Source organism: Pecten maximus, chromosome 5, assembly GCF_902652985.1.
Source record: "Pecten maximus chromosome 5, xPecMax1.1, whole genome shotgun sequence".
NCBI classification, from domain to species: Eukaryota; Metazoa; Mollusca; class Bivalvia; order Pectinida; family Pectinidae; genus Pecten; species Pecten maximus.
In genome coordinates, this window is record NC_047019.1 from 20342321 (window position 1) to 20414409 (window position 72089).

At 35.9% G+C, this 72089-nt stretch overlaps 5 protein-coding genes across 6 annotated transcripts in view; all 5 read left to right on the top strand.

Moving 5' to 3' along the window:
- The first annotated feature begins 33298 nt into the window (after nucleotides 1-33298).
- On the top strand, nucleotides 33299-40084 carry LOC117327459 (WW domain-containing oxidoreductase-like). 2 transcript variants are annotated; one of them, XM_033884457.1, is made up of 8 exons: nucleotides 33299-33427; nucleotides 34982-35067; nucleotides 35234-35441; nucleotides 35800-35834; nucleotides 36078-36278; nucleotides 36957-37107; nucleotides 37683-37809; nucleotides 38276-40084. In XM_033884457.1, exons 1-8 carry the CDS (start codon nucleotides 33352-33354, stop codon nucleotides 38376-38378), a joined length of 987 nt encoding a protein of 328 aa, XP_033740348.1. In that variant the 5' UTR covers nucleotides 33299-33351; the 3' UTR covers nucleotides 38379-40084. The 2 variants fall into 2 exon arrangements, with proteins under 2 accessions (XP_033740348.1, XP_033740349.1); XM_033884458.1 differs by lacking the exon at nucleotides 33299-33427 and adding an exon at nucleotides 34409-34606.
- Nucleotides 40085-40430: 346 nt separating this feature from the next.
- On the top strand, nucleotides 40431-45520 carry LOC117327458 (retinol dehydrogenase 14-like). Its single transcript, XM_033884456.1, has 8 exons — nucleotides 40431-40723; nucleotides 41517-41602; nucleotides 41874-42081; nucleotides 42329-42363; nucleotides 42768-42968; nucleotides 43220-43370; nucleotides 44015-44141; nucleotides 44527-45520. Exons 1-8 carry the CDS (start codon nucleotides 40648-40650, stop codon nucleotides 44627-44629), a joined length of 987 nt encoding a protein of 328 aa, XP_033740347.1. The 5' UTR covers nucleotides 40431-40647; the 3' UTR covers nucleotides 44630-45520.
- Nucleotides 45521-46114: 594 nt separating this feature from the next.
- Nucleotides 46115-48114, top strand: LOC117328561. The gene is made up of 2 exons (XM_033886087.1): nucleotides 46115-46487; nucleotides 47058-48114. Exons 1-2 carry the CDS (start codon nucleotides 46205-46207, stop codon nucleotides 47897-47899), a joined length of 1125 nt encoding a protein of 374 aa, XP_033741978.1. The 5' UTR covers nucleotides 46115-46204; the 3' UTR covers nucleotides 47900-48114.
- Nucleotides 48115-50832: 2718 nt separating this feature from the next.
- LOC117328552 lies at nucleotides 50833-52704 on the top strand. The gene is made up of 2 exons (XM_033886082.1): nucleotides 50833-51189; nucleotides 51797-52704. The coding sequence occupies exons 1-2, from the start codon at nucleotides 50907-50909 to the stop codon at nucleotides 52666-52668; spliced, it is 1155 nt and encodes a 384-aa protein (XP_033741973.1). The 5' UTR covers nucleotides 50833-50906; the 3' UTR covers nucleotides 52669-52704.
- A 16289-nt stretch (nucleotides 52705-68993) lies between these two features.
- Nucleotides 68994-72089, top strand: part of LOC117327460 (retinol dehydrogenase 14-like) — a 10808-nt gene continuing 7712 nt past the window's right edge. The window contains exon 1 of the mRNA XM_033884459.1: nucleotides 68994-69167. Coding sequence (XP_033740350.1) covers nucleotides 69092-69167 — 76 coding nt within the window. The 5' untranslated portion in view covers nucleotides 68994-69091. The remainder of the gene's footprint in view (nucleotides 69168-72089) is intronic.

Genomic DNA, 72089 nt, shown 5'->3' on the forward strand with positions numbered 1-72089 from the left:
TACATCACTGATGAGTCGATATCCCTTACATCACTGATGAGTCGATATCCCTTACATCACTGACGAGTCATATAGGGTGACAAGACAGCAGTTTGATGTCCCTTACATCACTGATGAGTCATATAGGGTGACAAGACAGCAGTTTGATGTCCCTTACATCACTGATGAGTCATATAGGGTGACGAGACAGCAGTATAATGTCCCTTACAACACTGATAAGTCGATATCCCTTACAACACTGATGAGTCGATATCCCTTACATCACTGACGAGTCGATATCCCTTACATCACTGATGAGTCGATATCCCTTACATCACTGATGAGTCGATATCCCTTACATCACTGATGAGTCGATATCCCTTACATCACTGATGAGTCGATATCCCTTACATCACTGATGAGTCGATATCCCTTACATCACTGACGAGTCGATATCCCTTACATCACTGATGAGTCGATATCCCTTACATCACTGATGAGTCGATATCCCTTACATCACTGATGAGTCGATATCCCTTACATCACTGATGAGTCGATATCCCTTACATCACTGATGAGTCGATATCCCTTACATCACTGATGAGTCGATATCCCTTACATCACTGATGAGTCCTACAGGGAAACAAGACTGCAGTATGATGTCATTAACATAACTTATAATTACGAGTCCTAGAAGTAAACGGGGCAGCAGTATAATACATTCTATTTATTTGGATGATCGCTTAATGCTTCCATAATCAAAGATGCTTTACATACAATTGTAGCATTTTGAAAGATTTAATTCTGGTATCTTTTTACACAATTATGTTACAGTCTAACAGTCAAGTACACATTCACATCTCACAGGTCTGTCAGCCGTGTTTCCATTCAGAAGATAGCTTTTGTCATTGATATTATCGACAAGCGCGTATGTACTCACATAAGATATATATCTTCTCAATCTTAAAGTATACCAATGAATTCATTTGTAACGATGACATAGCACAGAGATATGAACATTATAAAGAGACTTGAACGATCATTTACACGGACAAACAATTCCCATTTGGGAGAGTGTGGTATATCTGACCCCTAATGGAGACTTCTTTGAAAGGGCAATAGACAAATTGAAGCTCATCACGCAGAAAGGGATACGTTCGCCTAAGCGCGGTTGGAGCTTAACTGACGCTTCAGAACCTGTTAATGGATTAAATTGGAGATGGTCTGTTTTTAGACTCTTCAGAAGCTGTGGAACTTGAAAAGTACACTCTGTTTTTGTGGTATGTTGACGTGCACGACTCTAGCGCCATGCTTACACTGTATGGTATCGGAGAGATCAACACATCTCGTGCAGCCCCCGGTGTGAAGGGGCTCTTAAGGACGATGTTCAAATCAATAAGTGGCAATCATGAACGATACAGAACAACCAATTAGGATTCGATGGCTGGAACTCTAGACGATTTTATCTGATTCAGTGGGAAGAAATCTAGTAGTTAACATTAGCTGAACTGGAAAGGAGCTGAGTAAGTTGTCTAAAGGGAAACATGCAACCGTTGTCTTATCAGCAACCACGAGCAATGTTAATACCGCCGTTTGGAATATAGTGTCGGCTTGAACACTAGAGATAGGTAAAAATTAAGGATTAGAGATAGGGGAAACAATGGTCTTGTTCATTGTAGGAGTAATCGGATAGATGTCAGAGACGCGCCTACTATCACACTTATAACCCCAAACACATACTGCTGAACTGATACGAGAATGTCTTATCTGCACTTATTTGTCATTATGTGTGTTTTGCCTCTACCTAAATGCTATCAACTGAGGTTGTGAAGGGCGAGAGCGATACATATTAAATCAGTCGTATTTTCGATTTTCTTTCAGACGTTCCTGCTCTATGAACGAGAAAAAGAAAGAGGTTATCGTCGTTAAAAGGAAAGATGCAATGAAAGAGAGAGGAAATATATGTTCGAGAGGTAGAAAGAAACTAGCATGGTAGTATAGGAAATCTACCAGAGCACTAAGCATTGGCGTAAACAAGAAAAGACGTGTGCGAATTTTTCGGCTTGTATCTCACGTAGGCAAAGTGATTCATTACTTTTTCATCACATTCATTAGTAATTTCACATTTGGATTGAAATATCAATTATGTAGGTTACAATATCAATTGAGATATGAAAATAAAACATAGCATCATAGCTTTTCATACGTTGACAGCTTGTTCCGCTTAACATATGTTATCTTTCAATCTTTTTTATAGCACACGTAACTGGTTTATATGGCATAATTATTTTTATCTTAATTTAGATCTAGATTGAAACAACCTTTCAACCTGTTAGATATGCAATGTTTGATTGTGTGGAAAATATCGGCGGTGAGGCCAAATAATACTAACTTACAGTCAAGCAAATTATGTAATCTATGGCTAAGCTAGGAACAGAGTTATGAATGTGGCGCGTGAAAGATTTCTGCATTGGTGGCTCTTCAAAATCCTCTGTCTGAGATAGCATGTACTTATGTTGTTACTTTTGTTGCATGCGTGTGTATTACATTTTATTGCGTGTGTGTTATCATTGTTTGTGGATGTCATCTTTGTTGCAGACGTGCTATTCTTGTTTCATGGGTTATAACTTTTGTTGCTTGAGTGTTTCCGGCTTTGATTGGGTGTTTCCTTTTGTTACTTGGTTGTAACCTTTGTTGCGTGGGTATAACTTTTTGTTGCGGAGGTGTTTCCTTATATTTGTTTGGATGTTACTTTTGTTGCGTGAGTGTTACCTTTGTTGCGTGAGTATGACCTTTTGTTGCGGAGGTGTAACCTCATATTTGTACGGGTGTTACTTTTGTTGCGTGAATGTTACCTTTGTTGCGCGAGTGTTACCTTTGCTGCGTGAGTGTAACCTTTGTTGCGCGAATGTTACCTTTGTAGCGCGAGTGTTACCTTTGTTGCGTGAGTGTTACCTTTGTTGCGCGAGTGTAACCTTTGTTGCGCGAGTATAACCTTTGTTGCGTGAATGTTACCTTTGTTGCGTGAGTGTAACCTTTGTTGCGTGAGTGTTACCTTTGTTGTGTGAGTGTAACCTTTGTTGCGCGAGTGTTACCTTTGTTGCGTGAGTGTAACCTTTGTTGCGCGAGTGTTACCTTTGTTGCGTGAGTGCTACCTTTGTTGCGCCAGTGTAACCTTTGTTGCGCGAGTATAACCTTTGTTGCGTGAATGTTACCTTTGTTGCGTGAGTGTAACCTTTGTTGCGTGAATGTTACCTTTGTTGCGTGAGTGTAACCTTTGTTGCGCGAGCGTTACCTTTGTTGCGTGAGTGTAACCTTTGTTGCGCGAGTGTTACCTTTGTTGCGTGAGTGTTACCTTTGTTGCGCCAGTGTAACCTTTGTTGCGCGAGTATAACCTTTGTTGCGTGAATGTTACCTTTGTTGCGTGAGTGTAACCTTTGTTGCGTGAATGTTACCTTTGTTGCGTGAGTGTAACCTTTGTTGCGCGAGTGTTACCTTTGTTGCGTGAGTGTAACCTTTGTTGCGTGAATGTTACCTTTATTGCGTGAGTGTAACCTTTGTTGCGCGAGTGTTACCTTTGTTGCGCGAGTGTAACCTTTGTTGCGTGAATGTTACCTTTGTTGCGCGAGTATAACCTTTGTTGCGCGAGTGTTACCTTTGTTGCGCGAGTGTTACCTTTGTTGCGCGAGTGTAACCTTTGTTACGTGAATGTTACCTTTGTTGCGCGAGTGTTAAATTGTGTTGGGTGGGTGTTACCGTTATTGTGGGTGTTACCCTTTGTTGTGTGGATGTTACCCTTTGTTGTGTGGGTGTTACCGTTATTGTGTGGGTGTTACCTTTTTTGTGGGTGTTACCCTTTGTTGTGTGGGTGTTACCGTTATTGTGTAGGTGTTACCCTTTGTTGTGTGAGTGTTACCCTTTGTTGTGTGAGTGTTACCCTTTGTTGTGTGAGTGTTACCCTTTGTTGTGTGGGTGTTACCGTTATTGTGTAGGTGTTACCCTTTGTTGTGTGAGTGTTACCCTTTGTTGTGTGAGTGTTACCTTTGTTGTGTGGGTGTTACCGTTATTGTGTAGGTGTTACCCTTGATTGTGTGAGTGTTACCCTTTGTTGTGTGAGTGTTACCCTTTGTTGTGTGAGTGTTACCGTTATTATGTAGGTGTTACCCTTGATTGTGTGAGTGTTACCTTTTGTTGGGTTGGTGTCATCTTTTGTTGCTTGAGGGTTAACTTTGTTGCTTGAGTGTAACCTTTATTATTTGAGTGTTAACTGTTGTTGCTTGAGAGTGTTAACTTTGTTGCGTAGACGTTACCAGAGATTACAAAGAACAGTGTCAGAATAAAATACCTTACATTATACGTATTACGTTTGGTATACGACACCATCTTAGGTAGTCGTAACGCAAGCTTAGTCGTAAGGTTGAATAACTTAGCAAAGGCTTCAGTTTTTTCTGACCTCCAGTTATATTAGCTAGATACTGTGATAAGTTTTGTCTGGGCGTTTTTATTGATTTCCAGGTCGTTTCCTTATTTCATCACACAGTCATTTTGTCGTAATTTCTATGTTTTGATATATTTATAAGTTTTGAGATAGCCCTTGATGTTTTCAGATAATCATTGATGTCTTTAGACAGTCATTGATGCTTTGAGATAATTTTTGATGTTTTGAGAAAGTGATCGATGTTTTGAGAAAGTGATCGATGTTTTGAGATAGTCATTGATGTTTTGAAATAGTCACGGAGAGAAAAATTATGTGTGCTCTGCTTAAGGTATTAGAATAATGTAAGAATCCCCAGCAGTCTATTGCATTCTATGTATATATTGGCAGTTAGTAAAATGTCAGGAATTACAAACTGATCTACTCCCAGTAACGATCAACCTCATCATTAAAATTAGACTTAAATTTCAAAAAAAGAAACTTTATACCGGAAACAAACAAAAATTCCTTAAACATAAACAAGTATCCAATAGACTAATGTAATTTTTCAAAATCTTAACCCAAAATCAAGCAATACAACAAACTTATCACATTTCCCTAACTGTTAAAAATGTGAACTACTATTATTACATAAATATGCAAATAGACCAATTATATTTAAGGAGCACCTAAATCGCAATTGAGTGATATCAGTGGTAGTTTAAAAGCCTAAAAATCCCTACTAAGGTGCAATTTAACAGAAGTTAGTTATCAATTTTAAGTATGTATCATGCCTAAACATGGGCCTTGATGTTGACATGGAATTTGTTCAGGTGTTTTAGGGGGATCAACAAGCTCATTTGTATCACATATATAACATATACATATTGAGTGTCTATAGTATACAATAGGATCATTGGTTTGACCAGATTTGACTTGATGATATGTATTAACACTGATTTTATCAAAACCCTGAAATGCAAATGGCGGTTGTGAACAATATCACACAAATATGGCATGTAAGGAGGTATTTCAAACAAAAACATGCTCTAATTAAACACCATTAAGAACTCTGGATATGACAAGAGGTCTGTTTTTAATAAAAAAAAAAAAAAGAACAACCGCTCAGTTTGGGGCACTAGTAAAAGATGTCTATTTCTGAAAAAAGGCACCAAACTCATCAGTTTGATAATTTGTCTTAAACACGTCCTTCTTGCTATGATCAGATGTCTTAAATAAGTATGATATATGAGCATCTTTATTGTTTAAAATGTGCCTTTATGCAAAATTTGTATAGTATTATTCACAGCCGCAATTTACATTTCAAGGTCTAAATAAAATAAATGTTTATAGGTACATAAAGTCAAATTCGAAATGATCTTACATGTGATGGAAAATTGTGAGCATAACAGCATAGTTATTTTAAATGTTTAATTACTAGTGTTACTGAAAGTTATTCCCTACAGAAGAAACTGTTAGCATCTACAGCAAATCATTGGTGATTTTAAGAAACTACATGTCGAAGCAAACATTTTAGTATATTACATGACTAGTTCTGTGCATATCAGTAGATATGTATTCGTGTTTAAAATTCAACATCATTCTCAGATATAGATGACCCCTAATACTACGTCTGTTGTGTGGACCGCCGGGATATCCTTAAGGGGGTCTGTTGTTCAAATCACTAATTAGGTTGAAATGATTTAAAGCGTTTTCATCTTCTGTATTGCAGCTATCAACCCGAATCTTAACCCGAATAGGAAAATCGATATAAATGTTAATGTACTTGTAAAGAGATCAGAAATTAGAGAAAAAATAATAAAATAATGCATAGAGTTAAAAGACTAATAATACCGCATACCGAATCAATTTACAGGTGAATTGATCATGATTGATCGGTATCTTCGGAACATATTTTTCAAAGGAAACGTGTTGCTACCATCTCATTTCATTATATAAAAACAATATATCTGGTTATATTTTCAATATCAATATTTCACGTGTACATGTATGTCATCTGAAACACTAGATTCACTGTCCATACAAAAGGAAGAGAATGACATTTCATTGATATTGGGTACACTATATTGATGGGAGAGGGGTTCCGAGTGCCTTAACGTTTATTGTAGAGGCAAATGTACTGCTCACTTGTACTTTTGTAAAGTACTTATTTCGTTCAGGGAAATGCCTATGTTTTATTGAGTAAACTAAATCATATTTGATCTGTTATTTTGTCTTTTTTGTATTGAAGCAATGTATGTTGTACATGTATGCGGGTTTGAATGTTTAACAAGTAAGCCAGAAGCACAAGTGGATACAACTTAAAAGGCGTTAGGGATGCATGAGATAACATATTTTCCCCAGAATTGCTTCTAATGGATAAAAACACGTATATTAAATCCTGGGGGATAGATATATGTTTTTGATATAATTTAAATCTAGTAATAACCCTTTGTGAGCTTCAGTATAATAAGATGTGCATTGGTACACAATTTATGACGACGTAATTGCATTCTTGGAGATTCATGACGTTATTATCTCTGACGTATCATAGTGACTGATGCGATTCCAACACCTGCACATACGGGTTATGTGTCCCTATAAGTTAGATCGACTCAATCCCATACGTTCTGATCATCCTTCTCTGTGATGTTTTAACGATCCTCGTTGCCACGACATTTGAAATGTTCCTTGCGATGATATTAGTCTTGTATTTAATTTTACCTTTGTATAATTTAACGAACACAATTGTTCAGACATACTTCTGTAATATCTTTAACTACCCTGTTTATCAAGATGACTAGTACTCTGTCCAACCATAGTTAAGCGATAGCACACAGCTTTTTTCTCTCTGTGATATCGCGGTGATGCTCACGTGATCCCAATTACCCTTCCTCAGACGACCGTCACGTTGTCATACGTCGATACTTTCCGATGAATTCCATGTTTCTGATATCTCTCTCACTTTAATTGAGGTAGTTTTAAATCATCCTACATACTTGGTACTAACACGTCCGGTATCACCATCCCTAGTGATTAGGCAATATCTTCTCGGGACAGGACAGCAGGACAACAACCACACTATATATAATAATAGTGAGTCAGTATTTGGATTTAGATATCAGGAGGCATTGTTTCTCTTGCGTACTGTTATACTGATATTTGAGTACCGATACGGCGGATAACAGGAGTCTGAAGTTGGGTCTCAGTTCCTAGTTCCTAATAACGTTGAGGTAAAAGGAACCAGACCCCAGTTTCGTTTTTCTGAAGTGGGAACCAACTTCTTGGTCCAATTTTTGACTCCATGGTTTTGTGTCCTTATTTCAATTCCTATCGGTACGACGACGCCTGATATTGCGTTAGATTATACTTCTACACTACTGTATCCACCTTCCTTTTGTAGCAACCATATAGTGAACTCGTGAAAAAAAGAGAACTTCCAGCAAACTAATGCAATTTTACAAGGAAATAGATTCGTTTTTCGTCAACATTTTTTTCGCAGATATCTCCTTAATTAAATCTGCATTCATTGCCCTATTTTAGTGTAGATTGATTAACCCTGGCATGTCATTTTTAGTTCCTTTTTTTGGCATACGCTACACAGAACCGCAGAGAAATTATTAACAAAAACATTCATCTTGTATAATGTGTTTTAAATATCACTTTTTGAAAGAAGATTGACTGCTTCAAATTATAACAATTGAAAAGTGTATTTTTCATGTACCACCAAAATGTACGTTTGTCAAAGAAAATGGATTTTTCTGGCAATTAAGATTTTTCCTCTGGTATGACAAATCGACGTTTTTGAATTGTAAAAAATACTTTAGGGTCCAAAAAAGGTACGTTTTCGAATGTAATTGATATAAAATCGTTTGAATTGTTAAGAAAAACCTGGTCAGGGATTGTTATGGCCTATCATTTTCTAATAATGAAAAAGACCCTTTTTGTGTTAAAATATAAAACCAAAATGCATATAGATTATGAACAAAAAAACACAAAAAGTATATATAAGATTCAAATGTAATACATGATATTGATTAATATCATATTAAGCTGAGAGGCTGTAACAGCTATTGCACTTGTCTAAACTTCAGTTAGACCCGGTTAATGAATAAGGTTAGCAGGAGAAGTTCTGGCCGAGTCAATATAACTGATGTGAACAAGATTGGGGGGACTAACAAATTACTTAATGATGCCCAGAATGAAGATGTAACAAATGATGAAATAAATACGCCCCTAAGAGAGGAATAGTAAGCTTTAACATGCCGAATGATGTTTAAAACTGACCATAAAACTGTTTTACCATTCTAAAAATATCCAATACCCCATCAGTGCTGGAAATCAAAACAATATAGAAATCTAGAAGAAATACAAAACTGGTTTACAATTAAAATACAAACGTTTAAATTTAGAAATGGAGTAACCATAACGTAATCCTAGATATTGGAAAACCATAGCTAGGATGTCCTTTCATGGATTCTTTGACGATTTGGAACACGTATGCATGTGACTTGTACCCATCATGCCGGCATGGATTTCATTAGCGTTATGTATTTTACTGTAAAAAGGTTAACCGTTGAATTTATCATCATTTAATCATTATACGCACAGTGAATCTATGAATGTGTCTTTCGTATTATGTACAATGTATTGACACGGCGTTGGCAATGCTGACAATTGATTAAATAGTCTCCATTCTTACTCCGGTCAAATGTACTGCAGCATAATTCTTATAGATGTAAAAAAAAAAAACATATAAGCGATGCTGCCATATCAATTATTACCATATATAGCTTTATAATTCACTAAAAGTACTAACATGTGGCGTGTTTGTAAAAAAGGATATCAAAATTTTCATTGCACAAAGAAAGACATATAGACTTTCAAAGTATATGTATGGGAATATTAACCACTGAAAAGCCATAAAGAAAATCTGAGGTATATCAACTATATATATGCGAGAGTGACTAACGATTCCCTCGACACAACGCTCCCAATATAAGTTTGTTTTAAATGGAACCTTATTAAAACATTAAGTACACATGCTGTGTGACATACGTGGGCACGATATTATGTCTATGCGCACATCACAGTGTGTACCTTACTATGAATGGTGACAACATTGCATTATACAGTATCTATAAATATCGCTCTGAACATCAACTTGCAATTCAAACAGAGTTCTTTTTCTTATCTGCAAGAACAGTATTGTAATGTCTGTAATCTTTGTTCTGTCGTGTGGTGGAAGATGGACTTTGCCGATCGCTTGTGACCATATAGATCAGAGGATTAAATCCTCCACCTAGTGTTCAGAGTTCGTGGGTTCGAGTCCCGGTCTGGTCGTGTAATCACGTAACTGAATCTCACAACAGGGTGGTCTGGAGCCCTCTCACTGACCACAGTTAGGACTTAAAAGGCAACTAGGTTGTTGCCGAAAGCTATCCGTGAGTATTGTTTTTATTAAGTTAATATACCTCTTGTAGAAGACTTTATTATAGTATGGGGTGGTAGCAAATATTAAAATAAAATTTAGTTTTTCATGATTAAAACATTAATTTTCTCGGGAGGATAAGTTACACCAAACGTTATTATAATTATGACGTTTTCGTTATGATGAACCAACACCTGGTCATGTCCTTTGCATCTGCTATAAATAGCACATTGACGTGTTAGAGTTATGGAGTTGTGAACCGTTGTAACATAACGATGTAGGTATTAGATAGTTAATTTATATTGAGTATCGCGTGGATATTGATATTCATTAGTAACTTAATCTTGTTTATAACAAGCATTTTCATTGGCTTAGAAATTCATGTTATCACTCCCTTATGTGAAAATATACGTCGCTGTTTATAATATCGCTTTTGATTGGCGGATGGATCATCGTAATGATTTGTAAGAGAACAAATTCCATCAATAAAGTGATTTTTTGCAGGGTATATATTAGGCTATAAGAATTACCTTCGGGTTTTATATAGAGTACACTTTTTATTATGGGTGTGTGAGTGTTTTACGTTCATTACATAAAAACGTATTCAAGTTAATCCTTAAATAATACATCAATTGATACGTTTCGTTACGAAACCAACACCATTATAAGCAATGCCTCTACAATGTAGTTCAGACATACATACTGTACTACATACTTGTCAATTGAGAAGCCGTCATCACTTAACAACAATAATCAATTAGCGTGAATATCCCAATAAGATAAAATGGATTTAAAGTTTGGAATGAAATACTTTATTAAACCACGGATAAGAAGCACTGTTATATAAGGGATATAACCGATACTGAGAGAAAAGCTGATTAAATAGCATTGCGTTTTTGTTATGTCTATCTGTAAGCTTAAGTTCTGGTGGCTATGGAGTGTTATGGTCTTCTTTTGATTCTCCGATATGACAAAAGGATGGGGTCATCTACACGAGGACGTGTCCAGATACTCCGCCTTGGGTCAATATTTAGTCTTTGAAGCGCTTATCAGAAGGAATAATTGAGAAAAGCTCCATAATTATTTTAGAATAACGGCGGATTTCATTGACATAGAGTGTAACAAACAAGATAAATAGTGATTGAGGTTTTCATTTTAGCATTATGTCTCATCATTGAGAATGGTAGTCGCTACTTCTGCTTAGCGCTAAGCCATATTGGAGTGGGAGGACACGACTGCTTCGCCATTGACCGGGTGGAGTATCCTGCTGGATGTCTCTCCGGCAGCATGCTTCAGTAAGGTAGCACTATAAAGTCGGCATTAGTTCCGTGCTATCACAAGGAGATAAACACAAACATACCTTAGCCTCCGAAAATTCTCACGCATATACTTCACGCATGCATCTCGCACACACGGAGGCCGTCCTTTCGTAGCTACTGATAGAACGTTAAACAATACTAAACCAAACCAAGATTCCACTTTAAACAATCCATTAATTATACATATTTTACGCTAAGTATGTGTCGTGAAATTATAATCTTCATGACAATAAGTGAATTACTTTATCAGCTACCGTTACATGTAATGTTTGATATTGGCTACATTTAAAATTGTGACTTTATCGGTATATATACAGCAATTGATGTCAATGTCTCTTTCATAGGGTGCAGTAAGATTAATTCAGATAGGTTAATTCCATTTCTATCCTTTTAAATGTTTTCAGTTATAATTAACAACTCTCATTCTATAGGATATTTTAATTGTGGTTTTAATTTTCGTATATATACCTTCAATCGACAGTTGCTAAATGCTGCGTGATAACTGCATACCTGTTGCGTTTGAGTTAGAAAGTAATCACACGAACTATCGTTCATCAGAGGATTTAAACTTCACAATTTAACTCTGCAGTTTTTTCCCCAAACACATTAATGTTTCAGAGGAGTCGTTAAACCTGTTTTAGCACTATGGCAATCGTAATAAAACGTCGCTATTTAATCGATAAAAAAAAACTGGTAAGAATTTGAAACAGTGTCACCAGCAAGCTGTAAAATCACACAATAGAATTACGTATATTCTGACATATCACTCTACAAAACTCCATTTGTATGTATATACATCACTCTATGTGGTGATTTAGAAGTTTTAAAAAGAGTTCACGGTTAAACAGAATCAAAATGAAAATGAATGGATGCCCTGTTGATGTACATCTTCATGCTATGGAATAAAGTTATCATCTGGTTGCGTTTGCAGTAGGTAATGAAAACGCGCGCATCAGTTGATGATACGGCGAAATGTCCCAAAAGAGCAATGAACTTTGGATAACTGTGTTATGTAAACTTGCCAAGACAGGTTAACTATATCATTGCGTAACTACCTTTCCACCGCCGCTTCATAAAATACTATTACAGCCATTGTTATGTAAAGTATATAGATATTGCGTCCTAGCCCGATAACAGTATTTTGTATCATTTATGTTTACATTTTAAGAGCAATACTATTTTCCATCATCGAATAATCATATTGTTCAATGTAGTTTGTTTATGCATGTTTTACAAAATATTGGGGAATCTTGAAAAGTACAAGAAGAATCAGACCAGATATTCCTAAAGGGAAAGCGTCTTCTGTATTATAGACGACATTAACCATGTTAAGATTGGTCATATCTGGCTGGTATCCATGTTAAGATTGGTCATATCTGGCTGGTAACCATGTTAAGATTGGCCATATCTGGCTGGTATCCATGTTAAGATTGGTCATATCTGGCTGGTAACCATGTTAAGATTGGCCATATCTGGCTGGTAACCATGTAAAAGTTGGTAATATTTGACTGGTTTCATACCCTCAAACTGATAATTAGTGTGGTAACATCACAACCAGCAATAAACTGGACAGATATTATCAGTTATATTAAGACATTTACAATTTCGAGGGCTTTTCATACAAAAGCGCAACCAGGGACAATGTCACTTACACTTATTTGTTTTCCAGTGTTGTCCGCGGTAAACGATTTTATAAGGTCTTACAGATTGGAGAACAGAATTCCTATGACAGTGACACTACATTCAACCAACCAGCATTTCCTTTTATGACACCCAATTCTCCCAAGGGAAACAAAACGGTTACAAGAAACAATTATTTCAGCGGTGATAAAACAGCTGAAACCTCACACGAAATCGATTACTGGAGGTCTTGCTGATTTCAATAGAAAGGGATTATATTTCACACTGTTGATGTGTTTGCTATCATTTGAACAGATTATGATCCCAAGAGCACATATCTAACACTCTACTGTAATACACTTCTGTTTTTATTATGTAGACACCATATAAACCTAAACACTATTTGATAGCTTTTCTTTCTGTCGGAATTCTCAAAGGATGTTCTAGCGACGTGTGTAGCTTGTAAATCAAAGCACCGTACGTGTGTTAATGAGATGCCTCATACTTAATTCACATGGATTAATATTCAAAATGTTAAAGGACGACAATAGATTTCTAGCGTTTGTATAACTTGACCTACTCCTATGATCAATTCTAATAAACACATAAACGTAATACTTAAAACATGAAGCAATGTCAAAAATTCCTGTTTATCTTCACAAAGGGAAATGATAAAATAGCCAGTACTGTCGACAGAAAAAACCATTTACCCTGAAAACAAACCATGATAAATTATTACAGATTCGACCATATTTGCTTCTATATGATCTCTTTCAGTGTTGTGTCCATGTTTGTTCATGGGAAATCAATTCATTATAACTACAAGAATTTTTTACGAAATAAGAAAACTAGCTTAATCATTTTTGACTCATGCGCAGACCATCTCTTTTAACAGTAAAAAAATAGTAAGATCAAAACTACTTGCACAATAACATGTTTATAACATGTTCGGTTTTATATCAGGAGAACGTTGATATTGTATTATTTATGTCGCCGTTTTGAAAGCTGAATACCTATATCATCGCATATGATTTTGATTATTTGCAACTCGCAAAAAAAATCACAATTTATCAAAGGGAAACAACTCTGTTATGTTAGTTCTGAGAAGTAGTACGGTTTATCGCATCATCACTTCAAGTGTAAATGTGACGTCAACAGTTTCGCTGATCTTGCCAAAGTACGGTAGTCGCCATTATTATAAACCCACCCACCATTCCTTGTTTGATTTGTCATGATTTTCGGCTATAACACATACTGCTGATGTTTTTTGTTGAATTTTACAGAGGACAGTGCACATGATTGCAGTAGAGGAGTGTGGTTATTAGGTTTGTCCAAAACTGGTCAGTTATCAAGGACATTGTGGTGTGTGAAAAGGTTTCGAATATGACCTTATACTTCTGTGCTATGGTTTCTCTACCACGAAGTTGGTTATATCTTTCAGAAAAGAGACAAAATGTGTTAACAAGTACACTGTAATATATATTATGTGTGGTTGTTGCCTAGCTTAGTGCTATCATCATGTATAATTAAAATATCCAATTTACCGTGTACAGTATAACGACACTGTTAATGTCTTGCTATATATAGTGTTATGGTAACATTTAAAATGTTGCATGTGTCAACGTTTATAAAGGAGATTTGCTAGATATCTTAGTCTAATTAGTTTTAATTTTAATGGCTGCGCTATCAGTAATGAAATATGGTTCATTTTATGGTATTAGTTTTGGGGGAAAAAATTGTAAATTAGTAAAAATGTTAAGATGCATCTGAATTGCATTGTTGATCGATATGACCCATTATAGATACTGTGTATAATCATATAAACGTGTGATTGGATGCGTGTATATCCTGCTGTGAGAGAAAAAGAATATATAATTTTCGACACAAACGATAAAGATGTCCGGTGGGAAGCTATTAACAGAGAATGAATGAATGCATGAAACAGATAAATGAAATTAATGGATAAATGAACCAGGGCGAAACCTATACCTCATATATGAGGACATTTTTGCTTGTGTTGCTGTCAAATAATTGACAAATAATTATTGAATACAAAAAAGTTGTTTAAGACTGATTCACATATCGAATAATATCAAAGAAAAGAAGAATTTCATATGCATGTAGTTGAAGAAACGAAATTTTGGAAAAGATTCTGACGGTAAAATTAAGCTGGGATAGATACAATGGGAACAGCCTACATCACGGGAAGGGATATCGGGTGTATTGTAACATGATAAACACGTCGCTTTATAACTTGACAAATTGAAATTGTAATATATAAATGCTTGTGTGCATCGAAGAAAGTATCTTGTCAGAAAAGGGTTTTATGCGTTGTATTCTTCTTAGAATTACCAAACTCCTCGATACCCAACTTTCAACGATAGGGATATCGGTCACATTTGGTACGCTAAAACAGCATAAAATGTACTTTTGCTATCTTAAACGACATTTTAGGCACCCATTCTACTGATACGTAATATCTCAGCGTGACCAATAAGGAAGTAAATTAGTGTATCAATACAACAGATTACAGAGGACGCGTTTCGCTGAGAGTCCTGGTACTGATATCGGTCACACGTTTGTAAATAAATAACTTAGCGGATAACGATCACCTTATGTAATAGTCTCTGACAGCAGTCTTTAACGCTCGCTATACTTAATATATTAGATGGTTCAATAATATGTTTTAAACAGATATTTTCCTTGAAGTAAATCTTTTTCCGTGTGAGAATGCGCACGGCATTACTTTCAGAGGGAAAAGAAATACATCAGGGAAACAGTACAACAGATTCCATTATCTTAATACAGACATTTGAAAGGATACTATATTGGTGACAAAACATGTCAATATTTAGTTTGACGTATAGAAAACGCAAGGGTAATTTTAATATGGAATGTATGAAAATAAAATCACGTCAGATACCTATAAGGAATAGAACACGACGTTCATCAGATATGAATAAATGATAAACGTCATTTAATCTGATGAAAATGGATAAGAAATTTACACAGTATATGGGTCGACTATAAAAGCTTAAGTTATGGTTTTGGCGTAAAATGGACCTGGAGTCCCGCGATCATGTAATCTCGGTAGTACATGTAGGTAGATTAAATCTTTCTTTCTGAGCTCAGTCGTAATGGATTATTCTTAACAGTCAGTTTAAGAGAAAAAATAGAACTCTCTAACCTCCATACACACTTAACGCCGGAATACATATCCTCACGTATATTTGAGTTATAGTTAATTCTATTGAAGGAGTAACGTGAAATCCCTATGTAAGATAAAGTCCTATAAGTATGATTGGATTCCTTTCAGGATTTAGATGAGGGAAAGATATGCAGTACCATTAGAGTGTTAACTAGGAAACAAGTATTTCCCATGGAGCTGCACTTTAACAACGTCTATTATAATACATTATATCTAGCTTCAGAATAAAGAAGAAAACAAAATTATAAATTGTCATGTTATTCCATCATTTTTTGTATGATACATACAGTAGACCACTACTCATCTGTCAGTCGATATCACGTCGCCACCTTTCTCTGGCATGTCATTCTACACCAACACATACTCCCTAATAAGTATAAGTCCGTCCATCATCCCAACAACATGCCTTGTCCGTCCTTCCAACAGTAAAATAGTTTATATCTTGTACGGACAACTAGCATCGAGAAGAGATATGCTTTGGTTTGTGGTAACGGTGATCACATTCCACAAAATATCAGTTCAGATTTCACAATATGAGCATGTCTTGCCGGGAGCTTCAAGACATCTTCAGGAGCTTCATCATCAATTACAATTAATAGAAAACGGATTCAATGAAATAGCAGAATATATGAAAGAGTTTCAAAATCGCATTGATAATCTCAAAAGAGTTCATGGTAATGACCAACAAGACTTTTGAAGTTTGAGAAACAGCTCTTGAAAAAACAACGTCGAATCGTTGACATGGATAAATGCCAACAAATCCATACAAATAAAATAGCCGATATGAAAAGTAAGCAACACACTAATTATCGCGATCTCAACGCCCTGAAGGAACGACAGACAGTTGATAAACAATTACTAGATGCTTCCATGAAGGGTAGACAGACTGAGTTAGATAAGATAGCGGAATTAAGTAGTTAACGGCTAACTGACCAATACCGTATTGCCAAGCTTATGTCCATGCATTAGGAAGAACAACGTCGTATATCGAATTTGGAACAACAAATCAATATTCAACAACAACAATTGGTTAGAATTGAGAAGCAACAAAACCGAGATCAACAGCGTATCAGAAAAATTGAAAAATACGACAAATTAGACCGTCGGATTTGTGATATCTCAAAGCAGAGGAAAGTTGATGATTGCAGAAAAAAGTATGAACAATATAGAATATCTACCCTACCGGAGGACCTAAAGCAAAATCAGTTAAGTATAGATAATCTAAGGAACCGTAGATTAACAACAAAGTATGCGATTGTTGATTTAGAGAATCACGATAACTTTCTACAACGTCGTATTGCAGAGCTAAAGAAACAGCAAGACAAAAAAAGCGCCAACCTAATACTCTAGAGAACTTACAAAGGTACATACAGACTCGACAGCGAAGATTACAATGTTTGAAATCTAGTACAGGTATGATACCTAAACGACAAAACTATAAAGCTTCATGGAATGTTCGAAATCAAAGTAGATACGAACATGAGGATTTGTTGATGCAAACAGAGAACGAAACGTTTGCATTTCACACCATTTCCACCAAAGATAACCGTAAACCACACAGATTTGGTGTGATCCCATTTGATGACGTAGTCACAAACATTGGCGGTGACTACAATCCAATCACAAGCCCATTTACGTGTATAGTTAAAGGAGTATATGTATTTGGATGGACTGTGCTCATCTCCGAACAGTACATGTGTACTGGTCTCGTAATAAACGATAAAAGAATTCGCCACGGCGTTTCCCGAGGTAAAGGTAGCGGAATCGAAAGTGCTTCTGGGAGTAGAATGACTGTTGTAGAATTGAAAGAGGGAGACCAGGTTGGGGTCCGCATAAATGAACGACAACCCGGTGTAAACATATTAGCAGCACAGTTTTTTTTAGGATTTAGAATATGGTAGCATAAATAGAATGTATATGTGCAGTTTTGTTTTGGAAAATGCTGCCATGGCTCTTGATTTAAATGACAGCTGTAATTAAAATGATGTCGCATATCCATTACTCTCCAACTTGATGTTGTGTCAAACAGCACCTGTGCTATGATAAGGTACTAATTGACACAAATATTAACTGATAATAATAATAATCTTCATATATTGCAACACAAAGCCGCTTGGTGGAATACTAAAAGCATTCACGCTATTCTGTCATATCATAAATTATTTCAAACGTTAAGCTATAAACTAAAATGCAATTTATATTATCTAGAACTATACATTATCCTTAATGTATCAAATAATGGATTAAAATAGTGAGTAAGTGAAGTACCCTTTATTTAATTAGGTTAAGGAACGGTTTAATGACACTGCCTTGCAATCATTTAAATACTTTTGTTCTTGGCATAAATGATGAGGCCAAGCATGACGAAACCACTGTATGATGCAGTTAATTAATTGATTCTGTCCGCTTGTATGACTTAATGTATAATCCGTATTAGAAGAAAAATGAGTGAGACACTGACGTAGCCACTAGTTAACTATGTATTAACTAACCTGATGTTACTCAGGGTTTAATATTCATCATAGTTTTCATATTTAATTAGAAAAAAACAACGTTCGGAAAAAACACTTTTTCACTGAATGTTGAATCAACATATTCCATTAATAAAATGTCAGTAATATGTTTCTCTTGTTGTCTTCTCATTTCCATGAAATAAGAGACACATGATTTAATATAGATTCTTTTTACAGAGACTCATTATGAAACAAAACGAAAAAGTGAACCAGCATGATTTTTTTCAGAATGATTCCCAAATTGGTAAAACAGTTTGTATAACTGACGAATTCCTTCGTGTAGCTGTGTCGTATTTTGGATCATAACTGTAACAATCTTGTCTCCGGCCTTGATAATTATACATTAGAGTTATATCCAAAATCTCTACATGCTTAAATGTCATGTTCATTTGTATGACGTCATATAAATGGTTTTTATTTACAACAGTGAATAATGATTCTTACTTACAATCCAGTCTAAATTATCATAATACGTATCGTGGAATAACCCGCAATTCACGTTATAAAATTGGATGCAGATACAGCTGGTTTCTGTTTAGATAAGAAATATGGTATGTACATGTTTTGAAGTAAAAGTTTGGAGCATGACGCTTTAATGTAAAACGCGAGATAAATTACTGAGTTACCTCCCTTGACTAAGCCCTTTCCGGTTTCAACAACAGGAGAAATCATTCTGCAGCGGGGCAAATTCGCCCAATTAAGTATCAAAAACTGTTTGTTAGCAGAAAATAAGATTTGAAAACCCACCCATATCCCACCCATTGTTTGGTACTTTGCTGCTGTTTTTTTTTCCTATTCTGTATTGCAGACAATAATTATTGCACAATGTTGATGCCTTGCCATGAACACCTGTTTCCAACATTAACTGGCTGTGATCCTTTGGCACTTTCCTGTTGTAACATGATGTGTGGAACAAGGTGATGCTGACCTTAAGGACTTCACGTATTCGCTGTGTATTATGAAGGGACTTAATTTTTGTTTTTGTTTTATTGAACTTTCGCTATAAATCTTGGAGAGCTGCTGGCTCCAGTTTATTAACTGATGTGTCTAATTTACAATATTTTGGACATTTTATTCATTGTGAACATTGTTCTGCTGATATGTTTATATTGAATGCAGTTGCAGCTGCATATTGATTTGTTGAATATTGATTTCAATGATTTGGCATCTTTATTAACAGGGAGCTGTCACCCAGAATCTGTTAAATATTGATGATTTGTAAACTATTGATTAACGGGGAGTTGTCACCCATGAACCGTTGATTGATTTGATTAATTGATTTGTCATTGAATGTTCATTGAATTTGCTTTATAATTAACGGGGAGCTGTCACCCAGAAACCGTTAATTATCATTGTTTGTATTGATTTGTGGCATGTCATTTATACCCATGCTGGGACGACTGCCAATTCTAGTAAAGTTGTGACTAATAAATCCAGTCAAACATATTTTATGTCTTTGTTTTGCATTCATATTTTATAACTACATATCTCTCTTTTGTCACAATATCCATATACATAAGACATATATATGATCCAATAAAGTATAATCAAAATAAATTTTCAGTTTAAAGTTATACACGTACGCGTCCCACGCACTCACACACGTGACTAACATTACCAAAAAAATAATGCGTTGTCGTCCATATGTTAACTACGAAATATGAGCAGGTGTATCCATCATCGATAAATAACATGTCCATATATCTTTTGTAAATGACAATCGCAATCAATACTTGTCGGTGTTAAAATATCTCTCAGAAAACACCGCTCAACGGTTTCTATGAAAGCGGGTTATGTAATTTTGACCACGGGTGAAGAAAACCAATTTGATGAAAATGCTTGAAAAGGTGAGATTTTTCCCTTGAAAAGTGCAACACGGCAGATTTAATCACGACAGATTCAAGGAACCAGGTGTGATGTCATATTTTTTTATACAAATATTTTATTCCCCCAGCATAATCAAGGATAATATGATAACAATACTCTCAACTGTTTCACGATACATTGACATTCTAAGCAATTTTTATAAAGCAGATAACATTATGTTAAGATCAAGCTGATTCAGCGACATGTTGGTGATATAATATCTAATGCGTGTCAGCGAGGGTGGACTACAATTATCGGGAATTATTGATGGGACATTGTTGACATTTGGTTTGCAATGTAAACGAGCATATAAAAGAATTATTCAAAAGTCCTTTTGGTCATATGATGTCTGCCAACCCGTGATAACATATCTTATTCCCTATGTGCTGTCTATATGGGAATTTCTAGACATCTCTGTCACAAATGAGTGAACTGCCATCCACTTTTAATATGTGTCGGTGCTTTCAGATAAATCACTATTAAAAGCAAAATGAAATAAAAGCAGATTGTGCTGTTATGTCGCTTGTTTTACTTCCGATATACCTTATTTGTCATATTAAAGCATGAATCGAATAACAGCTATGAGAATGATCAGATAAAAATATAATCTTGAAAATAAAAGCAAGAGAGTGAATTCTGATCTTGCTTGCCCTTTTGTTTAAAATGTTTGAAAGTACATATCCATCTTTATTCCAGCCAAACGAGAATACACCGTCTGTTCCAAGACATTTAGATTATTTTGACAAAAACACGCTCCAAAATGTAGCAGAATAAATGTGTTCGAAACGAGAATTTCGCAAATTACCGGACACTATATATCACAAAATAGAGATACATGACTCATTGTAAACGCCCTGAAAATGTCTAGAAATGAAATATGAAAAAGAGAGCAGATTTAAGTTAAATGCACACATTGTTTACGTCATAGCAAGAAACATCATCTACAAAAACTAACATAAAAGTCATTAACAAAGCAGTTTTGACATTAAACAATCTTCAATCTATCCGACCAAGTTCCATTATTGAGATCAGAAACAGTCAAACCTCTTACGGGAAAAAACTGATATCAGGGATGGGGATAGAGACATTGTCAGTAATTTATTGAAACCTTAAAACAACAACCTCCTACAACACTGATAGTTTTTTTTATTTCTTAGACACATCAAACGAAAAAATAGATATGCAACAGAAATATTGATGGGCTTCGAAATTAAATATGTTACAATGCTCAATATGAGTATATTATCCAAGGAAATTACTATTGAATTACTAGCTATCTAGTCACAGTCAATAGTCTTAGTTACTAAGACTCCCCCTCTCTGTCCATTTGAGGTAAGTATTTTCCCCAACCTTCCCTCGATTTGGCTTCAACAATAACTATCGCCTCGCACTTAGTGGCATAGCGTCCTTTCTTTTTCTTAGTGAGAAAACTGCGTATAATATAGTTTCATCCGTCTTTAATTCCCCGCATATGTTGTGTAGTGACATAAATTCCAGGTTACCTTTATTTTTAATACTCGAAAGAACAGTTTCACCAGTCTTAAATTTCTGTTAAGGTTGTGTAGTGACCAAACTTCCATCTATATTCTTGATACTCAAACAGTTGTATGTTGTCTGTAGTTAACAAATGATCATACGACGTTATGTTATCATAGTTGAAATAAAAAAATATATGCTTGCTTTCATTTGACATTTTATATGAATGCAACTCCAATGCTGATATTCTTTCAATGCTCGTTAAGTTCTGATTGCGGTCATGCTCGTACTTGAACGCAAAATTAAAATAGATTATACTTAAATAGTTGTTATTAGCACAATCACGCACGTAGCAATAGTGTAATGTGTCATTGTGATAACGATGTCCATCACCATCTTTCATACCGAACGCCTGTGTTTAACTGTAAATCTAACACTACTCGGGGCTACTCAGTCTGTTTGACTTGGACAATATGACGATTGATGTACATAGGGAATAATCAAAATGTGTATACAACACCTGCTCTTACTTCAATGTTAAAGAAACATATACTGATAGGGTGTCCTTAGAATCATAAGGGAATCAATGGCATACTACGTTGTAGTGAAGCCTTGACGGTTCGAAATCGATACTTCCACTGTATCTTCTATGGTAAATGCTGTATTTCAATATCCCGACGTTACAGTACCGATCATCTACCCTATTCTATTCAGCCTTAATGACATAATTTCTCGATCTTTAACTTTTCTTTCCTTTGTAGTAGCATGACATCCTTCCTTGTATTTGAATGGAGTTAATAGTTTATTTTGTCAGTCATATTAAGATCATCCTCAAAAATATTGATCAGTAAATAGTTCGACCTGCTTATTTTAAATAATCATTGAAAAAAATAAGGGTTTTCATTATAGAAGTGATACCAAAATATTCAACATAAAATGTATACCTTAATGATAATAAATACTGGTGGTTATTATTGGAGTAGGCAGTTATAGCGTATATGTTTTTCTTTGAAAGGGTATACATTACAATGGTGTTATTTTTTGACTATGCGGTTTCAGTTCTTCCTGCACAACCCATCGAATCCAAATAATTAAATATGAATACAGTGTTTCGTGTTTTCGGGATGCTTTTGGATTATACCTTCTCCTTTCCTTCCTCAATTGGCTTTATGACAATCCAACCATTACTTTTGGCATCCCTGACGCCACAAACAAAAGCTTATCTAAATGTCAAACCTCAAGCATTGAAGTCTAACCCCCTCTACATAGTATCATTATTCAGACTTAACTAGGTCGCTGTTCAGAGAGGAAGGTAACATCGCTATATCGCACGAATACATGTACAGAAGAAATTAAATGTATTGTTTATTGCCAAGCGATGATATTGAAAACGACCCTTATGGGAATGTATGCATTGAAGTGTACTTATTGATTTCTTAAATTTCTACGCATTCAATTTAATGTTAAGTACAACTCCTTTAGCTTGTGTTTAAACTGTATTTCATCTTCATTACATATGTACTGTATTTTTCATGCAGTACGATCAAAGTCTTTAGAGTAAGTGGTAGAAAGGGTAGTGAATCTGCTGCTACCAAAACATTCAAAGTTACGAGTCTTCCTGTTAACACGGGCACGGTTTCGCACTTATATCCTTCTGTTGCCTCAAATGGCACGTGTCTTTTTCCTAACCTAAAGTGTTGCAGGGACTTATATCCTTCTGTTACCTCAAATGGCATGTTTTATTCTTACCTACATACAGTGTTACATAGACTTTTATCCTTAAGTTGTCATATGACATATGTCTTTTTTCTAGCTAAAGCTTTGGAAATATATAAGTTGGGCGTAAAATTTTGGCAAAACAAAATAATAGATTTGTGGATTTTGCGAATAAAACTTATGAAAAATGTAACAAGAGTATACTACCACTGACACAATTAATCAATAAAGTTTAGCTTGGATTCAATGTTTTTTTCATATTGTCAATATGATTTTATTGTTTATCTTCCCCAGAACACGGGTGTCCGGGGAGGCACCAATTGAAGAGGAAATATGTACACATCAGCCTATGTGTCTATATTTATATATATATTAAAAGCTTGCACGGAAAAGCGTCGTGACGCAACTGGTCAAAGTAAGTATACATCGACATCATCGTCATGACGATTGGCCTGATTAGGTCTACGACAACCCGATTAAATTCCAACCAAAATTAGATGGGCGATCACGACGCCAAACAGTACAACCGTGAAACAAGCCGTGACCCTGAATTGTATCCCCGTCGAGGACGTAAAACAATGATGGATTGCCTTGTGAATCAATACTGTCTCTTTTATATATATACTGCTCTGAATTATACGGAAGCGAGATGGAACTGAAGGACTTCGTGGGATGTTTATGGTGCAAGCAATTTCATTTAATTTCCATCCATTTCTACGCGTGGCTTTTACGCGCAAAGATCGCCATGATTTTACATCCAACGAAATGTCAAGAGGTCAAGTGATCTCTAGGATGTCTACTATAAACTGACGTAACGTCAAAATGGGACAGATATAATTTAACAAGATCTATTTGCAGGAAAGAAATGATAAAATAGGTGAATGAAGACATGTTTTCTATCGTTATGACAGTGTGTGTGGTTTTTCAAACGTTGAACCTTTTTTTCTTTTTTTTCTAAGGGATGAGATTTTTCATCAGATATCTTATTTAACGGTTGAGACATTTTTTCAATAAAGTGTTGCAAATTTTCTATCATATTTCTGTTCCAAACGTTCCGGCTTTCTAAACAGGCGTTATAGGTGATGAAAAGGCTTTAAAAAAACAACTTCTTAATAAATGTTAAGGCTCCTCGTCCTGTGTATTTGCCAAGTATTGCAGGTTCACTGCAGTTTATCAGCATTGTTGCATTCCGTCGGCAGACATTAAGCTGTAACTTATACCTGGAACATTAAATGTCTGAGAAATAATAAGACTACATTTCAATTAAATGTAGGTCCCTTGACGCTCAAAAATCAAAATATACTGTTTGTTTTATTCCACTTTGATATTCAAACCAGTAGCCCCATCGGCCCATTTTCTAATATTGATGGCTTTGATGCCTATATTTGACAGACTAAAGATTAAATTTAAGTATTCAGAGATCTTGAGTTACGTAAGTTGTGTTTGCTTTAGACTGACAGCGTGGGTTCCGTATCGTCTGAGGTTTCCTGATAATGTAGTCTAGGTAAAGCTGCAATAACGATCTCGTCTGTCGCTAGCTTATATAACACACAGAGACGTGATCGACTTCTAATTTAGACTTCTCATCTTGTAGCTTTCGTCATTCCTATAGAACGGAAACTATCCAATTTCTTTCTATGTATTTTGCTGACATGATTATTTGAAGCTGTTTATATGTCCTTGTTTACGGTAAGGCGAGACTTTGATATCTGATAAACTCTGATTTATAAACTGGGGATGTATTTTTTTAACTGTTCTAAAGTTTTCAGAAGACCTAATATTTTGTATGATTTGAAAAAAAACCATTATCCACCTAATTTTAGATTTAAAAAATCAAATATTTGTTGGATTTCAAAATAACATTTGCTAAAAGAATGCACTAAAATAGAATTCTGAAATGACATACAAAAAACACGCAATATTCCCGTTCAAATCGACAAATGGTTGAAGTTTCAGGAAGAAATATCTGCACAACCAATTTAATTACATAAGAAACATGCATGTGTGGCGAACAAACCATATAAGTATGTGATTAGCACGGATACAATCCCATCGGTTCGGCAGTCTTATACGAGGTTAATGGCCGATGGGAAATACTGGTGCAGATATTTCCTATTTTGCGTGGTGTGATATCTGTATATAGGATATACATTCACATTTAACGGTAAAAATTAACTGTAGTATTAGTTTGTATGAAACCCCCAGGAGTTTAACCTCTGTAGGATATTGCTGTGTTCTGTACATACATCACGCCGGAGTTAATGTGTTGTGTGCCAGGGATATACCCTCTAATGGAAAACCAAAGCATAATGACAGACATTATGGCAAAGATCACCGTATAGAACATTTAGTATTTTGTTTGGCAGACACAACCGGATGTGAGTTGTGGAAATTGAGTCAACTGTCTGGAACTAGAAAGCCCGGATGTCGTCGTTTGAATGACTTCCGGTTCCAGCAAGTCGTCATCAAGCTTCACCTATATGTGACTACGCCGCCCTCTTGTGACTTAAGAGGCGAACAGGCAAACAAGAAAAGTGATAACTACATGAACGGATATGCCTTAAATCAGTCCACGTGTTGTTTCCAGATTGTCCCGTCGAGCTACCGTTTTATAGACATTTATAGTGAATGCGTCTTGGAAAATAATCAGACCATTTATGACTTACTGTTACAGTTCACTGGTGTAACTATGAATATGCATGTCATCAACACTATTAAAAATACTCAGTCACGTTATAAAAGAAATCTGTCGAATTATGATTGATGACGGATTTTTTAAATACAGCAGATGGCCAAGATGCCGAAAAATTGTGTGCTATATGAATTATAAGGTACAATGCCTTTCGTTTTCATTGCATACACTTTACCATACAAGATGTATAGGAATTTGCTCAACTAATCAGCTCATGTACAATATATAAACATAACACATGGCATGCTCCTACATCTGATTATACAGGCCCAACTAGTAGAAAACAAATTTTAGCGAAAGAACAGATATTATGGATTCAGCTGGTAGATAATAATATCCTCCAAATTCAGAGAAAGAAATATATTATGGTTTCACTTAGTACTGTAGATAAGAATATCCTCCAAATTCAGATAATAAGATATATATTATGGTTTCACTTAGTAGATAAGAATATCCTCCTAATTTAGAGAAAGACATATATTATGGTTTCACTTAGTAGATAACAATATCCTCCTAATTTAGAGAAAGACAAATATAATGGGCTCACCTAGTAGGTATTAATTTCCTCCTTATCTGGAGAAACACAGAAATTAATTATCTCCCCTTGTACATAGCAATATCCTCCTACTTTAGAGAAAGACAAATATTATGGTCTCACCTAGTAGATAACAATATCCTCACCTGATCGATAACAATATCCTCCTAATTTAGAGAAACACATATCAATTGGAATATTCACTTACTTTTCCGTTGCCGCCTCCCAAGTTATCAAATTATGAATGAGATATTACCCATATTCTGCCTCAATTTTGAATGGCATGTGTCGTTTATAAAGCAGAAGATGCTAACCCTTTCTGAAAACCAGATCCATTGTGTTTCATTCTATGGTATCCCCGTTAATCTACTGTTTTTATCCTATCTTATCCTCGTTTTATCAAAATCTGGTTAGAATTATAGTTCGGTTAGCATGTCTGTATTTTTATGGACATCTTTTTATCAAAGTATGGCCATCAGACTCTAAGATATCGTTAAATACTCTCGGACATTTTCATAGATTTTATTCGCAGTTTGAAAAAAAAGACTAAAGCATTAAAGTTGCCGTTTAAGTACGATTTATTGTCGCTATTTGGGAAATACATAGCCATGATATTCACAAGGTGGTATTGAAACCAGATACGACAGTTTAAGGCGACACTTTAGTGACCTTATTATAGCTGAACAGATATCGTAGATTGGTCATAAAATTCTACACAAACACATAGTTTGGAACCTTAGCCATATTGTGGTGATGATATTTTTATTTTCAGTTTTTATATGTTTTAATTGCAATCTAGCAATGATGACACCCGAGTGTTGCTGAAGTGGCCGCCATCCACCTTCACACTGAGGTTTGACAGAGTCCTGGAGCTTTACTACAAACCTAAGGCGTTAGATGTAATGGCGTCCATAACTTAAACACCTTGTAGACTTAGTTCGGGTTATGTCAGTCAGATATTTTTTTTCAGTGGGGATAACTTTTCAGTTGGGAGTATATATATATATATATATCTAATAATAATTAGAACTGTGCAATCACGCGTATGAATGTACCGTGTCATTTACGTTCGAAACACGATACACAAGGCTATGATACCCAGATGTGACTCATTTCAATTAAACAGAGTAAGGCAATATTGTTGGGGTTTTTTGTAATCAATAAAAAGAAAAATACAACATTGTGTATCTATAATTCATTTTGATCGAGTAAGCTTGTTTGATGTCGTAGTGATATTTAGAGCAGGTTTGTAAGGAATGTACTAAATCACCGTAGCACTATGTACTGCAGCCCAGTTTTACGATCACCACGACTGGGAATTGAAATGAATTCACGCTTGGATCTACACCCATTTCATATTACATTCCACGGGATCGATATATACAAACAATCTCTCTAACTATAGCTGTCTATTTCATTAATTTGATCAAAGATAATATTTCAATTTTACACGTTACATAGAATAAAATTAAGAGTGTTTGAGAACTTTGATGAATTTGAAATGATGTGATTTCAATTAAAATAAAAGCACATAACTCGGTGTGTCCTGGACCGCAAACCTAAAATGTTGTTTTGCCATAAATGAAAATCAATCAGAGTGCGAACATTGAAGTACATTATTTCACGTAAAGGGAGAGGTCCCACGTGGAAAGTACATTAAAGTTTTCGTGATTATTATTATTTTTCTGCAATCTCAATCCTGTGGAAACATAATATTGTGATTGCATATACATGCATCAGAATAATTTGATAAACAATTATCTGAACATTTGTTTTTAAATCATCACAGATATGAAGTGTAGTGTGATCCAAATGCTCGGATTATTGAGGCTGAAGTGTAAATTTCATAGTATGTAATCGCCGCTTGATTCACAAAACGTATATGGGAAAGGTCAGGTAACCCCACACGCCTAGCCAACACCCCGTGCCACTCGACCCATCTCACATGCCGCTTGCCGGCTGAGGCCAGTCACTAGATGATGCTCTCATTTATTGCATTTCTGCCAGTGAACTATAGAAATTAATCAAACTAATAAAACTTCTATTTTCATTGCAGCGATGAGCAGTGAAAATATAGATTTTGCAGTGAAGATATAAGTTTTGTAGCGAAAATTTAGGTTTTTTCGTTTTGTGACCAATCAGAGAGCGAACCTTTGTATTCACCTCACATTGAAACATGCTGATATTCCCAATCGAAGCGAAACGTAGATTACATTATCTATTGTGCTATATTTCTAAAATATTCAGACTAGTTTTGGACAAAATACTCACTTGACGTTAGCTATTCAAGCACAGATTCCATGTTGATCAATCCTTTCAAAATGGCGCCGTCAAGTAGGCGTAGGGTAACGTCACAAAGAGATGACGTCATGAATTATGTTACTGATTCCCCTAACTTTTTGATACTATTAATTTTTCAATGATTTTGGTTTTGGTTTTTAAGTATATAAAATGCAATAAAAAGAAAATATTCTCTATAAACTTCACAGTTATCCCATGGTTGCTAGGGAAAGGATAAATCTATAACAGACAGGGATGTAAAGGCAGCTGGTTCGCGCTGTATGACGCTGCTACGTAACGTCATTACTTTACGATGAGCAACCATGTGGTAACTGATGACGTCATAAATTACAAGGATCATTGTAGATAGCCCAAAACAATTCATTAAAACTTACATTTGCTTGCAAGTATGTGAGAAAAATTATCAAAAATGGGATCTGTCCCGCAACCAAGGATATCTCAACCCTCGTGTAATAGTTTAGGTTGGCCAGTACTCGGCAAGCCTCGTGCTGACTGACCAAACTCTTACACTCGGGTTGAGAGATCCCTGTCCATGGAACAGACCCATGTTAGATTATATTGTTCTCTTATCCTGGACTAATATAATTTCTCCCTGTCTTGGGGGTGTGATAAGGAAATCTCAATTAAAGGAGGAAATCATGAACGTCCAACCTGAAGCTTGCCGAGGGTTAGACAATCATAAACCCCGGGGGCTGAGATTTTTTTGTCACACTCTCTTGATAGAGAATGATTATTTTTCTCCAACCACTTCAAATAATTGCATATCAAATCGGTGGTCAAGTTATGTTTGTAAACAAATGCAAATGATCGACGCATGAATATCCTCATTTGAAGAGGTACCTATCACAACCCCAAAATATGCATCCCGATATCATTTCACAAGATAAAATTCACAATATTTATTCAAAATGACAATGAAAGAAGGTATCAGTTATACTATTCTGATGTTAACTATAGTACATCTTGTCATTTCATCAAACTCAAAAATGTGTCTCATATGCATATTTAACATTAAATAACAACGCGGGAACTATTAGTGACTTCACTCAAAACCTACTTCCTCAAGTACTTCCGGCTCAGAAGGTTAGCGCCTGTAATCTGTCATACCCTTGGGGTTGACAGAGAAATATTCAATGTCAAAAACTGGAGATAAACCGGTGAACTGTGGAAGGAATGGATATCCACAATATTTTACCTGTGTGAGATTTTCCTATCTTACCCTAGGTTAACACAAGATACACGTTTTAAACATTTACATTTCGTCATGTCAACAATACCATGACGTCAAGGCGACAATACAATGACGTCACGTCGTCAATTCAATCACGCCACGTCAACATTTCCTTGTGTTGATGTGACATCCACATTAGATACATAAGAGGGTAAACAGAGTAAGATAACAATAATTCTCCACCCCCATGGAATTGAGACATGGATCTCAACCCTCGGATTAAGATACTTAAGCTGCAAAATACTAGGTAAACCACATGTTGGGCAACTTTAGAATATTCCCCTCGGGTTGTGATTCCCCTGTCTCACCCACAAGGGAATGAAAGATTATATTTATCTTGCCGTAATTTTAGTGTCTAACTCTTCTTTATGAAGTTATCATTCTTGATACGCGTTGTAACCGAAGAACTGTGAACTAACTTCATCTGTCTACAGTTTGTTCTATGTCCAAATGTAGCAAAACTCGCCTCTTCACCTCAGGGACCTAGTCGTATTATATATTTGAGATATTTACGGAATTCGGTGTTGATCCATGGTTTGCCATTGCTCCCTCGAGACATACTCATTTGTCCTACGGCGTGCTGCAGAACACGAACTAATACGTATTCGTGACAGAGGAGCTTAGTTGTCAAAACACTTGGGACATGTTTGGCGCGGATTTAGGAGATAGGAACGTAAGTCCATCGACTGTAAATGTCACAAAACAGAGTTCTGCTTCAATTATAGTTAATGCGAATTTCGCAAATGAAAGTTTCGTGAAGGATTTATAACATAATAGTGATACGTCCAGAAGGGACGAATTAGTCCTAGGGAGAGGGGAGATTCAGGCACCTGCCAATATCTCAATCTAAAATCAGCATTCAATGTTTAAGCCGACAATCCATTTTGCACCGTCTCCACAAGTAAAACCCTTGAACTACACTTTTGTCCCATTGGATGGTTGGTATATATTCTTCCTATTCTAAAGACATGTTCTTTTCCTAATGTTTCCGTTGACTCTCTCCCTCGTTTCGCCTTTGAGTTAAGCGTTGATATGTGGGAGAGGGGGACTATTCAAATCTTAACAAATCAGGAAACTCGATATAGACATTAATTTAAAATTCTGCGCGGAATGGTAATGTTCAATGTTGGACAAGCACGTCGGAGTTATCCCCCTTAACTCGATGAGTGGTGGCCAGGACAGTATGAAGATATATTTGGCTTGGTTTGGTATTGTTTTCTAACCTTCTAGCCTTAGTCTCCATCATTCCTAATCCTTATGATCACAATAACAAATATACCTTACGGCATGACTTATATTTTGCCGTGTTTCTTAAAATCAGATTGACATTTTTTAGATCAATATTTATAGATACTGAAAAGAGATATCCACTTAAGATAAAATCAACCTTCTATTGATGGGATTGCACAAAATCCATCGTACATCATACAGCTGTTTCGTCCTTCTAGTCAGTGATCATAGGTGATGACCGAAAACTCTGAAAGAGATCTAAAGAAATATCAAACTTTTGATGGAGAGATGCAAATTAGAGTCCGATATGTTTTTCTTTTTCTTTTGTTTTCTTTGTTTGTTTGGGTTTTTTTTTTTTTAAATAATTTTCATAATGGATTCAGAAGACCGTTTATTCTAAACCATACGACTATTCAAATGAATTGAAACGTGATCATGAAAAGGTATTTTTAGGATGAACATGTATTTTATTATTATGTGATATCAACCACATTTATAGACTTGCCTGCTCTTACTGTAATAGTCCCAAAGGAGTTAAATTGTTAAAATGATTTTATCTTCTAACTGATTATTAGCATACCCATCGGAACAAGCTGTGTCCCTCTGTTGGCCGACTTGTTTTTGCTTTCATATTCGGCTGTTTATATTGAAAAGCTTATCAGAATAGGTAAGGTTGCAAGGCTTCAAGGGATGCAGGTTGAAGAAATCAATGGGAACGATTTATTTTCGATATCATGAATATATCATTTTATTTCCGTAAGCGATATGAATGTAGACGTGTTCTATGATTGTTGATATGCCTTGTGGTTCCTTTGTCTCCACGCTAGTTCCCATTTCAATAATGTGACTTCAACCATATTTGACCTGGATGTGTATAACGTGTGTCGTGGTTGAAGCGGAAGACGCTTACTATCTGACTCACCTGGTCGTATTAATCCTTGTACTTTTTTCAATGCTCTCCGTGCTAATCAAAATTATGTTCATATTTTGCCAAGTTTTATCGATTTCGAGATTGTGGAATGGTTTTATCATTATGCCCGCATTCTTGGTTGGTTTTAAGCTAAATGTAATATTAGAAAAACACATTTTCTAAATGGTGAAGGTGGTTGTTGGCAAAAGTTAGACGATTTTCAATAGGTATTCATCTTACGTAACTGTTACGGATTAACAGACAAGCGTGTAAACATTGTATAAGTACCGTCGTTTTATAGTTTCAAACCTTAAGTCTAACATTTATTAAACTAGATATTTATTGATATTTTTTTATTATTAATTCATATTTATAATTTATAGTAATCCTTAAACTTAGTATCAGTTTAAATTGTCGCTAATAGTAATAACTATGCCTTTACTTTAGAGTAAGTTTAAATATTACTTTACAGTCAGATAAATAAATACAGCTAAACGAACAGTTGTCAGATTAAACAGACACTAGAGGCTATCTCGATATATCTCCAACAATCCAAATATTTTATACTGAGTGACTGAGTAACAAAATTAAATCAAAATAAGTTCTGTACTACTTTTTACAAAAGTGTATATGATATATAATTAATTAGACTGTATTGTGATATTTAAAGAAGCGATAAATGTGTTTCCCTCGATCATCCTTTTAGTACATCAGGAAAATATCATGTGTGACATTACAGATGACAATGTTTACTGACGTGAAAGCTTGAACTAATACTAACCAAACACAGACACGCTGTGTCTACTATCGTATACTATGACTACTATTTGTGAATGGGTATCGTATGTTGCCAGCTACCCAGGGTCACAATAACGATCACAAGGTACGTGTATTTTAACTTCCACCGAGTATGGGTGGTCACCAGTCTTTCCCCAGAGTCACCCTGCCTAAGGAAAGAGTTGTCATAGTAACTGGTGCAAACACAGGTAGGTAATATTGATAATTTGCTGTCGTTTACCTAATAGCTCTTTATCTTATTTGATAAACCATTCAACTCGTGTTTTTTTCCCCATATTAACTCTACATTGCTGTTGTGACTGTTCACAAAACATTGCTATTGTTTACAATGTATTTACTGCCCCGGTGCATCATTCGATTAGAACAGAATGCCAAAATAATTGAATGACTCCTTAAAGTATACAGGCTAGATCAATTATATATATATATATATACTACATATTAAATCATGTATTTATCAAACATGGATTCCTTTAAATGAAAGGTTCCTCATTACTCACAAACGTACAATGTATGTGTATGTAAGGATATTTATACACTCACCTAAATACTAAATAATATACCTGTAGTTTATATCAAACTTGTTTGTACACATAGGGAAGAAAAAAAGATAGACTATGCCGCTCTGGATTTTAATGTTTGCTTCTTATTTATAACAAAACAGATTTAAATAACCTAGTTTTCAAACACACACATATTTGTGAAGGAGGTGAAGGTCGTGTATACAGAGTAGATATTGTACACTTGTGTATACCTGTGGGTAGTAAGGGGGTCTATTATCGTCTTAAATAAGGGTAGTGTTTACTTATATCACACATGTACTACGTAGACGTACAGCAGAATGAGTCAATCATTTTAGGGCAGAAGAACTAAATCATTATGATATAGCAAAAACACCAGGCATGCTGACTATAGTCAAAGTTATATTGTGTTACATTGTATAAACAGACTGAATACAGTAGGTGATACAACTATAAATTAATACCCGTTCTCTGAGTAGTTGAACAGGAATTCATTATGGCATCACTCTAGTATACCGAGTTTATTTGTGGATGTCGGTAATAATGAGGCAATTACGGTAAGGGGAACAATATATTTAGTACATCCGGCCGATATAATCTGACTCCTCCGGCTCGGGTTATATACCATCCTCAACAAGCCTACCAAGGCCATAGTCTCCATTAAAAGCACTGATACATTTTATACCATGATTATATTTCTAAACTGTACGCTACTCTCTTGCACACTTCTTGGAAGTATAGTATTTTTATATTCCATTAGTGTAAGAAATACAAAACATCATAAATCAATTATTTAATTGAAGTACATCTTAACGAACGTGGGCAAAAAGAAGTAGTGATAGCATGGTAAGTATAATCTTCATTGACTATTACACTCTTTCGAAACCGTGTGTGATAATTTTGTCTATCAGTAGTCGACACATATCTCCGGAAGTATTTAATTGGGAAACAAAACTTTTGAATATCTAGGATGAGAGAAGGGAGGGTGTTGCTATGGCGAATTTGAAGCGTCATATTAAGAAAAATGAATGAAACAATATAACATGTTATAACGCTGGCGACGTTGTAACCTATTATCTAAAGTATAATTTCTTGATATCTAATCCGAAACAAATCTAGACATTTTTTTAAAATATAATGTAGGTATATACACTTACAACTCTAGAAACTTTGAAGAAGGAATCGAAGATGAAACAAATGAAAACTTGATCATGTTAACAGGTATTGGATACGAGACAGCCAAATGGATAGCCATGATGGGAGCTACGGTCATACTGGCCTGTCGGTCGGAAGAGAAGGCAAAAGAGGTCAGCATAAAAGTTACAAGACTATCGTCTATATAGAAATACTTTTTTTATAAATTGTTAATAATACTTAATTGAGAGTGGCATAATATAATTGACTAATAAGTTGATGATTAAACATATAAAGTTTCATTGATTTGTTCTGGTTTTGTCACAATGAATTATGTAGGCAATGACATGGATGAATGCGGAATTCCAGGCGGAGAAAGACAGAAAAACAAAAGAAGTGGTTGATTATCCGGAACTCAGGATAGAGTTCATGAAATTAGACTGCGCCAGTCTCCAGTCGGTGATGGACTTTGTGAAAGAATTCAAAAATTCCGGTCGACAATTACATATTCTCGTGTGTAACGCTGGGATAGGCCTCCACAAACAGGGTAAGATGTGATGGAAATATCAATATGTTAACAAAAGCTAATTTTGAACCCTTCTAAATGTTTACAACCGACACCGACTTGAATAACAACTTCATAATTCTAACGGAAAAACCGTGAATGACTTATCTGAAAGTTTCCATCATTAGAAATTTTAATTAAAAAAAGATATACATATATGATATGCATTAATCATTCAAGCTAACAGACCATTAATTATTGTCAGTGAGACGAAGCTTAGCAATAGAGGGAGTCATCTCGTCAGAAAACTTGTAATCAACCATTCATTGTCATTGTAACAGTAGTACCACACATTCTGTATATATTAATTAGGAATTACTGTTTCGACTTACTTTTGCAGCTTACACAGAAGAAGGGTATGAACTGATGTTTCAGGTAATGAAATTCCCATAATATACTTCTATGATTTGAATTTGGAATAGTATCATCGGGTATATTTACTAGAGGTACATATGATTTAGTCATATGAGCTGACTAAGTTATCTTAGTATAGTTCTATACATCAAAAAAATAATCCACCTATAAACTAATGATGATCAGATTATTATCTTGTAACCTCTGTCATTGGAATATAACATGTTTACAACTACCAATATCTGGAATTTATTCAATATGCAGGTGAATTACCTGAGCCAATACCTATTAGCAGCACACCTGTTGCCCATCATGAAGACTTCTGGAGAAGATTGTCGTATCATACTTGTGTCCAGCGAGGCTCATCGCTTCTGCGAGTTTAATTTGGACAGAATACAGGGGAAACAGTTTAACGAACAAAATTTCGGACGACTTTTATTTTATGGAAACTCTAAAGCATTCCAGGTAGTGTATTCTGCATAACAAGCTGTTTATGTTACTCTACATAAACAATAATGATTTGTCAAAACGAATACCCTTTAAAAAGTTATATTTTCATGTTCATATAGTTTAATTGCTCCAAGATAAAATGAAAAACAAAAACAAAAACTCAGTTGGTGTTCTCATGTCATTCATAATTGACATATATGTTTATTGATTTAGTAGTGATATACACCTCGGTGGCCGAGTGGTTAAGGTGTACCGACACTTTAACACTAGCCCTCCACCTCTGGGTTGCGAGTTCGAAACCTACGAAGGGCAGTTGCCAGGTACTGACCGTAGGCCGGTGGTTTTTCTCCGGGTACTCCGGCTTTCCTCCACCTCCAAAACCTGGCATCCTTAAATGACCCTGGCTGTAAATAGGACGTTAAACAAAAACAAACCAAACCAATAGTGATATACACAAATACCATTGTACTTCTTTACTGCGGTATGGATTCCCGACAACGTGTTTTGACTGATGCGGTTACCTCACCTAACCTACTTGTCTTCATTTCCCTGTAGTGTGAGATAATACGTTACTCATTAGGTAGTGAAGAAGTATTCAGTCAACAATTTTGGCAGATTTTGTTTGGTAATGTTTACAATAGACATAAGCAACTTCGGTAAATCCTGCATATCGATTTTTTGTTTTTCTCGAAGATAATGCAGATGTTCAGTATGAACCGACGACTTCAAAACTCCAACGTAGCTGTACTGAGCTTACATCCGGGAATGGTGGAAACAGAATTGCGTAGAAACTTCAAAGATATGACGATATTCAATATCTTTACAAGTCTAACAAAATGTGTCGGTGAGTATTGAAATAGAAAAATGTTACTACAAAAAATAATGATATACAGCCAGCGAATTTTGTATTTAGAAAGGCGGTGTGTATATTAACATACATTGTTTTATCATTAATTATATTTTATTGTTATTACGTTTTATGCCTATCACTGTGAAATTTACTGTCGTTTCTGTACTTTTTTATTGCCCCTATCAATCTTATTTACTAGTATCCTATTTACATTCTACACTTCCGTAGACATTTGTGCGTGTAGATTGTGTGTTTTTCATGGATTTTATACGACACATATTGTTTCCTCTAACCCTAACTTACCTTAACCCTAACATCCCCAGGCATTTTGTTTTTAGTACATGTCCTTATGTAAACGCAAAATCAACTTATATTTTTTTATTGTCAGCAAAGTTGTACTTTACCCGGAAAACCCTAGTAGTGTCCCTGATACGATTTCATGTCGGGAAATATAGCCCCGGTCACATAGATGTAAGGCTCGAACGCTACCACTGCATCATCCAACAACCCTTCTTTTTCCACTGGTACAAAAATATGATTTTATTTTATTCTTTCTTTCGTTTCAATAGGCAAATTGAAGAATCCATTTGAAGGAGCTGAAACCACCATCAATGCGGCAGTAAGTCCAGCCCTGAGAGGCGTCCGTGATATTTATTATGACAACTGTAAACCAGCCAACATCCATAATATAGTGACGTAAGTCATCTTCAGAAGCACTGAACGATTTTAATTAGAATAATAAGGGCCAATAAGTCAAATCCAATTACATATACTGTATCACCATCCACAGTGGAGTGATGTAAGTCATGTTCAAACAGAGAAAATCTTCTTCATTAGAATAGCAGGGTACGAGTCATAGTCGGTTACTGTAAATATACATGTACCAGCATCCACAGTAGTGTGATGAAACTCATGTTCAAAATCATAAAATGCTCTTAATTAGAATGATAAGGTACATATACACGTAAGTCATTTTCAGAAACTGTTCTTTCTGTAAGATAAAACTAGATTAGCATTGACGTTGGACCACAGAAAAACCCTATCATTTTTACTTTGGATTACACAGCCGTGTATTGGTACACCAGATGACAATAGCATATCATTTCATTATTTCCTGTTTGATTTATTGCTTTAACATGTCTTATATTACTGATTTTAACAGGAATACGCAAAACCAAGAATCTCTATGGACATACACTCTGGACTGTTTGAAGAAAGGAGATTTTCTCCCAGAAGATATCATTAAATGTTTGGAAGGAACTTAAAATATTGGATAATTTTTTTCCGCTGTAAATATCATATCTATACATTAAAACTGAAATAAATATGGATGTAGTTATCAAAGTCAGTGAATTAGCCTAGACGTATACACTATGCAAACAGGACCATAAGGAATCTACAGAGACCAGCTTCATCAATATTCCTTAAATTTTCATAGGAAAGCATAAAAGGGAGGTTCCTTAAATAATGTGGTTTCCGTATAATACTCTTTTTGAGATAAGGCATTTCCTTAAGAAGAAGGAACGTTGATGAAACTGGAAGCTTCATAAATCATATCTGCTGTGACTTTTGGTACAAACAGGAAGGCTGATCTATAACCTGCCCCCGCCACAATGTTTGACACGTTCTACAGAGTGCATGGTGATGCAAGGCGTCCGTACATCCTACCGGATTTGTTAACACTCAAGTACTTCTATTTATGTACATTATATTTGAATTGATACGCAAGCTTTGTAACAAAATATTATCTTGGCCGCGTTCGATTTTGGACGCATTAGGTCATATTTTGTGAGATATATTTCCTTTTTACGAATTTGATGAAAAATAACTTGTCATTAATGTTTTGATATTTTTGGATTATTTGTTTTGAAATTGAAACAAAAGTTTGCAGTGAGATTTTGTAGACCGAGTGCGGTTTTGGACGAATTCTGGAATTGGTGTGGACGTTATTACCCTTGACCATTTTCTGTTTTTTTTTTTGTTTTTTTTTTTGCGAAAAGAAAAAACAAAACAAAAACTGGCTAGTGCGTCATATGCATGCATATGTACATTCAACTACACTTGTAGAGAAATTATCTTTACTGAATTTGTTCAAAAACACAAACCCTTTTACGTGAATGCGCATCTCAAATAAGAAAAAATAGAACCAACCTGATCGTTTTTTTGTTGTTTTTCGTTTTTGTTTTTGTTTTTTTGCTTTTGAAGCATTCAACAAACGTGATAACGAGTTGTTTAAATGTCTGCAATTGAATTATAGTTTCTTTTTAAATGAGAAAATAAAAAAAAAAGTCAAATATTTCGCCTCTTTTATGACATATTTTAGCATATTCTCTTTGACAATACGCCAGTCATGTACAGTAAGAATTAACCAACATCGGGTGTAGCGTCTACGTGTAATAAGTAATGGTACATAGGCTTAACTTTGTCAAAACTACTACATCATCAATCTGATCTGGCGCTTGTATAACCTCTTCATATACCCATTAAGTATGTCTGCACCCGTAGATGTTCTGAAAACTCACAATTTGCGTATAGCTGTATCCTGGTAAATACTCACTCGGCTGTTGTTCATCTGCCTTTTTTCATTTGGTAGTTTGAATCAAATGATATGTTACATTCATCCATCATTTGATATCTATAACTGTATGCTAATGTTATTTTAAATCGTATGGTAAATGCTTTAATTGTATAGCCTCCAATGCTGTATGGACTATGTACATTGTATGTATAGCAATACAATTTGTCTAGTGTTAATACCAGTACATGTATACATGTGCAGACTTGTAAAATAAATATAATGGGATTTGTTCTGCTTTTTGTGACAATTTTGCCGATTATATTTCTCAGTAGATATTAAAATAACGAGTATGAGTGGAAATCTGCCTATATATATGTATACACTAGAATACTGGAAGAATGTTAATATCTTAAATCCTGTATTACTGTTAATAAATAGTTATCGTTACTTATATATTTTGTTTAGATGTCATCTTTTAGTCCATCTTTTGTATATGCATGTACTGTTAAATTCCACGAGTCTATTTTTTCGCGGTTTTCCCATTTTGCGCAACCTGTTTTGTTAACATTATGCAGTAAAGTAAAGTATATATTTCAGTGTAAGCATGCAATTCGCAGTGTATTTATTTTCGCGTATTGTATATTTATGACCGCGAATATAACGAAATTAACACCGTAGCTTTCAAATATTGTAGATTTAAAAGCTACAAGAATCACATATTGTATGTGTCATTTTTCAAAAGTATGCATACATATCAAAAATATCTCGAATAAAAGGCTTGCTATGGACTTATATTTTTCCTTACTCATCTGATTATACAGGAAATTGATCACCTGATGAGATGACAACATAACCTACCTAACGTGTCCGAAGGTTACACTAAGGCTAATCAAACACAGACACCCTGTGTGCTATCGTATACAAATATGTGGAAATTTGTGTAGTGTGTTATCGGCTACCCAGGGTCAAAATATAGATTGTCGGTTACGTGTATTTTTATACTAACACCACCGAGTATGGGTGGTCACCAGTCTTTCCCCAGAGTTACTCTGCCCAAGGAGAGAGTTGTCATAGTAACTGGTGCCAATACAGGTAGGTAATATCAATGTTTTGAATGCTGCTCGAATTATGACTCGATCAATATAACATAAGGAACATGAACTCTACAACCATGTTTTTATCGAACGTCACTCCAATTAAGGCCATTCATTACGAGTTAACACAAAAAAAACATGCATGTAAGGCTAGATATATATTTAAGATAATCCATCGGTTATATACAATTTTCGGCCACAATCGGCTGCCAAGCTATCACTATATCATCAAATACTGACAAAGTGAAACGAAGGGAAGTAACTCTGATAGAAAGCCAGTCTTTGTCATCGGAAACATTTGTGAACATCAAAGGAAAACCATGATTATCAAATGTGGTGTTCTCTTACATTTTGTAATTTGAGGTTTATTGTGGGCAAAAACTAACTTATTTCACGTATAACTTTTAATGATTTAGATAATCTTATACAGTTTACCGTCTTTGTCATCGGAAACATTTGTGAACATCAAAGGAAAACCATGATTATCAAATGTGGTGTTCTCTTACATTTTGTAATTTGAGGTTTATTGTGGGCAAAAACTAACTTATTTCACGTATAACTTTTAATGATTTAGATAATCTTATACAGTTTTCACAAAACTTTATTGTTTATTGGTTAAATTGGTTACATATATACACACTGTAGTACACATTGTATACAGTGTATACTCGTGCTCATCACACGTTATTCCATATCTCGTACGGTTGGCTGTATGTCTAGATGTGGTATTTAACCTGATCGTAAAGAAATTGACGATAAAAGAAGAAATGAAAATAAGTATATGTTACCAGGTATCGGATACGAGACAGCCAAATGGATAGCCATGATGGGAGCCACAGTTATATTGGCCTGTCGGTTTGAGGAGAGAGCACGAGAGGTAAGCTTTGAAAATAACAAAATCATCATCTGTTACTTAAATGAAAAAAGCCATGAACACGAAAAAATGGGAGTGACATAAACCCTTTATCTTATTAATTGATATTGAAACGCAAATATTTTACGGAATTGCTTGAAACTTAAGTTTGATCGTCTTGCTGGTTTCAGATGTATGACCAGAAATAACATAACATCGTGTGTCTGTGTCCTTTATATATCGTATATTGTCTCCTATATTGTATGAATTTATTTTTCCCCAATGAATAATGTAGGCAATGACAAAGATGAATGCGGAATTCCAGGCGGAGAAAGACAGAAAAACAGAAGGAGTGGTTGATTACCCGGAACTCAGGATAGAGTTCATGAAATTAGACTGCGCCAGTCTCCAGTCGGTGATGGACTTTGTGAAAGAATTCAAAAATTCCGGTCGACAATTACATGTTCTCGTGTGTAACGCTGGTATAGGCCTCCACAAACAGGGTGAATTGATATCAGGAATATTCATTAATAATATGACAAAAAACTTAAAAATAAATATTAAAAATTAAAAATATATGTATACAGTTTATATACATTTTGTACATGACCCATTTAAGAAGTTGCGCTGTTTTTACATATTCTTTGAAAATCATGAAATTTTATTGATTTGCATTAATTAATCATGCCAGCGGGACATTATCATATTGACAATTTACCTCAACCTTATTGTTACGATTTTCCTTTGTAGCTTACACAGATGAAGGATATGAACTCATGTTTCAGGTAATGAAATTTTTGTAACATCCTTTCAACTTTAATTTGAATTTAAAGGAACTCCCTTTTGACCTGACCTTGACCTTTTGAAATTTTTGGCCTTTTTCTTTAATATTTACATTTTTGTAAGTTGCCTTTTTTCCACTGGAACCTCAACGAATTATAAATTTACCATGCCATTGACATATTTCAAATCTTTTAGAGTAACATTATTTGAGAATTCCAATTTTGCCCGAATAAGGTCAAACGATCTGCTAGAGGTACATTATTATTGTACATTTGTTGACAAGTTATCCAAGGATTATAAGATGTGTAGAAAATAATTCATAGATAAATAATGATTATCGAATTCTTAAGTACCATGTGACCTCGTTCATGGTCAAATAAGTATTGAAAGACAACTTAATTTACAGGTGAATTATTTGAGCCAATACCTATTAGCTGCACACCTGCTGCCCATCATGAAGACTTCCGGAGAGGATTGCCGTATTGTACTCGTGTCAAGCGAGGCACATCGTTACTCGGAGTTTAATTTGGACAGAATACAGGGAAAACATTGCAACGAACAAAATTTTGGACGAGTTTTGTTCTATGGAAACTCCAAAGCATTCCAGGTATTGCATTCTGTCAAATGAGTCTTTTATCTTGCCATTATATAATCTCTCGATATACTTCATTTATGGAATGTAAAAGTATTTAATTCATATAAATCAGCTATATGCATTTATCCTATATTTTGTGTTGTAGTACAATTAAATGTTTGCATTGTTAAATAACGTTTGACTTCATAATTGATACACGTATGACGAAACAAAACTACTTAGCAAGGTCAATCGTTGATGTCGAAGTTGTTTCTTTCTCAAAGATAATGCAGATGTTCAGCATGAACCGACGACTTCAAAACTCCAACGTTACTGTATTGAGCTTACATCCGGGAATGGTCGAAACTGAAGTATCAAGAAATTTTAAGGATATGAAGACATTTACTGTCTTAACGACTCTAACAAAGTTTGTGGGTAAGTATGGACATAGAAAAAATAAAAAAATTCAAAAATGATGAAGTACATATTTGCGTTTCTTTATAAGTACTGAAAATGGCGTTCTGTGTACTAACGTACTATATTTTTTTCTGTTATTACGAATATATCAGTCGCTATCTGGTTGTGTTGTTTCACTGCGATAACACTTGATATGCCCATCACTACGAATATCGCCTCTTTGTTTTTAATGCATCGCTCCGTATAAATGTTGAACCCGGCTCTATTTTTTTGTAGATTGATATTTTCTTATGTTACATAACCGTTTTATTTCATCGAGGAGCTCTCCCGATGAAAAGCGAAAAATATACCGAATTCTTTAAAGTACAGTATTTCATTAGTAACTTAGCAGATATAAGAAAACCACTTCTCACTTAATTTAATTTACAATCATTAATATGAACTTATATTAATAACTCTATTTGGAATGGAACGCTTAAGGAAGGAAACCGGAATACCTGGGGGAAAACAAATTATCAGGCAGGTTACCCCATACTTTTTCTTGTATGCAAAGAAATCAAACTCCGGTCATATAGGTCAATGATAATAGCGTTATCACTGCGCCACCAAATCACCCATATTGCCGGATTTCTTCACTAATATTCCATGTGTCGTTCCAACAGGTCAAATGAAAAATCCGTTTGAAGGAGCTGAAACCACCATCAACGCGGCAGTAAATCCGGCCCTGAAAGGCGTCCGTGATGTTTACTATACTGACTGTAAACCTGCCACCATCCACAATAGAGTGACGTAAGTCATGTTCAAAACAGTAAATCCCTTACATTAGAATAACAGAGTCATATCCAATTGTTCTGCATATTACCAGCATGCACAGTAGAGCAAGTTTAATTGTATACGTTTACTTGTAATCGCTAACAAGAGCATTGAAGGTCATATTCAGATACTGTTTTGAAGGTTTTGTAGGATTCCGTGCTTCAAAAGCAGCGTCGACATTGGAACCAAAACAGTGAGGCTCCCATTATTACCTTATATGGTACAGCAGTATATCAAGATATAAGCTTAATAAGCAATACTTAGGTACGTCAGTTGACGGCTGCATATCATTAACTGTTTGCTCTAATGGTCTAATTAGTCATACATATGATATATATATATATATCTTTTTTTTTAACAGGAATACACAAAATCAAGAATCTTTATGGACATACACTCAAGAATGTCTAAAGAAGGGAGCTTTTCTCCCAGACGACATCGTTAAGTGTTTGGAAGGAGAATAAAAATGGAACAGTGTCTTTCATTGAAAATATGTCAACATGTAAACGTAGGAGATAACACGTCAGTGAGTTAACCGTTACGTGGACATCGAAAACGTGTACGTTATTTATATATAGCAACTGTGAAGCATTCATCTGCGCACATTGCCGCACGTGATGTAGGAAACCTTGGCTACGCAGTGCAATGGCAAACACGAGCCGTCTATCGGAAAAAAACCTTGATAACCAGTTATGACTTAATACGAATAATTCAAACATGGAGGTTTTTATATAATTGAACATAAAAGTAAAATTTTATAGAACAAGTACATAACAACACTTTCGGTGCTAGTGTGGTGTATTGGTGATCCCATCTGACGTGTTATTCAGGTCAACGTTGTGATACGGTATGATGATATCGTTGCTGTGTTCCCTTTCTATGCACAGGGAGATAGATACATGTACATTTTGTATATGCATACCAGTAGTCTTTGGATATATTTATTTTTATCTTGTATTTTCAATGTGTGAATGAAAGAAAAAAACAGCCAATCAAGAACCAGGGTATTTGGTCCTTTACATAATTATATTACAATGTATGATGTTACATACTATACTATTGGTCATAGATATAAACACATATAATCATACGTAGGGCCTGGAAGATGTGTCTTTAACTAGACGATATAAAAATGTATATACTACATATCCCTGGTCATGGATATTAACACATATTTCCATATGTAGGGCCTGGAATATGTGCCTTCAACATTTCCTTTAGACAATATAGAGCTGCTTGGAACAATATCAATTGTGACGTGGTAATATATTGATGTTTCCAACATACAGTTCTTCTAGAGAGAAAACGTCTAGTCTGGTGTCTAAGTACTAATAAACCTATTGTTGTTAATGTCATTATTCTGTCTTTGTTTGATTGTTGAGTTTATCGTCTATTGAACCGCCATGTACGTAACTAGAAGCATGCTTTACTAGACTTGTCCAAGACCGAAGAACGTAACAACGACACCACGGAGCAGTCCCTGATCACTACTTACCGACTATCTACCAATTAATTACTATTTTGACAGCAGTGATATCTTCTTATCGTTAACATTAATTGAGTATTATTATAAAAGGTCCGAAAACTTGATTGATGAGCTAAAACGTTGTGTGTTTTTTTGTTTTGTTGTTGTTGTTTTTTTCTTCCTTTTTTTTCTCTTTTTTTCTTTTTTTTTTTTTAAAACTCGGTCATTGCCATTTATCGTAAATCTACCTATACTGTGAAATACATAACAGTCATATCAACAGTTTAGCAGCCGATAGATAAAATATACTAGATTGCCTCCCGTAGTTTTGCATTAGCATTAATGCGCATAGCCTAGCGGAGAGAAATAGCACTGAGACAGGTAATCCAGTCCAATAAATAAAACAACAACGGGGAACTGACGTCACAATCACAATGACGTCATAGTACTTAATTGTTGAATGCGTCATCAAACTCCCCATAGCTACGCCAGAGTGTATACCGAGGCTGCTCTACTCAAGACTTCCACTGCGACTTCTGACTAATATCATCACAACATCATCATTGGATTCGACATGTCGGATAGGTCAAATTTTACTGTCACGTCCAAAGTTAAGGAACATCTACGCCAGTCCTTGGAAGACAAATGCTCGATGATCGGAGGACGGCAAATATTCTTCGGGCTGAATGACTCTATGCTAAGGATGCTGACCCCTGTCAAAGAGGTCGTGACCCCTGTACCAGGAATACAGACTCCAAATTTAACACCGGAACTCCTCCTTCCAGAGAATACGATTATACAGACACTTAAAAATCCGGAGCATTGTCCCGAGAGTTTATCTGATCAAGATATCACAGGTAAATTAACGATTATGTTACGGTAAGATATCACAGGTAAGTTAATGATTATGTTACGGTAAGATATCACAGGTAAGTTAATGATCATGTTACGGTAAGATATCACAGGTAAGTTAACGATCATGTTACGGTAAGATATCACAGGTAAGTTAACGATCATGTTACGGTAAGCAATGTAGTAATGGTTAGGTAGATCTCTACATTTAGTCGCTTAACACATTTCACTGGATAAATAGATGGAGGTCTGTCTAAAGATAACCTGTCTGTAAAACCCCCACCACACCCCATCTAATTAAGAGAGAGGAAATACCTTTACACATGTAAACAAACTTTAGAGATTCATATTTATTTAATTGTGAAACTGCACATTGCCGTGGAAAGGCTTTGGTCACCTGTCTATGGGGTGTAAATGCTTACTTACTGTGTAAGCCTGTTGCCGCGAAAAAAGAATATTTTTTACGTAAACATTTAATTTGGTAACTGGTTTTTATTTATTTATTTATTTATTTATTTATTTGTTCATTGATTTTATATCAAATAAAGTCATTTATTTACTTTATTTTTTTTCAGATATGTACAGACACAGACTTGTTCGAGAACCCAATGTCTGGTCAAACATCGACTTCAACGACACCGGAAACAAGAGTACTGCCACTCAACCGAAGTCTGTCTCCACAACAAAACAAAACCGTCGTATAAAGAAATCCAGATCTTCAATTGGACGGGAATCGGACTCATCAGATACTCTGGCATCTGACAGAATTAAAGAGACATCGCGTCTATCCGGAGGGCGAGACCACCAACAGGATAACAAATTAGACAAGAAAACGAAAGCGGACAAGAAGAACAAGAAGCAAACAGTTTCTGTACAAAGATCGGTGCGCAATGGACACACGATTACTGAAATTGAGTTACCAGCAATAAGTCTGCCATTTAGCAGGAAAGATTCGAATGACCGGGAGCAGAAAGGGAATCATTCTCGCTCCGGTGTGAGGTATACCAATATTTCAGTGAAGTGTACGCTTCCTCCGCTTGATGGACGTTCCTCCAATATTGCAAAGAAAACTTCCAAACCGAAATCAAAGAGAACAAATGAAATATCTGTACTTCCATCCGATCAAAAGGCTCCAAGGGCTGTTAGGGGACAAACCAGAACATCAGTTGTAACACTTCCGCCTATCAAATCTATTTCCGGTAGAGATAATATCGTACAAAGAGGCTCTGCACCGGAAGTGCAACTGACAATGTCTGAGCATCTACATGAAACACGTGAAGGAAGGATTTCTAAACCGAAACAGACTGTCCCTGACAACATCCGCCTTCCCAGTATAAATACCAACAAGCTTCCAGCTACAGTCAGGGCAAATTCTAAGAAGGAACGAATCTGTTCATTGCAAGCGCAGAAGCCATAGCGAACGTGATTTTCATTGGTATCTTTTTTCTTTTCTTTTTTTTTCTTTTTTTCTTTTTTATGTTCCTTATTACATAGAAACTTGTTTTATTATGGTTTACTGGTGTTTCTTCGTCAATATTTGCACAAAACTGTAATAATTTGTAACATGTTTTATCGAGGAAATAAAGTGTTTGTTTTTTATTTTTATATTCCGTTATTTTATTATATGACGACTTATCTGTTGTGCGACTCTTTCTCCCTGCGTTTTAATGATATTTAGCAAGGACATGATATATTCTAAAACATTTAACAAAATACACCACATTAAAAAATGGGCATCGTTCAGGTTACTTAAGCATTTTATAAAATTTGACTAGGTAAAGTGGATGAAAAAAATAGTATGTGGGTTTAAAAAAGTAAATTCGTGGAAATATAAAATGTGTACCTGTTTGTTAATGAAGACAAGGAAAGCTTCATTTTCGATTTCATAGAAACTTTCCGTACTTTTTCATTTCGCAATATTGATCATTAAACTAAACCGCACAGTTTGGGTGATGTAACTGTACAGTTTGGATGATGTAACTGTACAGTTTGGGTGATGTAACTGTACAGTTTGGGTGATGTAACTGTACAGTTTGGATGATGTAACTGTACAGTTTGGGTGATGTAACTGTACAATTTGGGTGATGTAACTGTACAGTTTGGGTGATGTAACTGTACAATTTGGGTGATGTAACTGTACAGTTTGGGTGATGTAACTGTACAATTTTGGTGATGTAACTGTACAGTTTGGGTGATGTAACAGTACAGTTTGGGTGATGTAACTACAATTTGGGTGATGTAACTGTACAGTTTGGGTGATGTAACTGTACAGTTTGGGTGATGTAACTGTACAATTTGGGTGATGTAACTGTACAGTTTGGGTGATGTAACTGTACAGTTTGGGTGATGTAACAGTACAGTTTGGGTGATGTAACTGTACAGTTTGGGTGATGTAACAGTACAGTTTGGGTGATGTAACAGTACAGTTTGGGTGATGTAACAGTACAGTTTGGGTGATGTAACTGTACAGTTTGAGTGATACAGTAGCACATCTACCACACCACTGTATGTTGTATCATGTTATTACACTGTATGTGCGCATGCGTCTTACTATCATCCACACACTGCTCGTACGACTAAGTATGTTGAGCGTACGCATGTTCTTCGTGTTTTGTTTTGTTTTTGTTTAACGTCATATTAACAGCCAGGGTCATTTAAGGGTGTGCCAGGTTTTGGAGGTGGAGGAAAGCCGGAGTATCCGGGAAAAAACTACCGGCCTACGGTCCGTTCCTGGCAACTGCCCCACGTAGGTTTCGAACTCGCAACCCAGTGGTGGAGGGCTAGTGATAAAGTGTCGGTACACCTTAACCACTCGGCCAACGCGGCCCCCTGTGTGTTCTTCGTGATACTTACTATCGGGTACTTGTGACTTATAATCGCCTGGGGTAAAAATTAGGTCACTGTGACTTTTCCTTAACCTTTGACCGCGTTTATAAAAAGTTCCTCCACTTCGTTCTTTATTTCGCTGTGAAATAACGATATTCGTCGTATGTATGTTTTAGCTCATTAAACATGATATTATAACACGATAGTTAGTATCTCCCTTGGCGGAGCGAAGAAACGGTAACAGTCGGATAAAATACATCAGGTAGCTCAGCGGCGTTTTCATAGTTTCGTTATTTCGTTCTGTCACTACGAGAAGACGATGTTTAGCGGGGCAATTAATGGCACATATCATTCAGCTTTTTTATTATTATTATTTTAACTTTCTGTCTGCTCTTTCTTTTTTTTCTTTTGTATATCCGTTCCAACATTCCTTATCGCGACTTCTTGAATGTTATATAAGCTCTATCATACAACGAAATGATATATATATATATGACAGCGACGTCACTGACCATAGTTCAAACTTCCACATCGTCATACATGATTGATCAACCAAGTCTGAACTATTTCAGCGTATTAACACCGCTCCACCTCCGTCATTGTCTCATGTATAAAAAGCAAATAGTTATACAGGTTTTCGGAGCATGTCTCAGCTACTGTAGTATAGATGAATTTCCGTTTCGATAACCACTTGTATTACCCAGAGTATATCATCATCATTATATTAAAAAAAACTAAACGATTTACGAACACTTGGTCATACTTAGATTCAGTTGCTATACTATCATCTTCTCACACATACAATTTATTAAGATTCGTACAGGGTTAGCTACGGAAGCCCATTGGTGCCAAAAGTAATCTGTAATTTTTTTTAAACATAGCGTATATATATACACAATACTTTTGCCGATCTTGACAAGTAGTCTTCCATACGGAAGCCCATTGGTGCCAAATGTTAAATGTAAAAAAAATAAGTATCGTTTATTCGCAAAAGTATTGCTTTTAAACGCAATATTTTTTTTTTTTACATTTAACAGTTGGCACCAATGGGCTTCCGTACAACTTCCAAGTATATACTCCACTAATTAAGCTTACCTGTATTCAGGACATGTGGCTTCCCAACCGTTGAGATGCAACTATAGAGCTCGAGTGTAGAGTACTAAGTCCGCGAAACTACTAAGCCATCAGTAACATGTACATTTGTAGTTGATAGCATTGCGTATATTCGCAATAATTACTGCGTATATTCACGAAAATATTGCGTACATTCGCAAAAGTATTGCGTATATACACTATGTACATATATTACATTTGGCACCAATGGGCTTCCGTTAACAAAGAAACCATTATCTAGGAATTTCATTCACAAATATTCTAATCATTATTAATTTTTTAAGAAAAGAGGTAAATTAGAGCTACAATGATAAAACCACAGCAGGACACTGACGTCACAATCACAATGACGTCATAGTACTTAATTGTTTAATGCGTCATCAACTTCCCATAGTTACACTTGAGTGTATACTGAGGCTGCTCTACACAAGACTTCCACTGCGACTTCTGACTAATATCATTACAACATTATCGTTGGATACGACATGTCGGATAGGTCAAATTTTACTGTCAAGTCCAAAGTTAAGGAACATCTACGCCAGTCCCTGGAAGACAAATGCTCGAAGATCGGAGGACGGCAAATATTCTTCGGACTGAATGACTCTATGATAAGGATTCTGACCCCTGTAAAAGAGGTCGTGACCCCTGTACCGGGAATGATGACTCCGCCGGAAACACCGGAACTCACCTCCTCAGGGAATACGATCACATGGACGCTCTCAAATCCGGAAAACTGCCCAGAGAGTTTATCGGATCAAGACATTACAGGTAATAATATTAATCTAAACTAACGGCTGTGTTAAGGTCAGTTTATGTAGCTTGTAGTCGCTGATTACACCTTACTGAAATAAAAGATAAATGGAGAGACGTATGTCTACTCTCACACCTGTCTATAAAGGCTAACCTGGGGACATTAACAAAGACATAGGTATGCCTTAAGATACCGATTCAGATTCATTGAATTGTGGCGTCATTTAGAACCAAACCAGATTTCCCTCATAAACAGGTCTTTGTAACATGTTAGTGGCCTTCGAGTATATTCAACGGGGTGAGAATGGAGGGAGGTGGGGGTTGGGGGTTGGGGGGGGTTGGGGGGGGGGGGGGGGGGGGCAGTACTCATGTTTCACCCCGTATTACTCCAGCACAATTCTGTTATCGACAATAAGTACAAATTATGTAGTAAGAAATAACTTTTCCCCGATTTTTTTCTAAAATCTACTATCATTAATTGAAGAATAGACATGTGTTTTTGTTTATTATGTATCGAAAATGTACAAAATCAACGGGAAAAAAAAGTTCCGCAAGAACATCTTTATTCCATTGGTATTTTCTTATTTATTGTGATCACATAAAAGCCAACTGTTTCGTTTTTCAGATGTTAATATATACAGAAGCAGACGTGTTCTTGAGACCGATGTCTGGTCAAACATCGAATACAATAATACCAGAAACAAGGTTACTGCTACTCAACCTAAGTCTGCCTCAACAACAAAACCAAACCGTCGTATAAAAATATCCGGGTCTTCCACTGGACAGGAATCGGACTCAGCAGATACTGTGGCATCTGAAAGAAATAATAAGAGTTCTCGTCTGTCCGGAGGGCGAGACCGCCAACAGGATGATCAAATAGAAAGAAAAAGGAAAGTGGACACGAAGAACAGGAAGCAATCAGTTTCTGGACAAAAAATGGCGCAGCATGGACACAAGGTTTCTGAAATTGCGTTACCAGCAATACAGTTGCCACACAGGAAGAATGATTGTAATGATCAGAAGCAAAATAAATCTGGTAGGAGAGGAAATGGTTCTGGCTCTAGTCTGAGGTATACAAACATTTCAATGAAGTGCACTCTTCCTCCGCTTGAAGAACGTTCCCAAAATAATGCAAAGAAAGCTTTCAAAACAAAATCAAACCGATCAAATGAAATTCCTGTACTTCCATCCAATCAAAAGGCTCAAAGTGCTGTCGGAGGACAAACTAGAACATCTGTCGCTAGACTTCCGCCTATAAAGTCTATTTCCGGTAGAGATTGCGGTCAAAGAGGCTCTGCGCGAGAAGCACAATTGACAAGGTCTTTACGTCTCCATGATACAGAAGAAGGCGGGATTTCTAACATGAGACAGGACGGAATCAGTACTCGTCTTGACCACATCCGCCTTCCACGTCTAGATACCAACAAACTTCCGGTAACAGACAGGTCAAAATCTAGAGGGAAAGAATCTGTCCAGAGCAAGCGAAGAAGAAACTGATTCAAGAATATCAGTACCGGACTTTATTCAAATTAATAACGCTTTAAAATTGAAATAAAGTTAATTTTTTATTTCTATTTTCTCTTTTTATTGTTTACCGATTTATCAGAGAAGCCATTTCTATTTTCGCATTTAACAATAACTTAAGGAACTAGTTAATTCTGAACATTCATAAATATACTGTACATTGTAGTCTTGAAACATATTCAGACTTAAGTTAAACAACATGAAAGGTAAGATAACCTTTTCGTGAAGCTAAAAAACATAACGATTGTTCATTGAACGTGCATTGTACAACAGAATACATAAATATTAAAACTCCAACAATAATGGCTGCTGCATTTCAGTAAATTAAATTTGAATTTCCAAGGTTTAAGACATAAAACTCTAAGCCTTCCTCTCACAAACAACTTTGATTTCCTCATTCAAAATTTTAATATGTTTAAAATTATTTCCATATCAAATTCATATGGACACTTACTCTTTATATGGAACACAATCCACTAACTTTATCACACACACGACCAAAATGACACGTGCACCACTAAGTTTATGCCGCAATCACGACTTAGGTACTTTACCGTACAAACGACTAAGTTTATGGCACAAGTACGACTTGGGTACTTTACCGTACAAATGACTAAGTTCATGACACAAGTACGACTTGGGTACTTTACCGTACACACGACTTAATGTATGGCACAAGTACGACTTGGGTACTTTACCGTACAAACGACTAAGTTTATGGCACAAGTACGACTTGGGTACTTTACCGTACACACGACTTAGTGTATGGCACAAGTGCGACTTGGGTACTTTACCGTACAAACGACTTAGTGTATGGCACAAGTGCGACTTGGGTACTTTACCGTACAAACAACTAAGTTTATGGCACAAGTACGACTTGGGTACTTTACCGTACACACGACTTAGTGTATGGCACAAGTACGACTTGGGTACTTTACCGTACAAACGACTAAGTTTATGGCACAAGTACGACTTGGGTACTTTACCGTACAAACGACTTAATGTATGGCACAAGTACGACTTGGGTACTTTACCGTACAAACGACTAAGTTTATGGCACAAGTACGACTTGGGTACTTTACCGTACACACGACTTAATGTATGGCACAAGTACGACTTGGGTACTTTACCGTACAAACGACTAAGTTTATGGCACAAGTACGACTTGGGTACTTTACCGTACACACGACTTAGTGTATGGCACAAGTGCGACTTGGGTACTTTACCGTACAAACGACTTAGTGTATGGCACAAGTGCGACTTGGGTACTTTACCGTACAAACGACTTAATGTATGGCACAAGTGCGACTTGGGTACTTTACCGTACAAACGACTTAATGTATGGCACAAGTACGACTTGGGTACTTTACCGTACAAACGACTAAGTTTATGGCACAAGTACGACTTGGGTACTTTACCGTACAAACGACTAAGTTTATGGCACAAGTACGACTTGGGTACTTTACCGTACACACGACTTAATGTATGGCACAAGTACGACTTGGGTACTTTACCGTACAAACGACTAAGTTTATGGCACAAGTACGACTTGGGTACTTTACCGTACACACGACTTAGTGTATGGCACAAGTGCGACTTGGGTACTTTACCGTACAAACGACTTAGTGTATGGCACAAGTGCGACTTGGGTACTTTACCGTACAAACGACTTAATGTATGGCACAAGTGCGACTTGGGTACTTTACCGTACAAACGACTAAGTTCATGACACAAGTACGACTTGGGTACTTTACCGTACAAACGACTTAGTTTATGGCACAAGTACGACTTGGGTACTTTACCGTACAAACAACTTAATGTATGGCACAAGTACGACTTGGGTACTTTACCGTACAAACGACTAAGTTTATGGCACAAGTACGACTTGGGTACTTTACCGTACACACGACTTAATGTATGGCACAAGTACGACTTGGGTACTTTACCGTACAAACAACTAAGTTCATGACACAAGTACGACTTGGGTACTTTACCGTACAAACGACTAAGTTTATGGCACAAGTACGACTTGGGTACTTTACCGTACAAACAACTAAGTTTATGGCACAAGTACGACTTGGGTACTTTACCGTACACACGACTAAGTTTATGGCACAAGTACGACTTGGGTACTTTACCGTACAAATGACTAAGTTTATGGCACAAGTACGACTTGGGTACTTTACCGTACCAACGACTAAGTTTATGGCACAAGTACGACTTGGGTACTTTACCGTACAAACAACTAAGTTTATGGCACAAGTACGACTTGGGTACTTTACCGTACAAACAACTAAGTTTATGGCACAAGTACGACTTGGGTACTTTACCGTACAAACGACTAAGTTTATGGCACAAGTACGACTTGGGTACTTTACCGTACAAATGACTAAGTTTATGGCACAAGTACGACTTGGGTACTTTACCGTACACACGACTAAGTTTATGGCACAAGTACGACTTGGGTACTTTACCGTACAAATGACTAAGTTTATGGCACAAGTACGACTTGGGTACTTTACCGTACACACGACTAAGTTTATGGCACAAGTACGACTTGGGTACTTTACCGTACAAATGACTAAGTTTATGGCACAAGTACGACTTGGGTACTTTACCGTACCAACGACTAAGTTTATGGCACAAGTACGACTTGGGTACTTTACCGTACAAACAACTAAGTTTATGGCACAAGTACGACTTGGGTACTTTACCGTACAAACAACTAAGTTTATGGCACAAGTACGACTTGGGTACTTTACCGTACAAACGACTAAGTTTATGGCACAAGTACGACTTGGGTACTTTACCGTACCAACGACTAAGTTTATGGCACAAGTACGACTTGGGTACTTTACCGTACAAACGACTTAATGTATGGCACAAGTACGACTTGGGTACTTTACCGTACAAACGACTAAGTTTATGGCACAAGTACGACTTGGGTACTTTACCGTACAAATGACTAAGTTTATGGCACAAGTACGACTTGGGTACTTTACCGTACAAACAACTAAGTTTATGGCACAAGTACGACTTGGGTACTTTACCGTACAAACGACTAAGTTTATGGCACAAGTACGACTTGGGTACTTTACCGTACAAACGACTAAGTTTATGGCACAAGTACGACTTGGGTACTTTACCGTACAAACGACTAAGTTTATGGCACAAGTACGACTTGGGTACTTTACCGTACAAACGACTAAGTTTATGGCACAAGTACGACTTGGGTACTTTACCGTACAAACGACTAAGTTTATGACACAAGTACGACTTGGGTACTTTACCGTACAAACGACTAAGTTTATGGCACAAGTACGACTTGGGTACTTTACCGTACAAACGACTTAATGTATGGCACAAGTACGACTTGGGTACTTTACCGTACAAACGACTAAGTTTATGGCACAAGTACGACTTGGGTACTTTACCGTACAAACGACTAAGTTTATGACACAAGTACGACTTGGGTACTTTACCGTACAAACGACTAAGTTTATGGCACAAGTACGACTTAGGTACTTTACCGTACCAACGACTAAGTTTATGGCACAAGTACGACTTGGGTACTTTACCGTACAAACGACTAAGTTTATGGCACAAGTACGACTTGGGTACTTTACCGTACAAACGACTTAATGTATGGCACAAGTACGACTTAGGTACTTTACCGTACAAACGACTTAATGTATGGCACAAGTACGACTTTGGTACTTTACCGTACAAACAACTAAGTTTATGACACAAGTACGACTTGGGTACTTTACCGTACACATGACTAAGTTTATGGCACAAGTACGACTTGGGTACTTTACCGTACCAACGACTAAGTTTATAGCACAAGTACGACTTGGGTACTTTACCGTACAAATGACTAAGTTTATGGCACAAGTACGACTTGGGTACTTTACCGTACAAACGACTTAATGTATGGCACAAGTACGACTTGGGTACTTTACCGTACAAACGATTAAGTTTATGGCACAAGTACGACTTGGGTACTTTACCGTACAAACGACTTGATTTATAGCACAAGTACGACTTGGGTACTTTACCGTACACACGACTAAGTTTATGACACAAGTACGACTTGGGTACTTTACCGTACAAACGACTAAGTTCATGACACAAGTACGACTTGGGTACTTTACCGTACAAATGACTAAGTTTATGACACAAGTACGACTTGGGTACTTTACCGTACAAATGACTAAGTTCATGACACAAGTACGACTTGGGTACTTTACCGTAGAAAAAACTAAGTTTATGACACAAGTACGATTTAGGAACGACCTAAGATTGTACGACTAGGTCTATGGCGCACGAACGAAGACAATTATGACGCATTTGCGACTGAGGTTATTGTGCAAGTCTCGTCAAGTTTACGGTCCACGTGCGACTCAGAATATCGCACGAACATGTGCGACGCATTAAGTAACTTGTAAAACTTTCTTTGACGCATGTGCCATTACTGCATTTTATATCGCATGTACGACTTTCTATGGCGCATGACAACTTACTGTGGCGCATATACGACTTTCTATGGCGCATGACAACTTACTGTGGCGCATGTACGACTTTCTATGACGCATGACAACTTACTGTGGCACATGTACGACTTTCTATGGCGCATGACAATTTACTGTGGCGCATGTACGACTTTCTATGGCGCATGACAACTTACTGTGGCGCATATACGACTTTCTATGGCGCATGACAACTTACTGTGGCGCATATACGACTTTCTATGGCGCATGGCAACTTACTGTGGCGCATGTACGACTTTCTATGGCGCATGACAACTTACTGTGGCGCATGTACGACTTTAACACACGGCTTGCTATATATATATATATATATTGTATATAAACATGTGTGTGTGTGTGTGTGTGTAATACGCACTACTTTTGTTTTGTACCTACGGACAGACGTACATGCACGACGTTCTATATGGTAGTCACGCATTGCTTATTGTATTTAACTTTAATCATGCTTTAGAACCTATATTAGTTATTATTTATATATGAAATACAAAAGACTTACATGATGAATATAATTCATTGTTGACCTCTTGGACAAGTAGATACATGTATGTGGGATGTAGCAGGGGGGAAATTTCCATAAAGAAACATATTGTACAAATTTATAACACACTACTAAAAAGGAGCGAGTGTTAAATTTTAAAACTTTCATCCTCGCCAGCTTCCTAGGGTCACGTGTAGATTGTTTGTTTTGTGCCCATTTTATGTTTTAGTATAGTTTCTATGTATTACTGACAATACATTATATGTAAACTAGACCAATATAGTTCAAATAGTTTCTCCTTAGTTCTGGTGATAAAGGCATATATGAGAGTTTAGGAGTATATATTGGAGTCTATGTGTAACTGTTAGGCCTACTGATTTAAATGTTATCTAGATCAATATAGTTCAGATGGTTTCTCCTTTGTTATGATAATTAAGTCTAACTGTTAGGCCTTATAGTTTAAAAGTAAACTAGACCAATAAATTTCAGATAGTTTAGCCCTTTTTATGGCAATAACGTAAGTCTAACTGTTAGGCCTGCTAATTAAATGTAAAACTCAATAAAGAGAAAAGCAAGACAACGGATGTATTCAACATAATAAAGTGATTTATTTGTCTATTATCATTTGATTACCCATAAAGCATCAGCAGATTTCAACGATCTGGGTATTTCCGGACACCGATAAATTCCGGACATTATACATCATGTCTGCTATTAATATTATAAACACCCGGACGGTACGGGATATCACGGGGGGGAACAGAAATATGGGTGGTCACCAGTCTTTCCAAAGAGTTTCTGAGTTTCTTTGACAAAGGAGAAAATTGCCGAAGTCACTGGTGCCAACACAGGTAAGTGTTGTCAATGTTCGGTGTCTCATAATTTTATCTAAGTAACGTGGTCCGTTTGGACCGGTATGACCAACTCGTTCAAATAATTAGCCCCTGTTTATTGTGTTATTTTCCCACCCATTTCTACATGTGCACGTAGGAGTCGTAGTGCGTCGAATGTATGTATAAATACGTATAGCAGCTTCGTTCTGTATGGATATGTATCACATGTAACAGAACGTGTTGGCGGAGGGGCCCAGCGGAGAAATGAACTTTCACAGAAGTTTCTTAAATTTCAGGCAATTGTATTATAAAGATCAGTTATCAATCACATAAATTGGGTATTCTTAGCTTTTGATGTTCATACCGACCGAACACGCGCAATTAGATCAATCAATTAATCAGATTCTGCCCACGATACCATTCAAGGGAAATAACTCGTATTAGCCTATAGTATTTTAGGAAGTTTACAAGGTGTATATTAAATTTACATAGTTGACATATTGAGACAAACGTATGTGAAATATTTTGTTTTTTTACATGAGTTTTTGTATGAGATAGCAAGTGTGGTAAACATAATGGACTTTAAAAAAAACGAAGTAATGAAATTAAATTAAAATCAAATACAGTAAATTATATAAACATGTATCGGATACGAGACAGCCAAATGGATAGCCATGATGGGAGCCACATTCATATTGGCCTGTCGTTCGGAAGAGAGGGCAAGACAGGTCAGTGCAAAAAATACGAAACTATGTAATAAAATATACCATGTAACCGGGAAAATGTTGTACACCCTAACAGAATAAGATTATCTTCGTCAAATCTACATTGTCCTGCAGCAATAAATGCACTGTACGACTGTAAATATTGTCCTAAAAAGACACGACAAAAACATAACAAAAGAAAAACAAAGGGAATAACAAATAACAATTGCGGCATTTAACAAAACAGCATTTAAAAAGTATTAAATAGATAAAATGAGGCCAAAATATAAACAAAAACAGCCCTTTGAAGTACAAGGAGAATAAACCCCGGTGTTACAGAGGATAAGCGTCTCCTGCTTTGTAGACCAAAACTGTCGTGTAAATCAAGATCAAGTCCATTCAATTCCTCGTCCTCAAAATAAAATAGACAGGCGATAACAAAACGACCATATCACTGAACATCAAACACTTCATATTGCAAAAGGAAATATAGGTAGATTATGAAGCCTGATGTGGACTATAAAAGTGTAAAAGAAGAGAGTATAAGGTCACCTTACTAGCTCACACTAGCGGGAATTTCCCTTTAGCCTAGTAGTAGGGTGTTTGTCTTGAGAGCGATATGTCGCTAGTTCGAAGCCCAGGGCAAGGTACTTTTCATTACTCATTCCTTTTACAAAACGATCATTTTGTGTTCATCAAACCTCGTTTCCCAAAATGGTATGTTGCAATGATCCTGATACATTTTCACTCATCTTATATAGGCAATGACAAGGATGAACACGGAATTCCAGGCGGAGAAAGAGGACAAAACAGAAGGAGTGGTCGATTAACCGGAACTCAGGATAGAGTTCTGAAAATTAGATTGTGCAAATATTCAATCGGTGAAGGATGTTGTCAATGAATTCAAAACATTCCGGTCGACAATTACATGTTCTCGTGTGCAACGCTGGAGTAGGCCTCCACACACAGGTATTTTTTTTCAAATATTCACTAACATTTAATATTTAAGAAACCCCTCTATCATTTGTGTTCAAATAGATGCGTTTAGACCCATTGTATTGGATGTATGTTTTCATTTACTGTAACATTGAGAAATTTATTTGAAACCTCCATAAAATTAAATTAAATACAAGTTATAGACGAGTTGACAAAACGATATATTCAACAACACTTTCTTTCATATGTTTATTAGGAAAGGCAAATTTGCATTTTGTTTTTTTCTTTCTCTGCATACAAAACAGACGGTATGAGTTGATGTTTGAGGTAAACACATTTTTTATATTTAATTTACCAAGATTGATAGGATGTATTAACCTTTATCTCGTTTTTACCGAACTAGTGAACTCTATACAGTTCCAAACTACCTCAAAGGAGTTCAATTGGTTTTTGGCATTGATATTTGGTCTTGTCAAATCTGTCACTTTTCTTTATTTGGAACTTCTGTGAAACAGTTACTTACTGATACAACGTTTTAAAAATAATCTTTAACCACAGAAGAAAATTCGATACGCCTGTCATATACCATACCTTTATTGTCTTTGAACACCTGCTCACTTACTTTGCAATCGTTCCTGGATGTAAACACCGAATAGGTTCATTACAAAGCACTGACATTTATGTACCAGAATTTAACATTAAGCGTTGAGGAGCTTATAGGACAGAAATGACGCGTCTATCCTTATTTATACTAGAGTTATCATCAATCTAATCGCATATCAATATCAAACTTTATATCATTTTGGGTAAAATAAAGACGTACCACGCACCAAATACATTTGGTTCACATTTTTGTTTGTTTCTATAAATCTCGCAATTCAGGAGTCACCTAGGACAGCCAATTATTATAATTATTGATCATTTAGCTACATATATACCCATTATTTCCTGTTGGTGGTGTAATATTACGTTGACGTCTAAGAAGCCACTTCAGTTCTGCATGATTACATAGCATGTGACATTTTTTTTGTGTGTTTTGTTTGTTTGTTTGTTTTTTTTTAACCTGATCCGCACAAACTAATTATCCACAGCCTGTGTTCACATTCGTATTTTGAGTTACACAGACATTGTTCAAAGACCTGAACATGTTATAATTTCCACCTATTATATATAGGTGAATTACCTGAGCCAATACCTGTTAGCCGATCATATGTTGCCCATCATGAATACTTCTGGAGAGGATTGCCTTATTGTACTGGTGACAAGTGAGCTCCATAGCTACAAATACCCTCTATCACAGGTAATGCCGCCACCCAGAAAAACCACGATCTACTATGTAGAATGGAAACCTGTGCTAGATGGCATGCGATACCCCAACAAGAGAACTATATCTTAATTTAGCCATTGCATTACCTCCAGAGTGTGGTGATCGAACCTCATATCATTACCCGATTAATCCAATGAACATAATTATAACATAGTCTATTTTCTCCAAAGCCAAAAGGGTTGCAGGGTGGGGCAAACACAAAACGCGGACAATTATAGACACGTCCTCACTGGACAACAGCGAGCCTGGCAATGTCCTAACTCTACACGCCACGTGTCGGAATCTACAACCTCACGTGCAATTAACATAACAATATCATACCTGTATAGGTATCACTGCTTGTAATCTCGGGAAGGGAGATAACTTGTACGACCTTATACACTTAATTGACCGTAAACATCATAAGAAATACATTTAAATGAGCCAAAGTGCTTCTTCTTAATTTATGAAGTATTGATTGTACTTTATCTATTGTCAATTCCCAGGTGATTTTGTAGTTATTTTCCGGACAACGTTCGCCTTTGAAACCTCGGCGGCCTTTTTTAAATGTTACTTTGGATGATGTTTTAATTACAGAAACTATTTATATGTTTTAATCACATATAAAGAAACACTAATTCATAAACAGATTGTGGACCTACAGATTGCTCCTCGTCCGTTGTCCTTCATATATCTTTTCTCTAGCTAAAATACACAGCCACAATCCTCAACATGATCCATATTTTTATTTTACTATAGACACAGATAAAACAGATACTTATGGCAAGGTAAGGTCGGAATGAACAGAATAGAAAGAACAATAGTCAGCATTTATAACACCTATATAGATACAATGGTAGACTCCTTTTACATATCGGATATAACTAGATAAACCATCTCCAGATTAACGTCCAATATATCCTTATGGAAAGATTAAATTATTAAATAATATTAAAAGTGTCTTGTATTCGAATTGATTATTGAAATAGAATTTGTTTTGTTTTGACAGATGATGCAGATGTTCAGTATGAAGCGAAGACTTCGCAACTCCAACGTCACAGTGATACGGGTACATCCGGGTTGTGTGGAGACAGAACTGACAAGGAATTCTAAGGACATGAAATGTTTTCTTTTTTCATGCATGTTTTCAAAATCTATGGGTAAGTTTTAATGGACCTATGGGTGAGTTAGCATTGGCCTATGAGTGAATTTAAATTGACCTAAGGATGAGTTTAGTCTGACCTATGGATGACTTTGAATTGACCTATAGGCATGTTTGAATTGACCTATCGGTGTTTTGAATTGACCTATTGGTGAGTTTTAATGGACATATTGGTGACTTTAAATCGTATTGTTGGTGAGTTTGCATTTACCAATGATTGACTTTGAATTGATCAATGGGTGAGTTTGAATCATACTATTGGTAAGTTTGAATTGACCCATTGGTGGGTTTGAATCATACTATTGGTGAGTTTGCATTGACCTATTGGTGAGTTTAAATCATACTATTGGTCAGTTTGAATTGACCTATGGGTGAGTTTGAATTGACCTATGGGTGAGTTTGAAATGACCTATGGTCAATTTTGAAATAACCTATGGGTGAGTTTGAATTGACCTATGGGTGAGTTTGAAATGACCTATGGGTGAGTTTGAAATGACCTATGGGTGAGTTTGAAATAACCTATGGGTGAGTTTGAATTGACCTATGGGTGAGTTTGAAATAACCTATTGGTCAGTTTGAATTGACCTATGGGTGAGTTTGAAATAACCTATGGGTGAGTTTGAATTGACCTATTGGTGAGTTTGAAATAACCTATGGGTGAGTTTGAATTGACCTATGGGTGAGTTTGAATTGACCTATTGGTGAGTTTGAATTGACCTATGAATTATGGGTGAGCTTGAAATGACCTATGGGTGAGTTTGAAATAACCTATCGGTGAGTTTGAATTAACCTATTGGTGAGTTTTAATTAACCTATGAATTATGGGTGAGCTTGAAATGACCTGTCGGTGAGTTTGAATTGAGAATTATGTGAGTTTGAATTGACCTATGACTTATGGGTGAGCTTGAATGACCTGTCGGTGAGTTTGAATTGAGAATTATGTGAGTTTGAATTGACCTATCGGATAGTTTTGAATTGACATATGAGTGAGTTTAAATTGAGCTATCGGTGAGTTTGAATTGAGCTAGGGATGAATTTGAATTGACCTATGGGTGAGTTTGAATTGATCTACCATGTGTGGGTGAGTTTGAATTGATCTACCATGTGTGGGTAAGTTTGAGAATTGGCCTATATGTGAGTTTGAATTGATCTACCATATGTGGTTAAGTTTGAATTGATTTACCATGTGTGGATGAGTTTGAGAATTTACCTATATGTGAGTTTGGATTGATCTGCCATGTGCGGATGAGTTTGAATCGACCTTTCCACATATTCAGAATCACGAAATGACGACGATTATTTATAAGTCTATAGTTCTGTTCCAATTCATTACGAATGGATATTGATTAAGATAATTCACGAAATTCTGCCGATATAATATTCAAATTGATATACTCAAAGTCTTAAGACCAGATACTCGATATTTAACTTCATCCTTTCCTTCACTTTAAACACATTCTCTGGTGTTTAATTCGTTGTTATAACCGTTGACATGTATATATATCACTGAGAACGTCTTGTTCTGTAACACAGATATTATCGTCAGTGGTATGCCTATAATCTCGAAATTTCAATCGGTGATACTCCTATGCTTAAAGCTTTTGCGACGAGCATATTCTAATTGTCTTCGTGAAATCAACCATCCTTTTATATCACAATTCTTTGTTTCCTTGATGGTATTTTAGTGCTGCTTTTTGTTTGCTTGCTCCATGTTGTCAATTTCCGAGACACTTATTTAATTAGTTTTAATTGCTATATCAACAGGTCGACTGAAAACACCTTTTCAGGGAGCTGAAAACAGCATCAATGCAGCAGTCGCCGCGACAGAATGATAATTTGTCGCCGCAACAGAACGATAATTGCCGAGACAGAACGATAATTTGTCGCCATGACAGAACGATAATTTGTTGCCGCGACAGAACGATAATTGCCGAGACAGAACGATAATTTGTCGCCATGACAGAACGATAATTTGTCGCCATGACAGAACGATTATTTGTCGCCGTGACAGAACGATGATTTGTTGCCGCGACAGAACGATAATTTGTCGCCGTGACAGAACGATGATTTGTTGCGCGACAGAACGTTAATTTGTCGCCGTGACAGAACGATAATTTGTCGCCGTGACAAAACGATAATCTGTCGCCGTGACAGAACGATAATATTTGTCTTTGGAATCAGCCACCATACTTCTTGGAATAACAAGATACGTCGTATAAAATAATCGTGAATCTGCCACCATACAGAATGATTGATTAAGTTAACCCATATCGAGTTACACCATGTATCATCACCCACCATATAGCGGTATACTTGATAACATAACGACATACGATTAGCGTAATCATATTTTAGAGCAAAAACCGCTAAGGCAAGGTTACAGTATGTCAATATGTACATGTATGTATTATCTATATTTATACAATTTAAGTCACATTGTTAACAATTAAAGCAAATCAAAAGCAGCTGCGATAGTTTAGATACACTGTGTATATCCGTACACCGGAAATTGGTACTAAGGAGGTGGAGAAGAAACGACACACTAAGAGAGTTTGCAAAGATTTGCAGTGTTCTATATACATTTACACCGTAGATATTTTCAATTCCGATGTTGTTATGTATGTTATCATTAGGCTACCTATATTGGATATATTCCCTAAATCCTATGTGTATAAGTACTAAAGCATGCTTCTGGTACCACAAGCAAAGCTGCAGTTTACAAGGAATGATAAACATACCCCTGGTTGCATTTTCCATATTATGTAAAAATTCTCAAAATTATATCGTTGATAACATTCCTGATCTCAAAATTGGCTGTCAATGCGTGACATTTTCTTATGATGATTCGTCTTCGACTGTCGCTGTGATTGCAGCATTAGTCGATATCAACACCATGTCTAATACAAAGGGTCTTAGAATCACATATGAACCTCATATATGAAATAGCAATAGCTGCATACGATACTATTCTTTGCAAACTCTGCCTGTGTGTCGTTCCATCTCGTCCTCCTTAGTATCAATATCCGGTGTACGGGTATATACATTGATATAAAAAAATAAAAGCTTGATAAAAGTTATCTACAATCGCATGGCTCAAAATACGATAATGAAGATAGATATTTCACAAGTATTTGTCTTACGAAAATGCAATGTGATTGAAAAATTTTTTAAATACTGCAAGTTGCCTGCATAATATATTATTTGTATTACTTCCGAAATTTTCAAAACAATTTGTGTAATATTAATTATTGCTTGTTACTGATTTATTCACTGATTTTTATTTATTTACTTATTTATTTTTCTTGACAAACAGGCAGAGCGTCTTACGATAAACAATCTATGTCGTCTTGACAGCTCTACATATATCGTTACCTAATATCGTCTTTAGGAATATGAATTCAACAAACAGTTGTAGGGATACAATATCTACACTCTAGGAAATTCTTTCGCCATTACGTTTTAGACCTGTCTGGAAAATCTAACCTACAACGTAAAAACCCATGTTAAGAGGATAACAGAAAGTATCTGTTAAAGCAAAATGTCACGTCTCGTTCCCAATGTCAAATTAGAGAGAGACACGCATCGACCTGGTGACCACGGTTTCCTATTTATCTAAAGAAGATAAGAAGATCATGTTTTCTTTTTTTATATTGGATGGCATGACAACGTGTTATGAACAGAAACATAATGGAGAACATAATTAGAAAGTCTTCATTCTCTGTGTGTTTTATGTTTTAAATATGACATTGCGTTTCTCTTTCATTTCGACAGGAATACTCAAATGTAGGAATCTTTATGGGCATACTCTAAAGAATGTCTAAGGGAAGGGGAATTTCTTCCTGGCGATGTCAACAAAAGTTTGGAGGGGGAATAAAAATGTTGTGCAACATATTTCAATTCAAATGTTTCGCCTTATTAACACTTAACTATATAATGTACTGCTGTACATATGGTGATATTGAAATCAGTATTACATGAGCAATGGACCTCAATTGTTTTGCAATCTACAGCGTGACTAAAGGTATATAAGGTAGAACACCTTGGCTATACGTTCGTTGGTTTTGTTTTGTTTTTCAATAGGAAGTGCATATTCTGATAAACGGTACCTATCTATTGTGAAATATTGCTTTAAAACAGGAATAGTTATATTTTACTACAATAGATTAACACAAACGTTCAGAGCATGTACTTGAACAGTTCTACTCGTGATATTTTTGTGGAATAGACTTTATTACAATTACTGAAAATTGAAAATGAATTGTTAAGTAGGAGTGAGAGAAAATGTAAAGATCTCATTTGTAATTTTAGACTGAAATTTAATCATGAATCAACTTGTCATTCCAAGTTACGGCTAAAAAGGAATGGGTCCCAAACCCCCGTAGTCGCCTTTCATCATTGCCTCCGTGATAGGTTGTTAACATTGTTCCAATATCTGCAAATCCAAATATGGCACATTCAGTATCCATACAATGTATATTTTGTCATAATGTCTTTGTATCCCGACATTTTATATGTATTTTGATATTTTAACACTTTAACCCTGACCCTTTAAAATCATTTTTAACCTCTGCACATTTTGATACTTGTGTTCTATTTTTTTCATGGTTTTTAATGTAAACTTTTAATGTACTTTATGTTAACTTTTTTATGCTTTCTAATATCTGTACCTTGACATGATTTTATTGTATTTTAATGTTTGTACCTTGACATGTTTTAACTATTTTAATATCTGTACCCTGACATGTAAAATAAACAACAAATCAGAATTGGGCGAGTAAATCAGTGCTAGTTGGTACTATTCTGTGTGGGATATTGGTGTTTTCCATAATCCTTTTATATGTAAGAAATTAACTAATAAACACAGGAACTATCAATTTCGCCTAATATGTTTACTTCAAAAAAAGAGTACTGTAGAAGCTTTGTACAATGGTTATCATTACATATATTTTTTTTTTATCTTTTTTTTTTTTTTTTTTTTTATTTTTTTTTTTTTGCGATTTCAACAAAAAATGAAAGCAAAAATATTGAAATTCTTAAATGGAACGTAATTTTTCTAATTGGGTTTTATTTTACAGTGTACCGGTTTTCATTTAATACTATTTTTCTCTCCTTGTAAAAGGGAAATTAGAACCCCTGGATACATTTATCGTGTGCAGAATAGTTGTTCCCTCTAACACAATCGATCAGTTTTTGTTTTAATATTATTCTATGCATCAAAACGAAACACTATTTGTTGACTCATCTCCACTCCAAGTCCAGTACCACCGTCTCCAATAGCAACTTATTGGTCAATTATGTCAGAGCTCGGAATAGACCGATATGTTGCAATTGTCATCGCATCGCTTTTTTTGTTTATATGGTGTCTCATTTTTACTAGAAATTCGCTCACTATGATCCGTGTAAAAATCAAAGACACATGTTTGATCAATAATACCGTCGGATCTCTAGAGGTTACGTCAATGTTTGCTCTCTGCTCCACTTGAATGTATCTTGGCAAAATCGAAGACAAACGACAGGCATTTTGATTGGGGTGACGAAATAAGACCGACCAATCGCTAAGCTGACGTATTTCAGTCAAGTGAATGGTATGGCGATCCCTGGATTCCTTTAATGTACATCAAAGGATCAACAATTATTTTGCTTTCGTGACATATCTCTGGAGTATCGGAGATGGATCATTAGAAGTTGTTTGAAAATAAATAACTTCTTAATCTTAATGAAGATGTAATATAAACCATCAAGCGCTTTTTCGAAATATTTTTTTTATAGTTGTTCTTTATATTTCAACATTATGCGTACCTGAAATATGTTTCATAAAATGTCCACATGTCTATACAGATAGCCTGTCAGGTATACATTGTCATGGCTTTCTTAACATGCTTCCTTTAGACAACAGACAATAACGTTATTGTCTAAATTGAACAGGATGCTGTGCTTAACGAAATATGTGTCACGTTATCGTAACATGTGACTGATTGGAATATGTCTGATATCTTATCAATGATCAAAAGAATTAGGATGCCATTAAAGAATATTACCGTTTGACGACACACGTTGCTACACGACTTCTTCCCCCTTGTAATCGCTGAATATATAATTTCCCTCGAGGGAAATCAATCGTTACGCATATGACTATTTTTCTCGCATGAATATGAAATTCTATTTCCGTTGTCACTGAAATTGATTTTAATATTTGTGTGTAATGTCGTGTTACTTAAAATAGTTTTATGATTATTAATATAAGAAGAACACGAAAATCACCCAGAAGGGCCTCTGGAAATTAATTACGGACCAAAGTATGTTATCGATATTTCAACGCTCACCGATGTCGCACTCCAATCTGTATCAATCCGGGGACTTGTTCACGTAGGCATTAGCTGGTATACACAGTCACGGCGAAGATACTAGTTAACTGGAACTACTAGACATGGGAGGACAACTTACATTTCCACGGGTTACTATCCCTACCAGTCGAGTGCACATTATTACTGGCTCCAATACTGGTATGTGTAAAATTATTTTAAATTATTTCAATATTTTAGTACTTTCAAAAGTGTTTTGATTAAGATAATTGCATGTAATGCTGTCATTATGCTAATTAAATCATCGTTAATTGGTATTAAAGACGCTTAGTGTAGAATGAGATAAAATTTAGTGTTAAGTGCATAAAATGTATGGCTAGAGACACATCATGTTTAAATTGACATCAAATATTTTTAAAACTTTCGGTCAGTTTCTCTATACTGTCGATAATACGCCAATCACTAATTGATAATATTTGTTAATAAATATTTCCTTATTTGAAAGTTTCATTTAAGTCAAAATATGCTCTATCAAAACTTTCATATCGTACACTTGAGGATGACATATATATAGTTTGGTAAGGTAAATTTAGAAAAAAAGACTTTGTTATGTGATCAGTTGGTCTAGCAAATCACCTCTGTTAATGAGACACTAGTTATTGTTTTGTTATAGCGATAATGATGTATTATAACGATAGTCTGGTTGTTGAAGTATTGGAATGATAACGTAGGCAGTGATGTATCGTAATGGGGTCTTGTCAGTATTATATTGTAAAGGAGTCTCCTTAGTGATGTGTTGACGAGAGTCTCGTTAGTGATGTATTATAACGAGAGTCTCGTTAGTGATGTATTATAACGAGAGTCTCGTTAGTGATGTATTGTATTGGGAGTTTTGTTAGTGATGTATTGTAACGGGAGCCTCGTTAGTGATGTATTATATTGGGAGTCTCGTTAGTGATGTATTATATTGGGAGTCTCGTTAGTGATGTATTGTATTGGGAGTCTTGTTAGTTATGTATTGGGAGTTTTGTTAGTGATGTATTGTATTGGGAGTCTTGTTAGTGATGTATTGTATTGGGAGTCTCGTTAGTGATGTATTATATTAGGAGTCTCGTTAGTGATGTATTATATTGGGAGTCTTGTTAGTGATGTATTAATAACGGGAGGCTCGTTAGTGATGTATTGTATTGGGAGTCTCGTTAGTGATATATTGTATTGGGAGTCTTGCTAGTGATGTATTGTATTGGGAGTCTTGTTAGTGATGTATTGTATTGGGAGTCTCGTTAGTGATGTATCATATTGGGAGTCTCGTTAGTGATGTATTGTATTGGGAGTCTTGTTAGTGATGTATTGTATTGGGAGTCTTGTTAGTGATGTATTGTATTGGGAGTCTTGTTAGTGATGTATTGTATTGGGAGTCTTGTTAGTGATGTGTTGTAACGAGAGTCTCGTTAGTGATGTATTGTATTGGGAGTCTCGTTAGTGATGTATTATATAGGGAGTCTTGTTAGTGCTATATTGTATTGGGAGTCTTGTTAGTGATGTGTTGTAACGAGAGTCTCGTTAGTGATGTATTATATTGGGAGTTTTGTTAGTGATGTATTGTATTGGGAGTCTCGTTAGTGATGTATTGTATTGGGAGTCTTGTTAGTGATGTATTATATTGGGAGTCTCCTTAGTGATGTATTGTATTGGGAGTCTCGCTAGTGATGTGTTGTAACGGGAATCTCGCCAGTGATATATTGTATTGGGAGTCTCGTTAGTGATGTGTTGTAACGGGAATCTCGCCAGTGATATATTGTATTGGGAGTCTCGTTAGTGATGTGTTGTATTGGGAGTCTTGTTAGTGATGTATTATATTGGGAGTCTCGTTAGTGATGTATTGTATTGGGAGTCTTGTTAGTGATGTATTATATTGGGAGTCTCGTTAGTGATGTATTGTATTGGGAGTCTTGTTAGTGATGTATTGTATTGGGAGTCTTGTTAGTGATGTTTTATATTGGGAGTCTTGTTAGTGATGTATTATATTGGGAGTCTCGTTAGTGATGTATTGTATTGGGAGTCTTGTTAGTGATGTATTGTATTGGGAGTCTTGTTAGTGATGTTTTATATTGGGAGTCTTGTTAGTGATGTATTATATTGGGAGTCTTGTTAGTGATATATTGTATTGGGAGTCTCGTTAGTGATGTATTGTATTGGGAGTCTTGTTAGTGATGTATTGTATAGGGAGACTTGTTAGTGATGTATTGTATTGGGAGTCTCGTTAGTGATGTATTGTATTGGGAGTCTTGTTAGTGATGTATTGTATTGGGAGTCTCGTTAGTGATGTATTGTATTGGGAGTCTTGTTAGTGATGTATTGGGAGTCTTGTTAGTGATGTATTGTATTGGGAGTCTTGTTAGTGATGTATTGGATTTGGGAGTCTTGTTAGTGATGTATATTGGGAGTCTCGGTAGTGATGTATTGTTTGGGAGTCTTGTTAGTGATGTATTGTATGGGAGTCTTGTTGAATGATTGTATTGGGTAGTCTTGTTAGTGATGTATTGTATTGGGAGTCTGTTAGTGATGTATTGTATTGAGAGTCTCGTTAGTGATGTATTGTATTGGAGTCTTGTTAGTGATGTATTGTTATTGGGCAGTCCTTGTTAGTGATGTATTGTATTGGGAAGTCTTGTTAGTGATGTATTGTATCGGGAGTCTTGTTAGTGATGTATTGTATTGGCAGTCTTGTTAGTGATGTATTGTATTGGCAGTCTTGTTAGTGATGTATTGGGAGTCTTGTTAGTGATGTATTGTATTGGAAGTCTTGTTAGTGATGTATTGTATTGGCAGTCTTGTTAGTGATGTATTGTATTGGCAGTCTTGTTAGTGATGTATTGGGAGTCTTGTTAGTGATGTATTGTATTGGGAGTCTCGTTAGTGATGTATTGTATTGGGAGTCTTGTTAGTGATGTATTATATTGGGAGTCTTGTTAGTGATGTATTATAACGAGAGTCGTTAGTGATGTATTGTATTGGAAGTCTTGTTAGTGATGTATTGTATTGGGAGTCTTGTTAGTGATGTATTGTAACGGGAGTCTTGTTAGTGATGTATTGCATTGGGAGTCTTGTTAGTGATGTATT

Coding starts and splice junctions, on each gene's coding strand:
- LOC117327459 (XM_033884457.1), top strand. CDS start 33,352: ATGGGTGGTCACCAGTCTTTCCCCAGAGTCACCCTGCCTAAGGAAAGA. Junction 35,068..35,233: donor CGGAAGAGAAGGCAAAAGAG/GTCAGCATAAAA, acceptor TGAATTATGTAG/GCAATGACATGGATGAATGC. Junction 35,835..36,077: donor GGTATGAACTGATGTTTCAG/GTAATGAAATTC, acceptor TTCAATATGCAG/GTGAATTACCTGAGCCAATA.
- LOC117327458 (XM_033884456.1), top strand. CDS start 40,648: ATGGGTGGTCACCAGTCTTTCCCCAGAGTTACTCTGCCCAAGGAGAGA. Junction 42,364..42,767: donor GATATGAACTCATGTTTCAG/GTAATGAAATTT, acceptor CTTAATTTACAG/GTGAATTATTTGAGCCAATA. Junction 42,969..43,219: donor GAAACTCCAAAGCATTCCAG/GTATTGCATTCT, acceptor TCTTTCTCAAAG/ATAATGCAGATGTTCAGCAT.
- LOC117328561 (XM_033886087.1), top strand. CDS start 46,205: ATGTCGGATAGGTCAAATTTTACTGTCACGTCCAAAGTTAAGGAACAT. Junction 46,488..47,057: donor ATCTGATCAAGATATCACAG/GTAAATTAACGA, acceptor ATTTTTTTTCAG/ATATGTACAGACACAGACTT.
- LOC117328552 (XM_033886082.1), top strand. CDS start 50,907: ATGTCGGATAGGTCAAATTTTACTGTCAAGTCCAAAGTTAAGGAACAT. Junction 51,190..51,796: donor ATCGGATCAAGACATTACAG/GTAATAATATTA, acceptor TTCGTTTTTCAG/ATGTTAATATATACAGAAGC.